This window comes from Carassius auratus, chromosome 41 (assembly GCF_003368295.1).
Source record: "Carassius auratus strain Wakin chromosome 41, ASM336829v1, whole genome shotgun sequence".
Taxonomy (NCBI): domain Eukaryota; kingdom Metazoa; phylum Chordata; class Actinopteri; order Cypriniformes; family Cyprinidae; genus Carassius; species Carassius auratus.
In genome coordinates, this window is record NC_039283.1 from 6,739,539 (window position 1) to 6,809,881 (window position 70,343).

Sequence of the window (70,343 nt, forward strand, 5' to 3'; positions counted from 1 at the left end):
TGATGACCTAAATCAGTGTTTGATTAATAAATTTGAATCCAAGAACGTGGTTGGAAATCACTGGTTTAACCACAATAATCTTTGTTTTTGACTAGTCCAGTGGTCTTCTTAAAACTTGTAAATTGCAAATACAGAACTACATTTAGGCTACAGTTTCTCAGCATCTTTCAAGTTTTTTTTCTAGACAATAGCATTTCCCTGAGCATAAATGAAAATTTTAAAATTGAATTATGAATGAATGAATACTGACCGTTATCATATTTCCTCTTTGAAACCCTGCTGCTATCTCCTCCTCCCCTGTGTGTCTTCTACATATCTGCCTTCTATGACCTTTAGGTTTATTTATGGGTAACCTATAAATGGGCTAGTCATTTCACCAGCACTCAGCGATTTTCTGTGGTAAGCGATGTCCTGTCGAACATCATTTATTCTTACTTTTGCAATTACATATCTTGATTTGATGTTTTTTACTTATTTATTTTGTGTTTAATTACATTTTGTTAATGTTTAATTTATATTGTAGACAAAAATGTGAAATGAAATAATTTGTCTCATATTTTAAAAATAATATTACAATCTTTTTTAACTTTTAAAATAGTCTGATAAAAGTTAAAATAGACTATATTTGTAGCGCTGTTCTTTTGCTTTTGACTACCCCAATGAAAAGAAAAAAAGATAAATAAGTTTAAGTTACTTCTGTTTCTGAATAAAGCAGGAACTGATGTCATCAAATAATGTTTGTTTTAATATTATGCTCTGAAGTTATCCATGAGGAATAAAATATAGCAGATGTAAATCATTTTTAGCTCTGAAAAACGCAGTGTCAGTCATCTGAAGGCACGTTGTATATGCTTCCTGTATTCATAGTTTTCATGTGACTACACATCCTTAATATGGCTTAAAGGGGTCATATGATACGATTTCAAGTTTTCTTTCTCTTTAGAGTGTTACAACCTGTTTGTGAATAGATAAGATCACTAAAGTTGCAAAGACTAAAGTCTCAAACCCAAAGAGGTATTCTTTATAAAAGTTTGGACTCGCCCAAGCCCTCCTTAAAGGGGGGGTGAAATGCTCGTTTTCACTCAATATCCTATTAATCTTGAGTACCTATAGAGTAGTACTGCATCCTTCATAACTCCAAAAAGTCTTTAGTTTTGTCATATTTATAAAAGAAAGATATTCTGTACCGTTTTTTCCCGGAAAAACCCGACCGACTGGAGGCATGACGTGTTGGCGGAGCTAAAGAATCACGAGCGCCAGTAGGCTTTTGCGTTGAGAGCTGGAAGCTGTGACTTTACCGTGAGGAAAAAAACATCATCCAAAACAAACCATGGCTAACAGTCAGATTCAGCGTATATTTATGATCCAGAATCAGATCCAGAGGCTGAAATTTAACAAGAGCAGCAGCAGCAACGACTACAGCAGGACGTCTCTATGTATTGAAACTGTATATATTTGCTTAGCGGTTTTGGAAAATGACTAAGTTCCACTTTGTCGTCTTTTTTTGTTTTTGTTTGATGACAACATCGCATGTTGTTTACTTGATGTGCTTACGCGCCGATAGCTAAGTTAACAACACAGAGATATTTGAAGCAGTTTTACTCACCGCCTGTGGTTCCAACACACGATCGTGACCCTTTTTCGTTGGGACTGCTTTATCCTTAAGAAATAAACGATGTGCAAATCCGGCGTCAAACTGGGCCTTGTTTGTAAAACAAGCAACTTCGAAATGCAGGGAACAAACAAAAACACTTCTTTTGTGATTTTTCGCTCTCGCTCTGATCAGTTAATGTCTCTGCTCTGCTCTACAGAAGCGCGCGCTCTTCCGGCAGAAGTGCCCTTAGCACCCATATAAGGAAATTCCGCTCCATCTAACGTCACACAGACCCATACTCGAAAAAAACTTTCCGAAACTTGTGACAAACCGGAAGGAGTATTTTTGGAATAAAAATACTCCTTCAAACGTACAACTTAATTTTTGAAACTTTGTCCATGTTTAGCATGGGAATCCAACTCTTTAACAGTGTAAAAAACTCAGTATGCATGAAATAGCATTTGACCCCCCCTTTAAAATGCTTCGTTTAAACAAATCCCCACATGTCTACATCATGATGTGGGAAGATTTACATAATGTCACCCAAATGTTCATGCAAAGAAAGTAACTTTGTAACTTTGATACTTGACGTAGTATTGTTGCTGCCGCCATGTTGTTGAGATGCTGTGTGTTTCGATGTGAAAGTGAAAATACTTTGTTTGGCCTTCCAAAAAAGGACACAACTAGAAATTTAGTGGTTAAGTTGTATCTACAACACTGTTTCATAACAGTTTAACCCAAATTTTTGAGTGTGTGCAGTGCTTTTTATGGAGGACTGTTTTCTGGGAGAGTAGACTAAAGTGCCCCCTGTTCTGACTCACAGTCTGTAAGTATGTTTACATATTTAAAGAATTTGCCACTGATGATTCAAACACAAATTCTGAGCAGTGTAGAGTAGTGCTTGATGTTTGCCATTTCTAAGATCATGAATGCAGACATGGTTTTATGTTTACACGATGTGAAGCAGTGCAAAACACAGTATAAGTCATTATAATCCATAATTATGTTCCCACTGGATGCAACAACTGCCTCTTTTGTAATGGGTTTTATTGTTTTTGTCTTGTCACGTCTTTCTTTTTTCTTGTTTCCGTAAGACGCTTGAGGCATTCGGCCAATCACAACGCACTTGATAGCTGCCCAGTCTTTTCAGACTGATGAGCTCTGTAAAAAACTACACATTTCAGAAAGGTACGGCATAGAGGAGAAACAATAATGTACAGTATGTGTTTTTTTGAACCTTAAACCACATAAACACTTTGCATTACATCAAATATAGTACACAAAATAATGTTCTTTTTAGCAACATCATATGGCCCCGTTAATGCATCAAGACAAGCTTTTGCTGCAGTTCAATGAATGTTTGCAATCTATGTCTCCATTCCGGTCACATGACTGAATACTTTGAATTGACAGCATACACAAATTGCATACACAAAGAAGATGTTTAAGCAACAACAGCATCTGTTTCTTTTTTTTATTTTTATTTTATTATGACATAGAGTAATGTTTAAAATGTATTACAAGTAGGTTGCCAGTAAAAAAGGTTTGCAAGTAAAACAGAAATAGAAATGTGTCACCTCCAAACCTCAGGTAGCAGAATATAATGGTCTGTAGTGCCCATATAAGAATGGCGTATTTGTCAAGATTGTATCTAAACTGACTAACTGATGTGCTGGTCCATCTTTAGCTTTAACCACTCTCTAAATTTGCTCATTATCTCCCAGTTCCCTTTTCCATTGCTTAAAAAGAATTCGACCAGATTTCTCTTCTCTATTCTCCTTCAAACTTTTTCATAGCTTTCGCTTGGCCTTTAAAAGTGACAGATTCAACCTGACACAATAACAAAATCTCTGCAAGTAAGGTAGATAACCCAAATCAGTCAACAAAAGGTACAACAAAAAGTACACATGAGTATTCGTGAGCAGTGAGGTGTGCAAGTGTGAATAATGAGAAGACTAGAACAGGACGTGGTGCAAAGGTGTGAAAAAAAACATCCCGCTGTATGAGCATCAGTGACATAAGGATGAAACAAGAAAAAGAAGTTACTTTGCAGTTTGCAACTGTTACTTTTACAAATCAGAAGTGAAGAATTTCATAATCATACTTACAAATAGTAAAAATATACATGAAATGCTTTGTAATACAAAATCAGATACAGGCTATAAATAACAAAGCTGACTGGATTTTAAGTTTTAATTTTTTTTATTTTTGAGTGAAATGCTAAAAAAATAAACATTTCAAATACACAATTCTAGAATATCAGTATAGTTACAATTCCTCTATATATCTATATTTGTCTAGTGTTTTTGCTATACAAGAGGATCCATAAAATTGATGAACAATTAATAAACAATGCCTTTTTTTCAGACAGTAACATGTATCATATATCTGCATTTCCCAGAGCACAACCTTTCATTGAGAAAGCAAAAATAACATCTGATAAAGAATTGTGAATGACTGAAAACAGATCTTTATCTTATTTCCTATTTTTAACCCTGGTGCTCCCTGTCACTGTCTCCTCCTCCTCTGTCTGTCATCTGCATGCTGTGACCTTTTATTATATAGCAACTCTCTATGTGCCAATCATTTCAGCAACTCAAAACTACTGAGAGATACCACACTTAGAGAGGTATGTTTTCTTCCTTTTAAACCTTTTTCGTTTTCCAACTATTTATCATACATCTCCATCCGTCATATATCCATACATCCACTTCACGTTGAAACAAATGATCAAATGAATGTTTTATGTTTGTAATAATAATTTTACATTTAAAGATTGCCAGCATTGTATAGTGCACTTTGCTTCACAGATATAGTAATATGCAATATGAAAGAGTTTTAAATGTTCTTCAGTTACAATTTTGATGAATTACGAATATATGACTTCATTTAAGTTAGATGTTAAATGAAGTCACGTTTATTTCCAGCACAAACAGACTTTACTGAAGGGAAATACCAGGGGATGACAAATATCACCTCCTCAGACCTAGGGTTTCAATGACTGACATTCAGAGCTTTATTGTAAAACTTATGGTTTCCCATAAAGCACAGGGTTCATGACACTAGAGGTACTACACTATCCAAAACTAACCACAAGCTCATTTTCAAAGAAATGTTACTTTTACCAGAAATGACCACTCAGGAGGCAATAGACCGTCTCCTCAGCAGCAAACGTGGACGTCACGGATTTAAGAGATTTAATTTGGTCTCATCAGTGATGAGAAACTGAACTTCGGTGAATGATAAGCATCAGTGATGAATGTAGTTTGTGGCCACTTTGTGGTTTTACCTGTTCTCTTATCTGCACAATTGGGTAATTCACTGAAATATGAAAACAAATGTTTGTGTGCCAAAGCGTCTGTAACTGAACTTCTTAAATCCTGGATTTTGCTCCAGAATAGAAAGGAACATACTCCTAACCAGGAATATGTATCCTAATACATGCAGCAATATACATCCTTGAGTGATCATTTAGACCTGCGAAAAAAAGAAGAAAAAAATCCTTCAGTGGAACACAAAAGAGTTTTTTATTGATTGATTATCTGTACAATAAAGGTAAAAGGGATCCAAAACACTGGATTTTATGACTTTTAAAAGCTATTATTTTTATGGACAACCAATCAATCAATCTTAATGCTGTCTGTCATGTTTTTTATATTCAAGTAAGTCTTAGAGGTTTGGACCGCACATGAGGGTGAATAAATGATGGGATTTACATTTTTTTGGTGATTGATATGACCCCTTTTGGTCAAAACACGTTACTTCAGCAAAAGAACTTGAGGCATAAACTTACATCTTTTACATATTTGTAAGATTATTAATTAGAGTTAAAAATTATATTGAAACTTTACCTTCAGACTTTAAACTGTGCATTCACAAGACATAATGGTTTATGTAAAGAAAACTATGCTGACAGTAGAATGGATGATAGGAATAGATACTAATTCAGTATGTTTTGAATTGTTTGTTTGTTTTTCTTCAGAAAATGAATGAAGCCCAAAAGATTACATTGAACAATGAGGAGCTTTTCGATGACTATAATTACAGCTACAACAATTACAGCTACAACTCGAATGGTGAAGGAGCTGTGTGTAGTCAGGAGTCTAGCATGTACTTTGATTCCATTTTTATTCCAGTCCTTTACTCTCTGGCTCTAGTAGTAGGGCTGGTGGGAAATGGACTGGTTCTGGCAGTACTGTGGAAAAAGAGAAAGAGCTTGAATGTTACTGACATCTTCATCCTCCATCTGAGTTTAGCAGACCTTCTGCTGCTGCTAACATTGCCCTTCTGGGCTGTAGAGGCAGTTCAGGGGTGGATCTTTGGCACAGTGCTCTGCAAGCTGACTGGAGCTCTGTTCAAGGTGGGAAAATACTATATGTCTATAGGGTCAAGAATTATTGGTGGCAGTTTTCATGGCCATGTGTTGATTTCATGAAATTATTTGGTCATCTGCTTTTCCAATTTATTGTTTATGCATATCTTCAATAATTGAATTGTATGAATTACTATAGAATAGACATTCAGTTGGAAGTAAAGATATATTCCTCAACCTATAGCTGTTCAAATAATTCTCAGTTTAGGGTTTACAGTGTTCCATTTTCATGGTAACAAAGTTGTCAAATTAAACATAACTTTATACAGAAAAGGTTAACAAGTGATTTTTTTTTTCACACTAAAATACATAGTGTTTACAAGAAAGAATTTCTTGTGGCTACACTATTTAAACATTATTAAAACATTATTAAAGACTATCTGAAACCATTCACTTCCATTGTTCCTCAGTGTAATCCAGATTTTTTTTTTTTTTAAGAGGAGGAAAATATTGTTTTGTGTTAAAGGATTAGTTCACTTCCAGAATAAAACACAAAAAAATCACTCACCCCCATGTCTTCTATATGTGCATGTCTTTCTTTCTTCAGTCACAAAGAAATAAATGTTTTTGAGGAAAACATTCCAGAATTTTTCTCCATATGGACTTCAATGGAACCCAATGGGATGAAGGTCCAAATTGAAATGCAGCTCTAAAGGGCTCTATACTATCCCAGCCAAGGAACAGGGGTCTTGATTAGTGACATGATCAGCCATTTTCTTAAAAAATTTAAATAAAATAAAATATTTTATACTATTTAACCACAAATGCTCGTCTTGCACTAGCTCAACTTCACTCAATGAGCAGTCACACTGGAAAGGTCACACGTGACGTAGTTGGAAGTACTGCAGTGTTTACAAAGCGAATATGCAAAGAAGTCAAATGCCCTTTACAAAAAAGGTTAAAAAAAAAAAATCTTGTCGGACAATTTTGAAGTTGGAAGACAAAATGACATTTTCATCCTACCCACCCTTTTTAAACCTGATACACAGATGAAGAGCTAACTGAGAATTACCTTTCCAACGTGATTACGTAAAGCGTGAATTTGTGGATGCACATCGTGAAGCTAGTGCAAGACCTGCATTTGTGGTTAAAAGTATACAAATTTTTCTTTCTTTTTAGAAAATATCCAATTGTTTTGCTTGATAAGACCCTTATTCCTCAAATTGGATCAAGTAGAGCCCTTTGAAGCTGCACTGAAACTACAATTTGGACCTTCAAGCCATTACATATAGATAAATCCTGGAATGTTTTAACCTTAATTTCTCTGCAACTGAAGACAGAAAGACATGAACATCTTGGATGACATGGTAGTGAGTAAATTATTCTGGAACTAATCCTTTAAACACAAATGCTTTTGACTGAAATCAGCTTGTAACTGGAATATTGCTTTAAGAATCAACTTTGGGTTTACAATATTTCATTTTTACTTCTTTCTTCATCAGATCAATTTCTACTGTGGTATTTTCATGCTTTCCTGCATCAGTCTTGACCGCTACCTGTCCATCGTCCATGCAATGCAGATGTATTCTCGTAAAAAGCCAGTGGCGACTCACTGTTGCTGCCTGATGGTCTGGTTCTTCTGCCTTCTGCTCTCCATTCCTGACTGGATATTCCTTGTTGCCACTGAGGACTCCAGACGTCAAGATAAAACAGAATGTGTTCCGTTTTTCCCCTCTGATTCTTGGCATCTGGCCACTCGTCTGCTCTACCATATTCTGGGTTTCATTCTTCCAGCACTAATGATCCTGTTCTGTTATTATCACATCCTGCAGCGGCTGCAGCATGGCTCCCAGTGCAAGCAGAAGAAGAGAGCCATCCGTGTCATTGTAACCCTGGTACTGGCCTTCTTCATCAGCTGGACGCCATACAACATCACTCTCATTGTTGACACCATACAAACCAATAAGACCATCAGTCTCAATACACAAATATCCTGTGAAAGTGCCACAGCGTTAGATGTAGCTCTCACAGCTACAGCCACATTGGGCTACTTACACTGCTGTGTCAATCCAGTGCTTTATGCTTTCGTGGGGGTGAAATTTCGCCAACACCTCCTAGACATACTGAAACCGCTGGGCTTCACGCTGATGGGACCAGTGGTTCCGGTGTCACGGAAGAGTTCTTTATGGACAGAGTCAGTGGACACCTCACACACATCTGCTTTCTGATATATCATATGCCATCAAACTCATATGGGAATATCTTATGGGTATATGGGCATATTTTTAGCATGCAAACTTTAGCATCTTTTCACAAGCATTGCCATTGACACCAAGTACGATAACTATAACAATACATACTCTTAGTCTTTATAATCATTATAAATGAATGAGAAAATGGAAGTCCACACCTATAACAATAACATTATATAGAGGATCAATTTAGTTGGAATCACTGGAAGGCTTTTCCAAATGATGAACGTGAAAAAAACATTAACAACCATTCAGAATTCAAGGAACTTTAAAGAGCTCAATCTGCAGATGACAAAGTTTGGTGTACGTTTATGATATATGTTGGTGTGGACACTAATATTTATCTTTAAAATTATATTTATAGTTATCGTTCTTGGGGTGAACAGGTCTTAAGTCTATTGAAAGTGCTTTTTAGCTTGCAGGCTGCATGATAAACATGAATATATTCATGAATATATAAACATGAGCAGTCTTTTACTTTCAGGATATTTCTCTATGCACGTGGCAGCTATCATTACAGCTCATATAAAACATATAAGACATAAAAAAGTTTCTATTTTAGTAAAAAAAAGTGTTTTACTAATTTACTTTTATTAGTGTTATTGTGTGTAATGTGTAAAGTGTTCCTGATTTTTTATGTTAATTGTCTTGTTTTATTTTTGTTTTTTGTTGCTTCTTCTACAATGTTTTTATCTTGATTTGGTGTGAATACATTTTCAAAACTGAAAAAGAAACTGAGTAAATGTGTATTTTGGTCCTTTTTGTCTTCTTATAAGCTCCTATATTTTGATGTATAGCTTAGTTGAACCTCCCAGTCCTCCCTCCCATTTTTATCTTTTTTTTTTTTTTTTTGCTAGCCTAAAACCTGTAGCTACAATGTGAAAATTCCTCTTTAATGCTGTAAACTGGAATATAATAAAATAAAAGAGAAGGAACAAAGAAATGCCAAGAATCAATAAATTGTATGAATTCATTTTTAACTCGTGGCCATCATTTTTAGGCCAAGGCATTGACTCATTCAAGTCCTGTATGTAGGCAGGTCTGTAGGGGTATACAAGGCCCTGGTTAAAATCACTTTGGGCCCTCAAACACCCGAGGTACTCTAATCATAACCAAATTTTAAATGCTAGCAGGGGTCCTGATTGTATGTTGTGAGGTATAACTGCCTTGGATCAAACTGCTTGAAAGAGGCCAGTATATCCTATCCGTAGTTTCTCAACACTGTAAAAAGTTATCATAATTTTAACAGTACAAGACTAAAACTTCTACAATAAAGACCTGTTAATTGGTTATAAGCAAGTATGTACTATAACCTGTGAATAACTGTAATTACATATACATATCATATCAGTAAAATACTGTAATTTTGTCAGTGAAAAAAAAAAAATATTATTTTGAAAAACTGTAAATTGACAATCCCAGAATTCCCTGCATGATACTTTTTAAATGACTAGGTTTCTTCTTAGCTTTTTTTTATTATTAGTTATGTTCACAAGGGCTTTTCTATCTGTTTTTGGTGCTTGTTCAGTGCTACAATTACAATGGTACAAAATAGATATTATTAATTCAGTTGGTTGGTATATTAACATTATATCAGTTAATTAAATAGTTTTTTTTTTGCAGTGGAGGTTAGTAGTAGGTTAATCAAATCTATTGATGAAAAGAGCCCACTTTTGATTAGTGATGAGATCTGTGAATGAGGCCAAGAATGGCAAAAATTACATCACCATCAATGATCACTAGGGCTGTGCAAAAAAATCGAATGCGATTTTCATTCGCATCTCATCAGACGCTCCTGTAATTAGAAGTATATCTCCAGCATGTGCGTTCAGATCAGGGTTGCCAGGTTTTCACAACAAATCGATAAAACCGATAAAAATTGCTTCCCGGGGTTAAAATATACGTTTTGGCAGGGTTGCCTTGCCAAATATCACGTTATTGTTATTGGAGATTTGGCCTAGTTTTGAGAAGCAACTGGGCAGGATTTGTTGTGAAAACCTGGCAACCCTGATCTGAACGCATGTGCTGGAGATGTACTTATAATTACAGGAGCGTCTTTAGTGATGAGATGCGCATGAAAATTGCATTTGACTTTTTGCACAGCCCTATATCACCTATGTTTTTGATTTTCTTTTCCACCAATATCATGTTTTTCTAAGCACACTGTTAAAAAGACCACAAAACAATGTAAAAAATACAGCTAACAAGTCAATCAATGCAAACACAAGTCACAATAATGGTGACTTCGAACCATACTATTATTTTTAATAAAAAAAAGTAACATCGAAACCTAGTAATTGTCAACAAAAATTTTCCATGTATAATATAAATACTTTTAATCTGGTTTGTACTAGGTGAAGATTGAAATGCTATTTTTATTGTTTGATTCTCCTCTCCTGAGATCTTGAGATATATATCATCTTCTTTTATCTTCTGTTGATTTCATTAAGGCTGTGGTTGTATTTAGTTGTTTTGTTGCTCTTTTTCTGTGCTTGCAGTTCCCCTTTTCTTCAGTGATTCTGCTCACTATCATCAGCTCTCCTCAATACTGCTCAATCAAGCTGACTCATCCGGGCCCCACATGGGTGTCTCAGAAGAGGAACTGGTGGTGGGTGAGACACCTCATTATTTTGTGTGCTTGTTAACAATAACATGGTCAAAACCTTTCCACAGGAACTTCAAATATTACCATCAAGGACAAATTAAAGTAATCGAAGAGGATTACAGGTTTTAAAATGTGCTTTGCTCTTTAAATGTTAAATGTATATTTATAATATACCCTATGTATTTTTTTTTTCAGCAAAATCAGACTGACTTTATTTCTACTGCAGTAAGGTTGCAGAATACCTCAGCAAAAATGAAGGTCACAGGAGATTTAACTTTGTTTTATTAGTGATGAGAAACTGAATTGTATTATGACTGATAGGCATCAGTGATGAATGTGCATTGCAACCTGTGTGTTGTTTCATTTTCTCTTATCTTTTCAGTCAAGTGATTCATGTAATATGAAAACACCTAATTTCAATTTGATACCTGGTTAGGCATCCTTTAACAGCCAAAACAGCATAATTTGGTTTTGGAAATGACAAGTCCTGCACAGTGGCCAGAAGATTTTGGATTTCCTGACTCGTTCCTTCAAAACACCCCAAATCGTCTCATTAATATTCAGATCTGGTTCATGTGCAGGCCACGGGAGATGTTCTGACTGAATATGAAACTGATGAAAATTTCAGGCCTTGCATTTATAGGTTTGAAACCTCCAACGCTATATTGGCCAGTGTTTCAGTTTCCCTTATCAGGGGTTTTTACCTCCAAAGAAGAACCTTCTCACAGTGCCTCCTCAAAACAATTGAATGAAAAAAAGAATCCACAGCACAAAAATAAAATATTCTAAAATTACGAAATGTGACATTTAGTGTATAAATAACAAATTTTTCTAGAGTAACACTGTCTAATCGCGACTTATATAAGCTCTTGTTATATGATTTGTTATCATGCTTGACTCACACAAATACATTTAATGAAGACTAATTAAAAAAGTAAAGAGTAAGAAAAGTAAGCAAACAACACACCCACTTAGACATCAGGCCGGAAGTGGTGGGTGAGTTATTAAAACATAACACGGTAAGATACGTTTTGATGTTTCTCTCATTATGTGGTGAACTATTAATTCATATATCAGGTTAAACTGTTGAAAATGGGCTTTGTGACGAAGCCACTTTCTGTTTTAAATAAGATATTAAATGCTTTCATCTATTACAGTCATTTTTTGTGGGTTTATTTTACGTTACTCTAGAGCATTTTAAGTTTGTTATAGACTTTGTCAAAGTTAAGATAATGGGTGTTATACATTTTTCATGTCACCTTTTGTAGGGACATTCTACAAAATCACATTCAAAATGTGAAAGATTCCAGAGACACATTTCATTCCAAGCTTATACATGAAAAATGAAAAATGAACTCTTCTTGTCATGATTTATAATTCTAATAATAATTTCAAAAGTTGATAATTATTTGCTGTTTATTATTTCTATTTTAATTACACATGTTTAAGGTTTAAATGATAATTTTAGATAGATTTTTCTTTTTTTGGGGGGATAAACGTAGCACGTTTTAAATCTTATTTTAAATATCCTGGAGGATATTTATTTATAAGTCCTGGAGGAACATTGTTTTGTTTCACTGTGTATATGTTTGAAATGACAATAAAATATTATTTGATGACTGATGAGTATAAACATGAACTAAATATGATCTCATACAGTCAAATTTAATTCACTATGCTAAATGATGATATTTATTTGCAAAACATTTAATAACAATGCATGTAGTGCTACAAATAAACAATCTATAATGTTACATTTATTAATTAACTACATTGATCTAAATCAATATTATTAAATTAGATGATTTATTTTTAGTATTTCAGGTATTGTTATTAAAGTTTGTACATATAAATCTTATCAAAATCCATTAGAAAATAGCTCATATTAAATCTAACAAACAAAAATTATGGTGCAAAACTGTAGGTGGCACTAAACAGGCCAGATTTACACGAAACCATAAAAGCTTCCGGCCCATAAAGGGGTGGCCTGGATCATGTTTCCTGAAATGTGTGTGGCGCTACAAACACATTTCAGTTCACATTTAATTTCATTTGGTGCTACAGTTCTCATGAAAATGTCTAGGAGTTAGTGGTAATTGTGTTTTCCAGTTGACTTGGTGCTTCTGGGAATGCTGCCACCTCCCATTGAAACAGATGGTAGCATAATTCGAAAGCGAAAAGTGCTACCTATCAGATTTTGCTTCCAGAATGACAATAAGGTTTGAGGCTTTATTAACATGCTAACCTCCCCTAAACCCCTAAACCTACCCTTACAATAGGATAAATACAGTAATCTGATAGGTAGAATTATGTGTCAGAACACTAGCTTCTTTTAAGCGGTCCTAAGGGCATGTGCAGCCTTCAACTAACTGCTTATTCAGTGGTAAGTGTTTTCTTTTCTGCATTTTACAACTGTCTGGCACCAATTTTTTTTTCTTTAAAAAAAAAGAAGAAGAAGTAGAGGAAGAAGTGAGCATTTCGCAGTCACCTCCATTACAAGCTACTGAAAATAAGTTTTAAAACAGATCTGTGTACCTTACACCTATGTAAATACTAAGACTCACGGATGACTTCCAAAGACTTCCAGAGATGAGTGAATTGAAGTCATCTTAAAAGAATAATAATAATAATAATAATAATAATAATAATAATAAGCACAAACAGACTGACTTTATTTTTTACTGCTACCTCAGCAAAAAAACATGAAGGTCACAGGAGGTTTACCTTGGTCTCTTGAATAAGAAACTGAATTGCATTATGACTGATATCAGTGAAGAGCTTTGTGTGTGTTTTAATTTTCTCTTCTCTTTTAATATATTCCTGAAATGGCTATGGATGAATCATATACATACAGTAATACATAACATTCTGCGATTCACATAGTCAGAGGTGCCCAGTCCAAACCAGATAAAACACGACTGTCTGTAATGATCAACTCTGCTTGAAGAATGAAATCCAGAAACAGGCCTGGCCGACCCGATGCTTTTTCAGATCTGTGAGTAGCTTCCTTTCCTTTTTTTCTGCAGCACACAAAAGAAGATAACGATTATGGTGAATGTTTAAATTGTTGTGTCTTCACAATTAACAGAAAAACCTATTTACAATATTGATATGATTTTTTATTTTATGCGGAAAAAAAATATCTTCTCTGTTCCACAGAAATAAGAAAATTGTGGAACAACATTTATTTTTTGGCCGATTGATCTCTTTAACTTGAGCTTGAAGCTTTAATGCCATCCACCGGGTCTCATCCTTGCCACCCTCTGGTCAAAACAAGTTACTTCAGCAAAAGTAAGAGTGATAAAAGAGTGGTGCCCAATTCTGTTCCTGGAGATCTATCATCCATCCTGTAGAGTATAGTGCCAGACCTGCTCCAGAGAACGTAATTATCAAGTTCTTCTGAAGATATTAATTAGCTGATTTGTTTGATTGAGGTTATTTGAGTTGAATATAAAAAAAAATGTATGGATTTATTTTGTTAAAGAAAAAGAAAATAGAAAATGGTGACTCACTGTTGCTGCCTGATGGTCTGGCCCGCTCTCCATTCCTGACTGGATATGTCTTAAGACCTTCAAGGACTCTAGACGTCAGGATAAAACAGAATGTTTCCTGTTTTTCCCCTCTGATTCTTGGCATCTGGCCACTCGTCTGCTCTATTATATTTTGGGTTTCATTCTTCCAGCACTAATGATCCTGTTCTGTTATTATCACATCCTGCAGCGGCTGCAGCATGGCTCCCAGTGCAAGCAGAAGAACAGAGCCATCCGTGTAATTGTAATCTTGGTACTGGCCTTCTTCATCAGCTGGACGCCATTCAACATCACTCTCATTGTTGACACCATACAAACCAATAAGACCATCAGTCTCAATACACAAATATCCTGTGAAAGTGCCACAGCGTTAGATGTAGCTCTCACAGCTACAGCCACATTGGGCTACTTACACTGCTGTGTCAATCCAGTGCTTTATGTGGTCCTGGTGTCACAGTAGAGCTCTGTATGATCATAGTCAGTGAACACCTCACACACGTCTGCTTTCTGAAACATATGTCATCAAACTGATATATGTCATCAAACTGTCAATATGTCATCTTTTTTCTACAAACTTTAACATTTGTATCAGTATTACGTCAGTGTTGTTTGGTTTTCAGTATGCAAGCTTTAGTTTTATGGCAGTGATTTTTAGTATGCAGACTACATAATAGACATGAATATATCCAGTAGAACTCTTGTTTAATCTTGCTTTCAGAAATTTCTCTTTGCACAAGTGGCAGCTACTATATATTCTTAACTGTTTTATATTTCTTATGCAAACTCGATGCCTTTCAGCTCACATATTTTAGAGAGAGATACATCTTTATTTTTTCAGAAGAGATCACTTTTTGTATCTTGGCAGACTTGTTCAGTGTATCGTGAGCAGTTGAAAACCACTGTGAAATTATATTATTTCGCAGTATTATATTTGTATGTACTTTTATGTATAACCAAACTCCCTGAATCATTTTCAGCTGTACTAGCATAAAACCTGTCCAAACACCCACACTTGCACTCTTTGCACTTGTTTGCTTATGACGTGACATTCAGTCAAGTATGGTGACCCACACTCAGAATTTGCGCTCTGCATTTAACCCATCCAAAGTGCACACACACACACACCACACACACACACACACACACACACACACACACACACACACACACACACACACACACACACACACACGGAGCAGCCATTTATGCTGCGGCGCCCGGGGAGCAGTTGGGAGTTCAGTGCCTTGCTCAAGGGCACCTCAGTCATGGTATTGCCGTCCCGAGATTCGGAGTCAAACTCTCTAACCACTAGGCCACGACTTCCCCATTTCATTACCTTATGATGCATTTCCTGTGTTTGGTCCAAGTATTCAAGTAAGTGAGAAGAACACAATATAGAACTTTTCATTACCTGATGGTAAACATTTTCAATACTTTGCATTTTAAAAGAAACGTCTAAATGTCTGTTCACTAGTCCAAATAACAAACAACGAAGTACACACAAACCTTTGCACCAATAAAATTTGCAACACTTTTGGTTACTACCAAATAATATGTCGTATCTAATTATTATTAATATTTAACTTACACTGGAAAGGTTTTCGTGACATCTCTGCAAAACATCTCCCTATTTGTTTCCAGAACATGATGCATGCTGGGATATGCTTAGCCTCGATTACCACTTCAGCTGTGGGTTTGATGTGTGTTAAGGGCACTGTCCTTTGGGGTTAAGACCTGGGACAGTCGTGCGCACTTCCTTTCTGTTGTGTGCAGCCACTTTCATGTGGCCAGGACTGCAAGCGTGGGTATTTGGACAGTAAATGATGGCGAGATGGAGCCGCAGTTTCAGTGTCTTCCCCAAACTCTTGCAGTGGCTCCACTGAGGTTACAGCTAGACACACATAGAGTGCTTCTCGTTTTTTTTATTTTTTATTTGTGCATCAGTTTCCTTTCCTCACGTAGGATGTGAAGGAAGGAAACACCTGTCATCGCCAAAGACTATTGATATACAAAAATGGTCCACTTGAATTACTAAGAAATTACACTAACAGACAATATTTGGTATGTTATACTTCTTTTGTACACTTAACATATTATAAAAAGAAATCCCAACATATTGTAAAGGTCCATTATGAACAATGCATTGGTTTTATTATTTAATCAAGTTTTTGTATGAACAATTATGGTCAGCTGTCGAGCTAGCCTCTATTAGAGAAATGTTTTGATATTAATAGTATAATATTAATAATAATCTTTAGGCTTTGTCCTTAATCCCTTTATCCTGACATTTTAAGTCACATACCTTCCGTCATTTTGGGGGGAAAGTAAAAAATGAATGACCATATCTGACCCTGTGATTACACAGATTAAAAGAGCAGCACATGATGGAAAATTTCACCTAGCATTGTGCCTTTTTCTGTTACCATGCCTGCATAGTTGTTTCCATAGCAATTTATTTATTATATGATAAATTATATTTATATTTACATATATTTATTAATAATAAATTTATTAATTTATTTTATTTTTTAATATTATTATTATTAGTCATATGATTGTGTGTGCTTTAACATTTGCTTAGAAGTTTAATTAATACAATTAATAAGGATAACTTATTTTAATAAATGTATTCACATTGGTTATGTAAGATACAAAATATAATCATAATGCAAAGAACATCCACTTCACATCTCATCACATATCAAGTCCAGATTTTGTTTTTGTTGTTGTTGTAGCTGATTTTAGATATGTAATTTAATTGCGAGTTTAGTGCTGATTTAATTTAGGCTAGGTAGGACGGGATGAGCCGCCCCGGATGTGTTGCAAATATGGCTGCTGAGTGAACAGACTTTCCTTGAAAGGGAAAAGAAGCATCATCCTAAAAATGTTTGACTTGTTTGAAAAAAAAAAATATTTTAAGCAACATAAAATGTGACTGGACATGATTAAGAGAGAGAAAGAAAAAAAATCACAAGGTCACAAACGCCATTTTTCACAGCTTTAATTATACTTTAGATCCTTCAAAATATGCATATTTAATTGTGTTTGTTAGCTCTAGTTGTTTTTATTTCAATGCTTTCTACTTGATGACCGAAAGCATTGAATGTTTAGGCTCCTCCTGAACCTACACGAACAAGTTCTCAAGTGGACAAACCAGTCTAAGAAAGACATGTCAAAACAAGTCTGTGTAGACACATAAGAATTTAACAAGCTATTCTACTGCACGCAACCATAAACTACTATAGAGGGGTACTATAGAAACATACACACACACTACTTTTTTTGCTACTTGCCCAGCCAAAGAAAGAAGAACAACAAAAACACATTTCAAAACACTAAATGCAAATCATGAGTAAAAAGAACTGACTGGGGCTTCACAAAAAGATGTCATACACAGCGACACAGACACACAAAAGCACTGGAAACAAACAAAAATGCAATTTTTCTCATTCGGAAAGTGTTGTAAATAAAGCTGAAATTCTGACAATCAACTACATTTACTCTCATTTTGTTTATTTTCTTTCATGTAATGATGACTCATGGGAAATATATCCGATGGAATATTGATGATGATATTGTTGCATGACAATGCAATCATACTGTCATTTACACAATAATGCTCACCACATGTTCTGTTTCAGTAGAGGAACTGAAGCGTGTCGGAAACATGTGCCTATTTTTGTATGCATGGCCTCAGAACACATTACAATAATAGAACTATCAAAGAAACCAATCTATTCAAAATGGACTGTCTATTCACAATGTCACTAGAGTGGGTCACTTTATTCAAATATGCTTTAGCAGTTTACAGACATGTAAAAAAAACTGCGTAAAAAACGTTTGGCTCTTCAATGTTTGTGTAATACACACAGGCCCTTCTGTTGTTCAGGATGATGACATCCTGAAAGTATTTCAAAGGACACTGCATTGCAGAAAAGTACACAGACTAGAGAATACAAGGCCTGTTTTCTCCCTGTTCACCACATGTGGTCATTTCTGTCAATGGGGATATTCCACTGACATGAACACCAAAGAATGTATGTCTGAAAACCCCACCAGTGGTCTTTCCCAATTACCAGTTCACCCTGTAAAGAAAGCACTGTGAATATCCCGCAGGGAAGAAAGCACTTCCTCCAAAAGGGTTCAGAAGATCACTTGGTTATGCAACATAGGAAAAGGATCCTTTATTACCCTTATCAAATCATTATTCTCTTATCATTATTTGATGAGTTATTAATAAAGTACGTTTCAATATATCTTCTCTTTCATAAACATTAATATTCTGAGCTTCACAACATTAAAACATAAGCTCTACTAAGCAAACTACTTCAAAGTGAAAAGAAGAATTTGGATGGAACATTAAAATAGTGTTTTTTTTTATACACTTCTTAAGGCTTGTAAAGAAACGGAACACATCTTTCTAGAGACAACTGACTTAAAAAAAAAAAAAAAAGTAAGAAACTGCTTAGCAACTGACATGACTTCCTGTAGTATGCTTTTTGTTTTTTCATCAGCAGATCCGCTAATGGTACTGATGAAATTTTAACACACTTTAACACGTTTAACTGTTTCTCCCACATGCAACAGATTTAATAGACAGAAATTAATTTATGGTACAAACATAAATGTAACATAGATGATGATGATGATTCTAATATCTTTATATATCTTTAATAATATCCTCTTTTTTTATTTTTAAATGTTACATCTCAAAGTGCTTTAGATAAACAAATAAATCAACAAAAGACACCATATAAAAATGAAGAAGAGAAAAAATCCGATTCCCAAAATACTTTGACAAAAATAGAATAATATGGATTTAATAAAAAAAATTCAAGTAAGAGTCACCCTAAAGAAATTATTTTTAAGGCAAGATTTAAATATGCCTAGAGATTTCGCTTGCCTTATTTTAATAGGTAAAAAGTTACAGTTTTGGAGCTAGTGAAGAAAAATCTCCCATGGATCTTAAACAGGTTGACGGAGCAGATAACAGACCAGTTTCAGGTGAACGGAGGTCACACATTGGGGGGAAGGGAGTTAAAAGCTCTAAAAATAGTTTTTTTATATTTGACCAAAAAAAGAAAAAAGAAAATGGTTATTATCCATTCAGAATGATTTTCTAATTGAGTGGGAATGAAGACATCTGTTATTCAAGCAAGTGGGCACAGAACCAACCAATGGCCAAAAACTGTCTGATAATATCAATCCATTACTAAAAACACTGTTCTATAACATTATTCCAAAACATTTACAGCACAGCGAAAATAAATTAACAAATTACTTAAATAAAATCAAAAAATTCCCAGTATGATTTCACTGATTAAATTCAACAGAATTACATTGCAAACGAGTTGGCCAGCATTTCATGTCCTTCCTTCATGTCCATATTTTACATTTCATCCTTTATCATCCATAATGAAAGAATATTCCAGAATTCATGTACAGGAACCTTTGGAGGACTGGGTTCACTGGGTTATTCCATACATAGTGATATCTATTCAATGCTCACATGTTAAATGAAGAACGCATAACAAACATTTTAGGAATGTCCGGCAGTCAATGTTTTATGATCCATATTTTTCATGAATCCTGATCCTGGGGTTTAAATGTTGAATCCATGTCATTCATAGGTTGTAATGAACCTTTTTCCTCTTGGACAGATGTGTTTCTGTTTACTACACTAGAGTCCCAAAGTGAAACATCATCATCACTCTCTGTTTTACAAGCTCTGAACTTTGTCATCTTCAGTGCACGATGCCGGAACTCTTTGGAGAGACAGAGGTAAATGACAGGATTAACAACACAATGGAGAAGCCCCAAAACTGCTGTTATTTTGCTAGCTGTCCACTGCCTCCCTTCACACTCTTCTGCCACTGCTGAAGAGATGCTCTCCGCTGTCTGAAAAGTGTTCACGATGAAGGTAATGTTGTAGGGTGTCCAGCAGATAAAGAAAACCAGCACAAGGACTGAAATGATAGCCGCCCTTTGGCCCTTCTTCTTCTGCTGGCACTTTAAGTTGTGCCGTAACTTCAGCAGGATGAAGGAACAGCAGCACAGCAGCACAAGTATCGGTAGAACAAAAAGATGTGGAAAACGAGAGGCAAACCGATGAGAACCAGGCCGATAAAAGTGAATACATTCCTTTTTACTCTCATCTGAGGCCCTGAAAGGGCGCAGAAAGATCCAGTTAGGGATGGAAAGGAGCAGGCAGAGGACACAAATAATCAGACAGCAACAGTAAACCACCACAGGCTTTTTACAAGAAAACAGTTGTACCCCACGGACAATGGACAGACAGAAGTCAACACTGAGGCAGGCCAACGTGAAGATACCACAGTACAAATTGATCTGAAGAGAGAAGGAAACCGTTATTACTACAAAACTACTAATATAATAGACTGCTAGTGACAAACTGGAATGTCCAAAAATAATGTAAAATTTCAGTTTAAAACATGCCAGTTTTTATAAAAGTATTCATGTTGGCTTCATATGGCTTTGAAATGATATGAAAATATGACATGTAATGCATCCATCAAGCATACAGTAACAACATATTTAAATATTTTTTTCCACACACAGACACACACACACACACACACACACATATAGGGGTAATGGATAGATATATAAATCTTGTAATATTAAATATAGCATTGTAAGATTATTTTAAATTATTATAAATTATTTATTTATAAGCATCATCAATATATGCAATTTTGGGGACACACACTAAATGACATTTTAAAGCCTGAACTAACCTTGGCTTGTCATTAAAAAGTTGAATTATCTGATATTTTAGTCTTATTGACCTTGATACACAGTCATGTCAGTCCTCAGTTGTCCTCTCTAAGATATAATTCTTTGTGTTTTTATTTTGTATGTTGGTTGCACCAAGTGTGACTTCGATTCATCAGACAGTATTTAATAAATAGTAGTAGTAATTATAATAAAAGTATAAATAATAATAAAAGGTTTTGTAATTCTTTTAAATGTCAAGCTTTTTTTTTTCTCCATGGTCATTTTTTTTTCAAAATGAATTTCAAAATGAATTTCAATTCAAATAAACTCATCATAGAAGATGTATTTTCAGGTCTTTTGTATATATTTTTAAAGTGTTTAGGATTAAACACATTGATATGGACAAAAAAAAAAGCCTTAAGTCACTTGTCTAGGTGGAGATGTCCAAAATATTACCATATTCCACAATGTTAAAAGAAAAAAAAGAAGTAAAAACTGTCTTTACTGGATGCCATCAGAGGATCCAAAACCTGTCATTTCATACTTTGCCAATTTGATTTCGGTTTCATTAACTTGCCTGATGGTTGAAATGTGTGCACAATGAAAATGCGATTTAACCCAAAGACATCTACGAACGTATCAAAGCTTTACATAAACAAGCAAACAGTAACTCACCTCAAACAGAACTCCAGACAGTTTGCAGAGCTTTGCTCCCATGATCCATCCCTTGACCGCATCTACTGCCCAGAGAGGAAGTGTAAAGAGCAGCAGGCTGTCTGTTAAACTCAGAAGAAGGATGAAGATGTCCATCACACTCAGTTTCCTCTTAAGCCACAGTATTGCCAGCACCAGTCCGTTTCCCAGCAGCCCCCATAAGAAACCCAAAGAGTAAAGCAGGGGCATGAAGACCGCCAAAGCTCCAGAGACGGTGCTGGACGGACAGACCACCTCCTCGTAATCATAATCATCATAATCGAAGGTTTTGTTACTCTCGAACAGTCCCACAAGGACAGCCTGCATGTTTGATCAAAATAAAAACAGATTTAACCAAGGGTCAGTGTGAAACTGTAGATTGATATCTGACTGCAGCTTCTCTTGAACTGAGTTGTCAACAGTGGAGAGTGTTTTTTATGTGTAAAGTCACATGCTTGGTTTGCACATGATGTTACAACAATAGCCAAATGGAAAGTAAAACTGTGGGTGGAACAGCTGACTGTTTTAGGACGCTGAGGGGGTCGAGGCCCGCGCGCACATTCAAAACAAGCTCAAATCTCCAGCTGTGACATTGAACAACTGCTTAGCTGAACTTCCAACGAACACATATGTTTGATTGATTTAAGTTTTCAACCCCCTTTAGTTGCTTTCGAACTGTTAATTCCGAAAGCTATGGATATCAAAAACTTGATTTGTTCGGTTATGGTCAGAGATCCAGTTCAAGATATAACAAACGTCTAAACCAAAGTCTCTTTAGTATATAATAACTTTAGACTATAGTCTTTGTTTAAACTCGACACGGCAGAACATTTAGACGAAACCTGGATGAAACAGATAGTGAATCATGAAACTTTATACACATAATGTTACAAAAACACTTACATGATTTGCCATGTTCCTGCTTGTCTTTGTTTCTTTGTCTTCCTTTCTAAGCAGTCCGCATTTTCTTTCGTTTACGTAACTCGTCTATTGAGAGTGCATTTGCTCATTGCCCGTCGATTTGGTTACCGTGAACGCGCAGTGAGGAGTAGATCCTGCCTTTGTTTATTTTCTACCGAAACATTATATCATCCGGGTAACTCTAGGAACCTACCTACTATCCCATGCACTCTTGTCCTAGCTGGTTATTATACCTAAAAATATCGTGCACTAACTTGGTAATGTAGCGTACAGCTGGTACAGGGGTACATTTGAAATACCTTAAATAACTTCCGCGCAAAACAGGTCTGATCTGTGATATTTGCATCGCACATGCGTATTAGCGCCCTCCTCTATCGATCGTGGGACATTTGAAGTTCCCCAGTTCATGAGCTTCTCCAGTCCGAAGATATTTTTTCTTCCAAGGTAAGTTTTTCACTTCCCCACACCACTTTCACATTGAATAGCTCGTCATCCTTACATGACTGTTAAAGGTAACTTACATTTTCGTAAACCTTAATCTGTGCTCTAAAAACTGACACTGTGTCATGAAAGATCGTAAAATCTAGAGAAATGTTCGATGTGGTAAGTAAGCGGGGTACAGTTGAGACACGGCATATGAAGTTTAGTTGCACGACATAAGATCATAAGTTAATAATCACATTCAGACAATGTACCGGTTTTGGTGTGGTAAAGAAAAAAGAAAAAAGTGTACCAACCGTACCCAGTCTACCCTACACAAAAAACATCCACAAGTGGTTTCAGCAGATCTAGTGCGCCCTCTAGTGTTTGATAGTCTAAAGCATCTGAATTAAACATTCTGCACGGTAACATGTGCACAGAAGTTCTGGCTGTTCAGTGATGCTGAAGTGGTAGTTGAGGTGCTATATAGCACCACTTCTGTGTAAAGAACCTGGTAAGCATAGATGGTTTTTCAGCTGTTCTTTGGGGTGGTTGAGGTGCTATACCACCAGTGGCATACAAAGAGCACCTGTATAACTCAACCAAGTATCTTAGCTTATTTGGGGTTTTGAGGAAAGGATTAAAAAAAAAAACAACATTAAAAAAGTGTATTTCCTGAACATAATGTGGTTATCAAACAATTTCCTCCCAATAAGGAAATATTCCAGGGACTTTTTGACTTCAGAAAAGCATAAAAGTGAAAACATATGAGAGGGTAGGAACATCTCAAAAGATAAACTGTCTACACACTTGAATGCTTAAAGCAAATTTAATCACCAAGCTTTCGGTCAAACGACAATCCTCAGAGCACCTACAATCTCCATATAATACCATTCTACATAACATCGTTTAACAAAGGTGCTGTATAGCACTTTTTAAAGTTAGGTCCTATCAAGCACTCAAAGTGGTTCTCCTGATTACAAGCCAATGAACCACTTTTAGTGCTATTTAGAACCATTTTTGTTTAGATTGGGGTTGCAAAAATGTGGTTAGTGTTACTCAAATCCAGTGCTTTAAGTGGCCCAAAAGAGGTGCCGGTACTCTATTATAGCCTATATATATATATATATATATATATATATATATATATATATATATATATATATATATATATATATATATATATTATGACTCCCCTCGTCCCCTGAGGTAACAACAACTATATTGAAGGGGTTTTATATACAGCAGTCAACAGACGACCTCATAAAAAATAATAAATCCTTTTATAAGTTTGTGGATTTGCTTGAGCTAGAATGAGCTACTGAACATAAATAAAATGTGCAAAAGGATTTTGAAAAAAAATACCCTTAGAAAGAGCTACTGCATTACTTCATTAGCTTGCGTCTGACCTGCAGCGATATCATTCTGGCTTAGTGGGGTGTCAGCCAGCGAGCCAGCGTTGAGTAAAACTCTTGTAAAACTCAAGGGTGTATGGGTAATGTAGTCTCTGCTCTCGGTGGGACGAATTAGGATAGTCTAGATGGAAATAGGGGTCCACGCGCACCCCCCGGCTTTTTTTATGTCACCTGATTTTTTAAAATCCTTAAAGTGTCTATTTTCATAATCTGCCAGGTGCCAAGCTGAAATAATGTCCCAAATGGTTCTTTTTTAACCCTTTGCTGCACCCGACCGGAACCCGAAAAATCAAAAAATGATATAGATTGTGGCATAACATTATAAGTAAACAACATACAGAGACAAAAGAACACATTTTCCCATACGGTTCTGACCCCAGGAATTTAATAAAATGGCTATTTTTGACATTTGACAACTTATTGACCTTATTTATAGACAAAAATAGCAAAAAATGGCCAAAGATGTGTAGAGGATCAACTATTTTTTCGTTTTCTCAAGCGCATAGGGTGAATATTTTTTTCCACAACCTGTTATTTCTTTATCATTCAAGTGTCTATTATAAGATTAAATTGGGTACCAAGCTGAAATAATCTCCAAAATGCTTAATTTTTTTTAACCCTTTGCACCAGACCCGAATGTTATGCCACATTCTTTTTTTCTATTCTGATTTTTCGTGTTCCGGTCGGGTGCAGCAAAGGGTTAAAATTAAAAGAGGACCCTTTGGGACATTATTTCAGCTTGGCACCTGGCAGATTATGAAAATAGACACTTTAAGGACTTAAAAAAATCAGGTGGCATAAAAAAAGTCGGGGACCCCTATTTCCATCTAGTCTAGGAAGCTTGCATTGTGAAGGGCGCTCTGAAAAGCGGCAGTGCAGGCAAACGATTAAAACCTCTATTAAAACAGATGTCCAAATGAGCGTACCGGTACGCTAAAAGCACTGCTCAAATCCCCCCCCCCCCCCCCCCCCTCAAATGACGTCTTCTTGAATGTTTTCAGGCATTTGTTACTTCCTGTACAACACAAAGATAACAATAAATGGCAACACACTTGTCTGATGAAACGCACAGAAGTGCAGCTCTGTAGACTTGGCACCACAAAAATGAAGAATCGGATCTAGGAACTCCATCCCACAGCTCACGAAGCTCATCAACTAAATGGTCAAGATAAATGTTAATGTTGTTCTTCGGTTCTGTAGGCCCTGGTATAACTCCAAATAATATTATGTCCTCCTCCTTAAAACGCTCCTTTTGTGGCAAATTCAAAATGGCCAGATATGTGAGTCCTACTGAATATGGGGAACTCTTGAAGGGTTGATATCAATCAAAATTCATCATGAGAACAAAATAGTTGGGTTCTGCTAAAAACGGCTGTCCTTAAACATACTGAAAGTATGCCCAAATCCGTCTGTAATTATTGACATCACAACTCTCTTTCCACACAGAAAAAAATCACCGCATATTCAGGCAGGGATTACTTATCTGCTGGAGGAAATAAAGACGTCTTTTGCAAAAGCAGACTCTGAGTCTATAAAAAGTAATGTTATTGTAATTGTTTCATGTCCCTTATTTTGTCCATATTCTAATTTGAATTGTTTCTGTCTCTTATCTGAATTATTTTTTATTCAGCATGTTGCAGGACTTACTATGAAACACTGCGGAGGAAATACACTTTGTCTCTACCCGAAAAGTTACAGATTAGGGACTCCATTAAGGCAGTGGCTAAAATAAGGAGTAAGTGTAGAAATTCACCCCTGTATTAAGTTTGGTACATCTCTGGGTGTTTTTTGCTGTGAAGTTGCTGGAGTCTGGGTCCAGGGTCATTCAAACAGATGCAGAGAGAGAACTGTGGCAGACAGCAACGCTGGAACTGATGTCTGATGAGGAGGATGTCATTGCTGACGGAAGGCCGGTGTGGGCTGTGAGATCTCCACCTCACAGGAGACCACAGTTGTCATCTTCAGCGCAGATTGGAGGTAGATGCACGCTACGTTCTTTCACACCATCAGCGTGTAAGACCTAATGAAACTGAGCCAGAAGGACATTGATTTTTGAAACTCTAAGAAGCACGGGTTCATCTGTGACTGCTCCTCGGGTGATACAGTGCTCCAAATGTCACTGGATGGCTTAAATGCAGAGGTCACATTCCAAGTATGGGTTACATTGGTTATTATGTTACTTTCACTTCCCTTTTATATTGTGTTTTAGTATTTAGTCTTTAATATTTTAGCTTTTAGAATTGTATAAATATAATTGCACCTTTATAATTGCACATTTGCTTCCTAATTCTTACCTACTTGCTTTATACATTTATTAGATTTGGACAGTTCCATATTCTGTAACTTTGTTGATATTGCTTTGTGTTTGGTTGCTTTGTATGTGTGTGGTTTGATTTTAGTTTCAGTTCAGTTCCATATTCTATAGCATTTTTAAAATATATATATATTTTAATTGCTTTGTTTTGTTTATTAAAATAAGTGTTTTGTTTACTAAAATAAACTGTATAGTTTCATATTTTATAACCTTCTAATATTGCTTTGAGAAGTGTCTGGTTGAATTTAAAGTTGAAAAAAAATCTGAAACAATTCTATTCTAATTTTTAGAGGGTGCGAGGGATGTATAGTATGGAGGGGGGTTATGGTCTATGTATATAACTGGCCAATAACCAATCAAGTCACTAAGATAAAAGGCCTTTGGTTGGGTTTAGTAAAAAGCGTAACCAATCAAATAATCTCAAGGGAAAGTGTCAAAGTTGTGTCAGTTTTTGTCAGGGTTTTGAAAGTGGTTTTGAGAAGCCACCAATCAATGCGAGATGAAACTCCAATGGGGACACCGTTGTGCAAATGTGTGAAATGCAAGATCATCTGCAGGTGTGAAAAAGTCCTCTGATAAAATCGTTGATGGGATTATTTGCAAAAACAGCAGATGTCTGTACCATGGTAGGATACATAAGCATGATTGGTATGATTCCGGAAGTATCCTAAACTGGTGGAAGTTGATGTATACACTCAGTGGTGCATACAGGAGCTTCCTTGTACAGATACACCAAGTTTCATAGAGTGCAGCTCCAGCACACGTGCAGGACGTTTCTGGTGAGACCTTGATTATCTGGTTAAGGTGTAAAACCACAGGACAGTGGCCCTCCAAGAACAGCTTTAGACAGCCCTGCTCATAAAAGTTCACAACTGCCTTGTGATAAATTCTTTCTGGTTTCCTAAAAATACTGGTATGTCAATCTTTTGAGCATATGAACTTATTGACATCAGAGCTAATATTTAATGGTCTGTTAAGCATTCAATGATTCAACACTTAAGATATCATAAAGTGATGATACATGATCTACAATACTAGTGATGAAACATTTAAACCAAGGAATTCGGAGCTCATGTCGAAAATATGGTCATTCCAGATGAAGCCTCGATTCGAAGTTTGTGTTGTTAACGTAGAAATCATGTGACCAATAACAAACGAAACCTCACTTTCTTTTCAATGATATGCGTGATTCACTTTTGTGTGTCGAAGTGTTCGAATCCCCAGATCTTACTTTACCAGTGTGTTTTCATTCGGACTTACTCAGTTACACTTTAAATAACCAGTCATAAAAATAATATCGAATAAAGCTAATTATTTCAGAGAAAAAAATATATGTTTTTCATATGCAATTCATAAGTGTACATTATTCTTCTGTTAGGCTAAAGTGATATTTGTAATGGCATTAACTGCCACAGTTATTGGTTAAATGCATTTAACAAAGAGAGAAATTCAACACACACACACACACACACACACACACTGTTTGGCTTTTATTTGTGTACCGATCTATGGAACGTTTTGTGGCTGCTTCGTCCGTCGGAGCTTCTTTCACGGGCTTTTGCCTGTTTTGTTTTTTACTGACCACCAGATGAGGCTGTTTTATAGGCTCTAGAAGTTTTGAATTTTTCCCCGAAACAGTCAGAGGAAAGTCTCGGTGCTTCACGAGGCTTCAACCAACCATCACTAGTTCTCAACTCTGGTCCACATTTTCTAGGCTATGTCTTCTTTATTTAACATAGCTGAACTAACCAATTTAGATCTTCGGGAGCACTTGATTATTGTTGGATCAGGGTCAATATCAATAAAACAAATAAATAAAATATAAAATAATAATAAAAAGTATAAATACATTTCCAAATCTATGTTTTCTAAGCATAACATTTAGATTTTTGTTTTTTACCAGAATGCAGAAAAAAGCTATAAGATATATTCTCATCTTCCATCTTCACACAGATCTTCACACAGATCTTCAACAGATCGCTGGAGCTGTGCGAAGTCCCTTCATGCCTCAAACGTTCCACCATCATCCCCATCCCTAAGAAACCCAAAATTACAGGACTAAATGACTACAGGCCTGTGGCTCTAACGTCTGTAGTCATGAAGTCATTTGAAAAACTGGTGCTGGGCCACCTGAAGGACATCACTGGGCCCTTGCTGGATCCTCTTCAGTTTGCCTACAGAGCAAACAGGTCTGTGGACGATGCAGTAAACATTGGACTGCATTATGTTCTGCAACACCTAGACAGACCGGGGACTTATGTGAGGATCCTGTTTGTGGACTTCAGCTCGGCCTTCAACACGATCATCCCAAACCTCCTCCTACCCAAACTAAATCAGCTCTCCGTGCCCACCTCAGTCTGTCAGTGGATCAACAGCTTCCTGACAGACAGGCAGCAGCTAGTGAGGCTGGGAAAATACACATCCAGCACCCGTACAATCAGCACCGGAGCTCCCCAGGGCTGCGTTCTCTCCCCACTGCTCTTCTCCCTGTACACCAACGATTGCACGTCTAAGGACCCCTCTGTCAAGCTCCTGAAGTTTGCAGATGACACCACACTCATCGGCCTCATTCAGGACGGTGACGAGTCTGCTTACAGACAGGAGGTAAAAGAGCTGGCTGTCTGGTGCACTCTCAACAACCTGGAGCTTAACACCCTCAAAACAGTGGAGATGATCGTGGACTTCAGGAGAAACCCCCCTGCACTCCCCCCACTCACCATCATGAACAGCACTGTGACTGCAGTGGAGTCATTCAGGTTCCTGGGCACCACTATCTCTCAGGACCTGAAGTGGGACATTCACATTGACTCCATTGTGAAAAAGGCCCAGCAGAGGTTGTACTTTCTCCGCCAGCTGAGGAAGTTTAACCTGCCACAGGAGCTGCTGAAACAGTTCTACTCCACCATCATTGAATCCATCCTCTGCACTTCAGTAACTGTCTGGTTCAGCTCAGCTTCTAAATCTGACCTCAGAAGACTACAGAGGGTAGTTCGGACTGCTGAGCGAATCATCGGTTCAACCCTCCCATCTATTCAAGAACTGTACTTATCCAGAGTGAGAAAAAGAGCTGTCAAAATCACTCTGGACCCCTCACATCCAGCACACTCCCTCTTTGAACTGTTGCCATCTGGTCGACGCTACAGAGCACTGAGCACTAGAACGACCAGACACAGGACCAGTTTCTTCCCTCAGGCAATCCATCTTATGAACAGCTTATAATAACGGCGGACACACTACACTTTATATTTATATACACACACACTTTATTTATCTAACACACATACTTAGTATACACTTAAATTTTGCACACAATATATATGTACATACATAACTTCATTTTGTAATATACTTGCCTACAATTGTGATTTGTATATTGTTATTCACTATCTTCTTATTTGTATTTTTTATTCTTTTATTATGTGTTTTATGTTCTGTCGCTGTCATTCTGTTGTACTGCGGAGCTTCTGTCACGAAAACAAATTCCTCGTATGTGTACATACCTGGCAATAAAGCTCATTCTGATTCTGATTCTGATTCTGATTTTATTTATGTTTCAGTTTAAGTTCAGATTATTATTATTATTTTATCGTAGTAGAGATGCATAGGCCTACTCTACTTGTGTAGAAACTTTTTTTTACATAGGCTATCTGAATAAGTACAATATAAAATAATTATTAATGATTTACTTGCTGAAATCTTTGTTTATTCTTTTTTAAAAAGAAAAATGTTAAGAGTAGCGATATTAGCCTATTTTTATAGTTTAAATTTAAAACAAATTTTTACAAGCAAAGGATAAAAAAAAAATCAGATGAGGTGAATTTGACAGAACAGTAGTAAGCTATTCATCATAAGCTCCACAAAAACTGAGAGATGTCGAGCATGCACTTTCATTGCTTGTGGGCGTCATCAGTCACTCTTGGCATCCAAAAACTGAACATGCAATTAATGTCTTCACATGCTTGTGATAAAGACCCTACTCACCATTACTGAAGTCATAAAGCACATGCTTTGTAATCAGAGGGAATAGAAAACCTGCTAGCCAGCTTGCTGACAATAATGGAACTGTTGCCCAAAATATATTTTTATCCACACACACACAAAAAAAAAAAAAATGTACAAAATGCGAATTTTGTCCCGAATTAGCATTTTTTCCAATTGAAACAGGACATATGGAGTTGATGAATCATTAGGCCTTGTCCAAATTGTTTAATAGCCAAATGATTGAGTTTACAATGCATGCTTTTTACTTGCTATTTCTATTATGGGGTCAGAGTTAAAGTGTTAACTATAATACACAGAAGGCAAGTTTTCAAGGTTACTAAAGATATAAAATGTATATCTTCAGAGTTGAGGCTCAGCGGATGCTAGGTGTGGTGCTTATGCAGATCATAAGAGTACCATTCTGACTCACAGAATTTCCTGACCCCCAGATTGCCTTTCAGTAAAAGCTCTCTGGAAGACGACTATTTTTAGTTTTTAGAAAAGTATATTTAGATATGTTTTTTTAACAGATATGAACTAAAGTGATTATATTGGGTTTCCTTTGTGACTGTAATTCTCAGAATAAAATAATAATAAAATAGTATTTAAAAAAACTGCCCCGTCCCCTTTGCACTATATTAACAGCTTGTTTTCCTTAAAAGAAATAAAGAAAGAAACCCAGCAATCGCTTAATGTTGTTCTTTGGTTCTGTAGGCCTTGGTATAACTCCAAATAATATTATGTCCTCCTCCTTAAAACGCTCCTTTTGTGGCAAATTCAAAATGGCCAGATATGTGAGTCCTACTGAATATGGGGAACTCTTGAAGGGTTGATATCAATCAAAATTCATCATGAGAACAAAATAGTTGGGTTCTGCTAAAAACCACTGTCCTTTAACATACTGAAAGTATGCCCAAATCTGTCTGTAATTATTGACATCACAACTCTCTTTCCACACAGAAAAAAATCACCGCATATTCAGGCAGGGATTACTTATCTGCTGGAGGAAATAAAGACGTCTTTTGCAAAAGCAGACTCTGAGTCTATAAAAAGTAATGTTATTGTAATTGTTTCATGTCCCTTATTTTGTCCATATTCTAATTTGAATTGTTTCTGTCTCTTATCTGAATTATTTTTTATTCAGCATGTTGCAGGACTTACTATGAAACACTGCGGAGGAAATACACTTTGTCTCTACCCGAAAAGTTACAGATTAGGGACTCCATTAAGGCAGTGGCTAAAATAAGGAGTAAGTGTAGAAATTCACCCCTGTATTAAGTTTGGTACATCTCTGGGTGTTTTTTGCTGTGAAGTTGCTGGAGTCTGGGTCCAGGGTCATTCAAACAGATGCAGAGAGAGAACTGTGGCAGACAGCAACGCTGGAACTGATGTCTGATGAGGAGGATGTCATTGCTGACGGAAGGCCGGTGTGGGCTGTGAGATCTCCACCTCACAGGAGACCACAGTTGTCATCTTCAGCGCAGATTGGAGGTAGATGCACGCTACGTTCTTTCACACCATCAGCGTGTAAGACCTAATGAAACTGAGCCAGAAGGACATTGATTTTTGAAACTCTAAGAAGCACGGGTTCATCTGTGACTGCTCCTCGGGTGATACAGCGCTCCAAATGTCACTGGATGGCTTAAATGCAGAGGTCACATTCCAAGTATGGGTTACATTGGTTATTATGTCACTTTCACTTCCCTTTTATATTGTGTTTTAGTATTTAGTCTTTAATATTTTAGCTTTTAGAACTGTATAAATATAATTGCACCTTTATAATTGCACATTTGCTTCCTAATTCTTAGCTACTTGCTTTATACATTTATTAGATTTGGACAGTTCCATATTCTGTAACTTTGTTGATATTGCTTTGTGTTTGGTTGCTTTGTATGTGTGTGGTTTGATTTTAGTTTCAGTTCAGTTCCATATTCTATAGCATTTTTAAAATATATATATATATTTTAATTGCTTTGTTTTGTTTATTAAAATAAGTGTTTTGTTTACTAAAATAAACTGTATAGTTTCATATTTTATAACCTTCTAATATTGCTTTGAGAAGTGTCTGAATTTTAATTAAAAAAAAAAAACTGAAACAATTCTATTCTAATTTTTAGAGGGTGCGGGGGATGTACAACTCTGGTCCACATTTTCTAGGCTATGTTTTCTTTATTTAACATAGCTGAACTAAACAATTTAGATCTTAGGGAGCACTTGATTATTGTTGGATCAAGGTCAATATAAATAAAACGAATAAATAAAATATTAAATAATAATAAAAAAGTATAAATACATTTCCAAATCTATGTTTTCTAAGCATAACATCTAGATTTTTGTTTTTTACCAGATGTCAGAAATTTGTACAAATAGCTATAATATATATTCTCATATTTTATTTATGTTTCAGTTTAAGTTCAGATTATTATTATTATTTTATCGTAGTAGAGATGCATAGGCCTAATCTACTTGTGTAGAAACTTTTTTTTTGCATAGGCTATCTGAATAAGTACAATATAAAATAATTATTAATGATTTACTTGCTGAAATCTTTGTTTATTCTTTTTAAAAAATAAAAATGTTAAGAGTAGCGATATTAGCCTATTTTTATAGTTTAAATATAAAACAAATCTTTACAAGCAAAGGATAAAAAAAAATCAGATGAGGTGAATTTGACAGAACAGTAGTAAGCTATTCATCATAAGCTCCACAAAAACTGAGAGATGTCGAGCATGCACTTTCATTGCTTGTGGGCGTCATCAGTCACTCTTGGCATCCAAAAACTGAACATGCAATTAATGTCTTCACATGCTTGTGATAAAGACCCTACTCACCATTACTGAAGTCATAAAGCACATGCTTTGTAATCAGAGGGAATAGAAAACCTGCTAGCCAGCTTGCTGACAATAATGGAACTTTTGCCCAAAATATGTTTTTATCCACACACACACACACACAAAAAATTTACAAAATGCAAATTTTGTCCCGAATTAGCATTTTTTTCCAATTGAAACAGGATATTTGGGTTTGATGAATCATTAGGCCTTGTCCCATTTGTTTAAAGCTGCAGTAGGTAAATTTTGTAAAAATATATTTTTAAATATTTGTTAAACCTGTCATTATGTCCTGACAGTAGAATATGAGACCGATAATCTGTGAAAAAAATCAAGCTCCTCTGGCTCCTCCCAGTGGTCCTATTGCCATTTGCAGAAATTCATCCGCTCCCGGTAAGGAACAACCAATCAGAGCTACGGTCCGTAACTTTGTTTGTGTTCAAAATGTAGAAAAATGTATATAATAAGTGAGTACACCATTTTCCAAACCGTGTTTTTAGCTTGTCCTGAATCACTAGGGTGCACCTATTATAAGTGTTTATATTCGGACTATTTTAGATTGCTTCGGGGGTACCGCAGCGGAGTAACCCAGTACCTTTGTGATTCTTCATAGACATAAACAGAGAGAAGTAGTTCCGGCTAAGATGTTCTTCCGCAAGACGCAAGCAGTTCTGTTTATAAACCGCTAGAGCGTCAAAAGTTCCCTACCGCAGCTTTAATAGCCAAAGGATTTAGTTTACAATGCATGCTTTTTACTTGATATTTCTATTATGGGGTCAGAGTTAAAGTGTTAACTATAATACACAGAAGGCAAGTTTTTAAGGTTACTAAAGATATTAAATTTATATCTTCAGTGTTGAGGCTCAGCGGATGCTAGGTGTGGTGCTTATGCAGATCATAAGAGTACCATTCTGACTCACAGAATTTCCTGACCCCCATTGCCTTTTAAGTGAAAGCTCTCTGGAAGATAACTTTTTTTTTTTTTTTTTTTTTTAACAGATGGACTAAAGTGATTATACCATTGGGGTTCCTTTGTAACTGTCATTCTCAGAATAAAATAATAATAAAATATTATTAAAAAAAAAAAAAAAAAAAAAACTGCCCCGTCCCCTTTGCACTATATTAACAGCTTGTTTTCCTTAAAGGAAAGAAAGAAACTATCAATCGCTTCTCTAATCATTTTGTATTGTATGTATTTGTTTTCTTTTTTTATTTATTATTCAATTAACAAAAAAAGGAGAAAAAAACAAGCAAGTCTCTAACACCTATTTTTTTCTTTTTATTTTCTTTTTTTTCTTTTTGTTTATTATATGATTTTAATAAACCCTTGCTACATGTACTGCATTAAGCCAACTGAGACTTGTCATAGCACATATATCATTGCTCTTTTGTTGATTCTGTTTGCTTCTATTGTCCTTGTTTGTAATTTGCTTTGGATAAAAGCATCTGCAAAATGTCTAAATGTAATGAAAATGTAAAATGCATCTTCAAGTAATTTAAACAGAGATGAAAAAAGTAATTGAAACAAGTAATTTTAATGATGGAAGAAAAGCGATAACACCTTTTGCTCTGTGTTTCCTTTGAGGCTGTCATTCTCAGAATTCATATTTATGTGTCACATCCTCTTCAATCTAGAGCTGAAGAAGAGTAGTAAAAGTGAGTCACACAAACCTTTATTACAAGAGTAATGGAATCTATTCTTTTTCAGAGGTGGCAACACAGAACTAACAAATATAACAATCGAAATATTTTACAAAACGTACATTAGGAGAAAACATCCTGATTTGTATGCTGATATCTATGATGTACTTTATACAATGTGTTATGTGTTACGACATCTACTTAAAATATTAAAAAACAGATTAATAAAATGATAAACAAAACTCAGTTTGATGTTACGGAGTTATTAATGAAGATGAGAAATAAAGCAAATTAACGTGGAGCCTGTTTTCAGTTCCTGCTTGTGACACTAGACAACTCAGCAAATGATTCATTGTTACAGTTATAGCTGCTATAAAAGGAGGAATTGTTGATGAAAAAAAAAACATCTACAGAATTTTTTTATTTTTTATTTTAAATCATATATATATATATATAGATATTTTTTACCTCAATATGGAATTCTTGGAAAATATAAAAGACATAGAGCTTATAGTTAAAATCAAGCAAAAATGGAAAAAAATACTGCAATTTTTGGATATTCTTCATATTTAAAACATGCCTGTAGATCTTTAACAATACAGAAAATTCATGACAAAATCTCCTCAAACAGAATGGACGTTAAGACGGCATTAGAAAATGCAAAAAAAAAAAAAAGAAGAAGAAAAATAAAGAACATGAAGGAGGTTTCATATCTATCAGATTACACAAACTGAAATTGTGGTTTCTTCCTAATTCCAGATAAAAAGAGCTGTCACTTGTATTCTCGCATGCTTGCTCATGTCATTTGCACTCTATTCAGGCCATGACAGAGAAGTACGAGGTATTCTCACTCTCCACTGAGCTGAATGATCCAGTAGGCCTGCGGCTTGATCCCCGACCGTTTGCCCATCCTGCTAACCCGAGGCACCCCTGGGGTCCTAAAGCAGCCTTGCACATCTGGGCCAGCTCATGACGGAACTTTATCCCCACAAGGCCGTAGAGTAGTGGATTTAAAGCACAATGTGCCAACCCCAGGCTTTCTGTTACGAAAATGCCCACATCTAGCACCTTGTGAAGGGCACAGGTTTCGGAAATAACCCCAAGCTTCTGCAAGCTGGCGGTCATCCGCAAGGCATTGTAAGGCGCCCAACTGACTACAAACACAATGACCAATGAGATGATGAGCCTCAGCGAGCGTCGTTTCTGTCTACGTGTGGCGTGGCACAGTGCTTTGAAAATGTGAAGGTAGCAGTACAGCATGACTAATAGGGGAAGTATGAATCCAAGAATCATGCTAACCAGCTGCATGGCGACCTGCCATTGCTGGCTGTTCTCTTGAGAAAATTCTAACTGGCATCTCATCCGGTTTATGCCGGATACATTCACCACGTAACGGTAGTAGACGTCCACCATCGACAGTCCCAGGCAGACGCTCCAGATGACGGCACAGGCCAGCTGAGCGTGGCAGGTCTTACGTTTCCGGCTGATATTAATGGCGTGTACAATGGCCAAGTATCGGTCGAAGCTGATGCAGGCCAGGAATAGCACCCCACAATAGACGTTCAGCGAGAACAACGCTCCAGCTATTTTACACATGAATACACCGAAAACCCACTCGTTGATCCACTCAGCGGCAAAAAATGGCAACGTTAATGCCAGTAGGAGGTCAGAGATGGCCAAATGGAGCAGGAAGGTGTCTGTCAGTGAGAAGGAGCAGGGGCTGTGTCGAGACTGCCGATAGCGGCGGATCACACACAGAACCAGAACGTTACCCACTAGTGCCAGGATAAAGACCAGGAAGTAAGCCACGGGGGCAAAGCGACCAAGAATCGCCCATGTATCCTTCAGACTGCAGGGGGCAAAGTCCTCATTTTGTATAGGATTGTCTTTGGAAGAAGTGTTTGGGTAGTCATAGTCTTCGTACTGTAATTGCAAAAACAAATGTACCCATTTTCTGTTAATTCAGATTGTTAACTTTTCTTTGTTTTTTTTTTCAGTACTGTTTTAACACTCACCTCAGAATCTGGAGATGTTGTGGAGTGCTTCATGGTGAGCTTCAGAGAAGTCGGACATACAAGTAAAATAGTGGGCACAAGATGCACTTGTCTCTCACGTATCTTGTCTATATGTCTCTCCTTTCTTCTGGGAAAATTTCATAAAAATAGATGGATAAAGAGAGAGAAGTCAGAACACAGAAACTGAATCCTACTCGTACAACTACTGAAAAGGGGAACTGACGGCTTCGTCCATGGGGAAATAAAACTGCAGTCAATGGATACATTTAAAAGAAAACATGTCCTTGAAATCCCCAATTTGCAGAGAGCAGACAGTTTCAGAGATTTCTCGAAAACACCTCTACAACATTTGCCGCAGTTGGTTGTCAGAGATCTGAAAGTGTGTACAAATATATAGAATATACTTTTTTCCTTAAAGGATGGTTTATAAAGGGTTTTTGGGGCAAAAGTGACAATAGTAGAGTACAACTATAGGGAACTGAAATTAGCATTGCATAGGTTTGCCATATGCAATGAAACATTATAGAAAATAATTTTTACCATTATCCGCCATTACCAGATGTATTTTAATAATTTTGATGGGTGTAGTTTTGTTGGTAGTAAATTCATCGAAAAAAGACAAGGGAATTAATATTACTTGTAGAATGAATGTAAAATAGAAAGCATGTTCTTATCTATTGTAACTCATTTCAAAACCAAAATATTGTCACGCTGCAGTGAAACTATTTAAATTCTAGTTCGTTAATTATATTTGTACACATTTTATATATTCTGAAAAATAGTCTACAGTTCAAGAATCAATTTTTTAAGAAGTAGCATAGTTGTGTCAGGGACTAACATGAAATATTAGAGTGCAGTAGAAGCACAAATCAAAGTCTCGTACCTGATTTCTCTCTGATGTCTGTGGAGGGGTCGACTGACCCAGATCAGGTGGCGCTCTGATTAAAACGGAATTTGTTCAGGAAACACATTGGTCTCAGTGCTTCCTGACTTTTTCTCTCTTCCTTTTTTTGCTCTCTCCTCAAACCATACCCTTACATGAAATATTTTCAGCACCATATGTAGTGCTTTTAAAAGGTGCAAGTAAAAGTAAAATCAGTTTTGGTTAAAGCATCTTCTCTTCTACTGCTCAAATGATAATCTGATTCATCTTTCCTGTTAATAGACAGGAAGCCAATAACCTCAGTCAGAAATATACAAATGAGTGATAGTGTGATGATTTGTTGTTTAGACTCTTTATGTTTATGATGTTTCTGACCAAACTTACATGCAAGAAAGAGCATTATATTTGTGAGGATAATCTCAGCCAAAGGTTTACACATAAGTCTAGTGTAGTACTCGGGTGTGATTTGATGTATTTGTTAATTTCTTTATATTTGCATAATTTTTGATTTGGGTATAGTGGTGAGTTTTATTTTGCCGGCGTTTAAGGCAACAACAATAATAATCTGGTTTCTGATGGTTTTAATTGACATCCAACCATTGGAGCAGTAGTCTTGTAGCAGCTTTCTGACATATAATGTGTAGTAAGCTGTACTTCACTGTCTCTTGCTCCTTCTGTTATTTCATGTCTCATCTATTCGGTTCTATGCAACAAAAGGGCAAAAATATAACCTGAAAAACAAGCCAGTAAAGGTACGGTGACATACTTATGGCTTTAAGCCTGCAGTATATATACATATAGAAACATAACAGCCTTTGGTTAAAGCATTGTTCGTCTTATAATATGTAACATTTCCTCAGAAGGACCGGATACATGATCTTTTCACACCCTGAATTCACATTCAGTTTTGTATATGGTGATGACGGCGTTTTCACAGTGCAACTGTTTTTCATCCGGCCCATTCTCTAGCTTGAGCATAAATACAATGTAAAATATAATATTTTAACACAGAAAATCTTAAACCACCTGGTAAATGTTAACAGAACATACATGAACGCTCCTTCAGTTTTCACAGAAGAGCTCTAATATGTGTGGTGACAACTTCCCAGAAGTTTAACCACATCCTATACATCACCAGTGGTCACGCAGTAAACACCAAATAACACTTACACACTAAATAAAGAATAAACCACAGGCGTTTCATTGTAAACAGGCTACCTGTTTAGTTCTAACAAAATAAATAAAATAAAATATGTCGCTTCTAAAGTGAGAATTGTGTACAGTATTGAGCAATGACTGCATATTACTACAGATCCTACATATTCTCTTACATATTACATATTCTTAATCATATTCGATCTGATTTTTGAAAAGTGTGGTTCAGAATCAGTTATAAGTTTACCCCCTTTACCGTAGATCAATGTGTAAAAACAGATTGGTGTTTTTACATTTTAAGATGTACAGACATTAATTTGGGCATGTCCAATTGTAGAGTTAACCTGTTATGTTAAATTATGAATTTATTCATAACAGTGTGTTTCCTGGATTGTGGTAAATATACACATTTTATATGGTATGGTATGGTTTGATATGGTAAATATCTATTTATGACAGAATATTTTAATACAGTATATTAATAAACAGTTGATAACTTAAGCTTATTTATTCATTAGATTTATTGATGACTGAGCACAAATCAACTAATGGCAACAATGACAGAATGATTTGTTACCTGCAATGATTCCGTCCACCACAAAGCAGCAGTGTTTGTCTCTTTTTGTATTTCTGAACTGTATGCTTCAAGTACAGCTGTAACAATGAGAGCTAAATCATTTATCACGGCAAAATATAAGGAGTAGATGGGCATTTGCTCTATATTTCCACTTGTCCATGCAAATACGTCAGTATATTCATTCCACAACACACAACAATGAAACCAGGGTTGTATTTCAGATCCGTTACTTGAAACCCACCAAATACATTTGAAACTGTGTAGTGTGATTTTGACCAGTTGTGCAACATATTATCTTCAGCTTTTGTGAAATCATGTGGTCTGTGCAAGTCTGTATGTGGCTACAGAGACCAGAATAAGGAACTGAGTGTAGAACTTGCACAACAATCTTGAAATATTAATTTTGAATCTGTTACGTAAAACAAAAACACACTGCAGAGTGTGTATACGTATTATTTCCTCTTTTCAGCTATAGGTCTAAACAGAACTTTTAAATATAAAAAATACTGCCGAGTATGCTGAGTATGTATTAGTCATTTTACAGGTTTCACATATAAAAAATATTTGTATTTCATAACTGTTAAGAACTGTAAAAATTTTGGAATTTCATATTCTTATTTGACTTCTTATTTGAGATCATTTACTTAAGGGGCAGGAGGCTGGTTATATTTGTACAAGCTGACTTCACAGACGCAGAAGAAAAGCCAAAGAATCAGTAAGTGTCACAGCAGTGGAATACACTGGATAAGAAAAGCAGCGGCAAGCCCTGATGTGTAAACAATGAAGTCAAACAGCTCAATAGATTCACTGCACTACATTATGTCTGCCATCTTTTAACTGCTAGATGTCTGAAGATGTGCCAATTTTATTTTAATAACGCAAAAACACTTCATTAATCAGCATCCTAATACAGATTTTAACTGGTCCAACAAATCCTTAAACTCTTGTTTATATAGTATGCGTATACTTTTAGTGTACTTTGACTCTAGGGCAGGCATTCATGGGCAAACTCGGACCCGGAGGGTCAGTGTTCCGCAGAGTTTAGCTCCAACCCTGATAAAGCTCGCCTTTAGCCTTCTAGTAATGTAGTATATGTGTGTGTGTGTATGTGTGTGTGTAGTATTTATATACAGCATATAAAATGCATATTTTTAAATTAAAGAAAATTAAACACACCCGATTCAAATCATCAGCTCATTAGTAGAGACTGCAAGTTCTTATTTTCTGTGTCTAAAAGGTTTGAAAACAGCTGCAATGGTCAAAGACTACTTCCCTTATTGATCGCGTCACAGTTAGATTGCATGTTTTCTTGCACGGCTGCATGTTGGACTCATGGAAAATAATCACGTTGTTTGCATTCACCAAAACTGAATTGCTGAGGTCAAAACACAGATGGTGAAGGAAATTGCGTTAGCACTCGCTGTGAAGTGGGAGTTACCAGCCAGCAGAGGATTCCACAGCCTTCCTCAAATAATTATGTTCACAGCTTGTGATTTACTTAATGTATACTGATCATGATCTAAGAGGGGCTGTGATGGGATGAAATCAGGTGTCGGTGATCATTCTCAAGTTTTGTGATCAGCATTGCTGCTTTTGTGTCAGTCAGTGGTTAGATCACCGTAGCATTCAATAAATGTGATATGGAAAGTCACATATGGGACAAATCAATTTGAGCTAAATGCTGCAGGACAGTGGCCTTCAACGGCAGAGTTTGGCCATGCCTGATATAGGAACTTTCTGTACCAGTGTCAAGTGTTTTTCACTAAAAACCTGTCTAAAAAATTGTGCAAACACTGCAAGTTACATTCCAGCATATCTTTCAGTTTTGTTGTTTTTTTGTTTTTGTTTATTTTTGTTTTGTTTTGTTTTTATGCTCAAAAAAGATTGGTAACTTTAAAAGTTTGGTGCAGTTCAGGGGTGAACAGTGAATTTTTCAACCATGCTGAAACATCCAACTCTGTACATTGAGGCCCATTGAATCAGCTTAGGACTCAAAGAAAAAAAAAAAAAAACACCAACACCATGGCAGATGTAAAGTATGCCCATTTTCATACCTTATTTGTAAATGAAATTCCTTCTCTGATCTTCCTTAGGATGGGAAAACATTGTTTTTCTGCTTGGATGAGCAAACCAAGTACTTTTCTTGTGCATATAATCCATTTGCCTCCAACTAATCAAAATGAAGCACAATGACAACAATTCAAAACAGCAGAATGTAGACATCAAACACTTTGGATCCGCTTGCCTTAATCATATTGCAGAAAATCACTATTTAGCAACTGAATCATTTGCATACACTCTTATTATGAGAAAAGTCAAAATTACCAAAATAAAAATCATAATTACCACATTGTAATAATTATGAAGTAATAATGAGATAAAAAAAGTTAAAAAAAAGTTATTTGTCATAATGCTGTATTTCCACATCATAATTCACACAATTACTTTTTAACTAGTAATTTTAAAGTTTTATGTCATATTGACAGTTTTATGTCATAATTTTGACTTTTTATCTTATAATTTAGTTTTGTACTTCATAATTTTAGCTTGTACGGATTTACTAAACCTCTGTACATTTCTAACATCAGCCTAATGATAATACCTCAAATGACATTTGGTGCATCTGTCAAAAAGGCCAATGTTCATGCAGGCAACACAAAGTACTTTTCTAGATGTTTTAAAAGTTGTAGATAACATATTGTCATAATGGAAGGGTGTGGAGACCTAAAATATTGCAAAACTCCTCGCCCCCAAATCAAACACTTCACGCTTTAATGTACAGGACACATAAACCACTCACCACTAGTAAAGCTTCTCCTCCCTTTTGTCAAGCTTGAGTTGACTTCCATCTTCACTGAGATCTATCACAAACTGAACATCATTCACGAGGAAGTGAGACACATACTGTATACAGGAAGGCTTTCCAAAGAAACAGGTGAGAGAGAGAGAGAGAGAGAGAGAGAGAGAGAGAAGATTATCATTTTAAACCTTCTTTCTATAACGTATGACATTTATGTTATGTCCTATAATTAATACTATATATATATATATATATATATATATATATATATATATATATATATATATATATATATATATACTTGATATAATAGCAATCAAATGAATAAAAAGCATTCTTAATATTCACAGCAAAACAATATTGCTGTATTTTTAGAAACAATGTAAAAGTGTAAGTTGTCATTTGTATTTGCAAATTATTATATTATACCATTTGCTACATGTCTTTGTCAGAGATGTCATATCAAAAAGAAGCGATGACTACCCAGCCTCAGATGACTGTAACCAGCTACACTGTCTCTCACTGGAGCTCTGATGTCTGTGACTGTTGTGACGACTGTGGAATCTGTGAGTGTGTGTAGGGGACGGAGATGTATTTATTAATGCAAATCCATTTAGCTTGAACTAATGTAGTAATAGTGACTCTAAGCTGAGTAAATTGTTAAAGGGGTAGTTCACCATATATTTTTGGAATGACGTGAGGGTGAGTAAATTCTAATGAACTATACCTTCAATCTTTTTTTTGTTGTTGTGACGACTGTGGAATCTGTGAGTGTGTGTAGGGGAAAGAGATGTATTTATTAATGCAAATCCATTTTGCTTGAACTAATGTACTAGTAATAGTGATTCTAAGATGAGTAAGTTGATGTTTTTGGAATGAGGGTGAGTAAATTCTAATGAACTATACCTTTAATCTTTTTTTTTAACTTACAAGCATTGTATTGTAAAATAGTGTGAATTTCGCCACTGGTTTACTCCTCAGGTCTGTGTGGGGCATTTATTCCTTGCATTTTGGGATGTAAGGTGGCCCAGGATAATGGTGACAGCTGCTGTTTGCCCTTCCTGCCCGGTGCTATGATTGCACTGAGAACCAGCATCCGTGACAGATACCATATTAATGTAGGCCATGCAATAAAAATCCTTTTCAGTATTGATTACTGCTTATTTCTGCTGTTGATGTTGGAATTTCTGCTGAAATACATAATTTCATAACTGTCAGAGACTAGAGCTACATGATTTGCTTGTGTCTTCTTTAGGGCTCTGTCTGTGATGACTGGGTGATTATGACCTGCTGTTCTTTGTGTGGACTCTGTCAGATGGCTCGAGAACAGAAGGCAAGAGGCTAAATTGAAAAGAAAACGAAGAGGATAAAATGGCTAATTTAAAAAAAAAATGCCTCGATTGCTGGAATTGTTTTCATCGTCTTCTCTTTATTTTTTTTATATTCCAAAATATCAATGATTTATGTGATCCTTCAAGTACAGTTTATGTATATAAAATCATGTTACTAATAGGTTTTACATTAGGAAGTCATACTTTTTTGCTTTAGTCTAGTGGCTTGTCCTTTCACAGTTAAATATTTTCAAATATTTGCCTTCCCAAAATTAGGGCTAAATATATAATGATGGTGATAATTATCACATACATTTCAAGATTTCTCTCTTGAAAAAACAATTGGATCAAGCATTGTGACCGCTGTCTGATCTTATTTACTCTGCATGGAACCTTTTTGGTTCCTCTTTCTCATCTTTAAAAGAGAGAGAACGCCTGTCATAGTTTTGCAAAATTATCAGGGAAGGTTTCACGATGGTAAGATACTGAATCACATTGATGTTTAAATAGAGACTGTTTTCAAGCAGAATAGTCAATGTAATGAAATAAATTAATGAAAGATAAGATTTCAGACTATAAAGATTTGCTCACTGGTTTAGAACCTGTGAATCTGAGATTTTTCTCTGTATTTTATCTTGTTAACACTAAAGAGCATAGTTTGACAAATATCTACCTGTCTACTTTGTTTACAGTGACAGGTTTTACGCCTTTGTACATGTATGTCCATATGCTGAACAAACACTTTTAATGTAAATAGAATAAAGGTAAAAGGGGTCTAAGAAGTGGGAACTTGGCAGTTGAAAAGTCATGTACATGTACAAGTTTGTTTCTGAGTTCTGTTTTCTGTTGCCCTGCATGCATATAAATTGGTTACTTCCCATTCATAATCTTAAAAGTGATTTTATTCATTTCAATAAATAAATAAAACATCCATAAGTTCTTTCAATATTTGTTACATTTGAAGAAAAAATTAAATGCAAAAATATGTGACCAAATCCAGGCTAAAGTCTAAAAATCGAATTATGAGATAAGCATCAACGCTTGATTTCAACCATAAGTTTCACTATGATTTCAATCTTTGACATGGTCTTACTCAGTTTAAACTGATCATGACCTCTCAGTCTTTTATTTCTAGCAGCTGGCTGTATTAAGCTCTCAGTATTAGTTGCTGCTCACACTGAGTGAAGAACCTCGTAGTGTTAGACTTTGAAGTAAGACAGGGAGTTTCATTTTAAAGTGGAATTGAAAAATAAGGCAGATTCTACATGTTGTGAAATGATCATAAGGGGCAATATTCATCTGCCTCCCTAAACTTGCCTTCAAGTTTCAGGAGTTGCGTAGAGATCCCTGATTCTGGACTGCTAGGTAGGCTTGACATAAAAATTGCCATCGGAGAGTGTGTGCCGAGGCTCTGAGCAGACGACCGCGCCGACAGGTGAGCGTGTCAGTAGGCTTCAAAAGCACAATTGCACATGTGCAGGCAGTGTGAAGAAACTCAGTGCTACTAGAAACTGTGCAATCCATCAATAAAAGAATATAAAGACAGCAATGTGCAATAATTCTGGGCAATTGTTTGTTCACGTTTGTTGCAGAGCTGAACATCAGCATGCGCTTTCGGAAGTATAAATGGAAGAAGTCCGCGTCCGGATTGCTCATGCGGAAAGCATAACACAAGTTTTACAATCGCAACTTCTTTGTTCTGTTACTCCTTTCGAGCCAATTTTCACAAAATTGGTCAGCTCCCGACAGCATCAGGTGTTTTATTTAATTATTTCAATTAATGTAATCGATTTGATATCATAATATTTAGGTTATAGTATTATAAATCAGGTTGGTTTGTATTTGTGACATAATATGTAAATTATATGCGTGCGACCCGCGAGACTTGCACTTGGACCATAGTGCGGCCCGCTGGAAAAAAAGGTTGAGAACCACTGCTTTAGACTTTAATTAGGCTACATCCTGCATTTACATATTTTCTCTCCACTGTGATGTCTTCAGTAACCTACATAACCTCAGAGACAAGGGCAGAGTGGGACCAAAAAATCTATTGGGAAATTTCATAAGACCACTGGCAAAATTGCTAAAAAAAAATATATACTACTTATGTCATAGAACCCTTGAAAATTGCATATATATATTAAGAAAGCCACCACTACTGGTCACATCTATGGTTAGGTTGATTTGTTTAGATCCAGTGAAATTGCTACCTTGACAACGCCACATCATGTTTTAGGTTTACGGATCTATGGAGAATATATTAAATATATTTTATTTGTGTTCCCATTTGCTCAAATAGCAAAAGAAAAACTCCTCTATTTATAGAGTCAGTGTTTCGTTCATTATCTGACTCGGCCCGACGTTCATCTTCAATTCTCTCTTCACAGCAGTTCAGTCAGTGTACTGTTTGAGTAAATGAATTACTCCGGGATATTGGTTTGTTTGAACTCAGAGGGAGTGTCAGCCACATTAAAAAAGTGAACAGCTTAAGTAATTTGTGGATTAATGCGTATTGGAGATGAGAATCCATTTAAAACGATTCAGTTCAATTAGGAGAACTGGTTCAAACGTCATGTTTCCTGGAAACGGCGTGCACCGGTGTGCAACGGGGTTTGAGATGCGTTTTCTCTTGTTTAGTGGGTGTGTCAGAACTGCAGTCCAATCAGCAGCAACATGTAACATGCACGCGGTATTAAAGTGAACTTGCACAGTGGCTTCAAGGAAAATAATGTACAAACGTGTTCGCTGCAGCTCGGTAAACACAACAACTGAGGATATTAGAAGACATGTTTCTCGTAAGTTTTATTGTAAAAATATAGGATATCAACATGATGTAGTTGTTTATTTTTTTAGCTTCATTGCAAGTGTATGACATTTGGTCTAGAAATAAACAATGGTAATTAAGTGCTTTTCCTAAAAATGAGAAAGAAAATACAGGGTATTAAAACTGTATGAACTACAAATAAAGTCAGTATGTGAGGCTAAATAGATGGCTCCGAAAATTCTTCACAAAGAACACAAAGAATGGCCTTCTCAGTTGCCATAGTTGCAACTCTTGCGTCATCAGAACAGTGTGTTCAACGCATCACCGTTTCTGTTTAAAAAACGTTGTCCAACGTTTTGTCGGGGCTGAACGCAACCCTGGTTACATCGAATGAATCGTTTGTGAACCGGATATTACAAACTGCTTTGTTTTGAACTCTCTCACAACAGACACAGAAGAGAAGAATATGCTGAATAAAGTTATAGTTTTTGCTATTTTTCGACCAAAATTTATTTTCGATGCTTCAAAAAAATTATAACCGACCCTCTGATGTCACATGGACTACTTTGATGATGTTTTTCTTACCTTTCTGGACATGGACAGTATACCGTACACACAGTTTCAATGGAGGGACTGAGAGCTCTCAGACTAAATCTAAAATATCTTTAACTGTGTTCCAAAGATAAACAGAGGTCTCATTGGTTTGGAACAACATGAGGCTGAGTTATTAATAATAATAATTTTGATTTTTCGATGAACTAACCCTTTAAGTCTGGACAACTCATATGTTGGAATCGCCAAGCTCAAACCTGGTATTTTCAAAAATCTTCGAAAATTAAAGACACTATTCATGGTGAACATGGGCATTACATCATTTTCTAAAGAGGTCTTTGGAAATCTCACAGGACTGAAGGAACTACATCTCAATCGCAATACCATGATGTCTTTGAACATCAGTTTACTGGACAATCTGACCAATTTAATATACGCTGACTTGCGCAGCTGTCCTCTCAGTTGTGCCTGCCAGAATAGTGAACTACAGAACTGGACTTTAAGCAGTAAGAGACTCCAGTTTCCTTATCTTTTCAATATTACATGCCAAGACCATTCAGGCTAATTTTTTTTCACAACTTTGACACTAATGCGTGTTATTTAGACATAGCACTCTACCTGTTTTCCTCAACGTTTACATATACAATCTTAATAAGCTTGATACCACTTCATATGACAGACTCTACAGGAAATTTAAGTATGGCTACAATGTGATTCGTTCATGGTTTGGAGAACAGTGGTGCCGTTTAAGGGACCAGGAGGAGAAATACAAGTGCGATGCCTTTGTTTCCTACAACTCAGCAGATGAAGATTGGGTAATGGAACAGCTGCTGCCAAACCTTGAGAGTTCTTAATTTCCGCTCTGCCTCCACCACAGAGATTTCACGCTTGGCCGTTATATTGTCGACAACATTGTGGCTGCCATATACAGCAGTCGCAAAACGATCTGTGTGGTAAGTCAGAGCTTCCTTCGCAGTAAATGGTGCTCACTGGAGATCCAGCTGGCCAGCTCTCATCTCTTTCAAGAAATGCAGGATGTGCTTTTGCTGGTTTTTCTGGAGCCTATCACCTGTCCAGTTATCACCGTATCAGGAAGGTCATGCTCAAAAATACTTATTGGCAATGGCCTGGGTCAAACTGTTCTCATCCAAACAGTGCAAAAGAACTGTTCTGGAATCAGTTAAAGAGAGCACTAAGGAGCAGCAACACTAGAAGCCAAGAGAAGCAGAATGATCAGAGGAGACAAGACAAAGAAGGTACAGACAAGGACCTGATGCCCTGATTACAATGCCGTATTGATATTTCCATAGGTATGTATCGTCATTGTTGTTTTTAATAGTATTATTGTTCTTGAATTTGTTTCATTGTTATGAACAAATATGTGGGCGTGGTTGTTTTTACTCTGTCTCTCTCTTTGTGTGCTGCTCTTCAGGGCATTCATCACCACCTGTAGCTCAGTTGTAAAAGCGTGCCTGAAACCGAGAGGATGCTGTGGCAGTTCATTCTAGGAGACCAGAGGTGTCAAGTAACGAAGTACAAATACTTCGTTACTGTACTTAAGTAGAAATTTGGGGTATCTATACTTTACTTGAGTAATTATTTTTCAGCCGACTTTTTACTTCTACTCCTTACATTTTCACGCAAGTATCTGTACTTTCTACTCCTTACATTTTAAAAAATAGATTCGTTACTGCTGTTTCATTCTGGCTTGTTAACATTCAGAGAGAGAGAAAAAAAAACTATCCAGATAAATCGCGCCATCCGGATGGAGTGAATTTGATTGTGGTTGGATGAGAAGTATAAACATATACCATTCCCACACCCTATTGGTCTGTACGCGATCCATCGCACCTGCACATGACACAAATCACATCACACTCCAGCAAGGGCATAGCCAGTTTTGGGTTCGTTTATCAAAAAATATATTTCTTAAAAGTAGGGTTGGGTATGGAACCGGTATCCGATCGCCTCAGAGTCAGTCCGCTTAAATTTCACATGAAACCAGCGTCAGACCGGTCTCCTCCCGTCTTTCAGCGCGCTCTTCAATCCGCCGACCACGGTGGAGCAGCGCGAGCTCAAACAGAGACAGAGGACACAAGGTGTGTGTTTATCGATAGATTGTTAGAATATCTGTATCTGTGAAGTTCTTTGTCATAAATACGGTTTACAAAAGGTCACGAAGAAGCAGTCGGTTTCTCATCTACTGTAAAGTTTTCGCTTGTCACCGCTCATCACGAAACAGCTGTTTCCTCCAGCGACAATAACCCTTAACACATATGTACGAACACATACTTTAATTAAACGTATTTAAATATACTTCATTTAATCATACGTTCTTTATACATACACTACTGTGCAAAAGTCTTAAGCAGTATTTTCACTTAAAAGAATGGCTTTCGGAGAGTTATTTATATATTTTGCTGTAGTGTGTCAGTATAAAATATCAGTTTACATTTCCAAACATTCATTTTGCCGTTGTCAAACTGCTTGTGCATTCAAAATCGCACTAGATTATTATTAAAAATGGCAAACTGATATTTCCTACTGAAACGCTGCAGCAAAAGATATAAATAACTGGCTTAAAACCCCTTTTTGGGGTGAAAATAAAAAAAATTATTTTCCATAAGACTTTTGCACAGTACTGTATTTTAAAAACGAGATTTTTGCTACTTTATAAAGAATGAGCATACAGTCATTCACAGAACTGATTTAAGACAGTGACAGACAGCACTCATCTTAACTAAATATCAGAGTGAGTGACAGAGATATAGTAGAAACATGTGTACTTTTGTATTAAATAATGACCCAGATTGTGAAATACATTTATTAGCCCTAGATTAAGGGAAGCAAAACTTGGGAAATGAGAGAATTCAAGGTGAAAGCTATGGATTTATTTTAAATATTTGTAATGTTCTTTAATGTTATCCATAGTTTTTTTTTTTTGTAGTTCTTTTTTTTTTTTTTTTTTTTTAAAGTATCGGTTCAGGCGCCGGTACCGTTTTAAAAGTATCGAAAAGGCACTGGACCCTACTTAAAAGTTATTATTTCTCACTACTGGCTCATTTACCAAATGCGTGCTTTCTCTTCGTCCTCCACAAATTAAGCTACTGTAGGTAGTTGGGTAGTGAGACGTTTTAATAAATTATCGTTTGCGATTGATGACGCAAATGACAATGTTGTGATATCTAGGCTTAAGAGCATCACAGTCACACCCACAGCTGGTGCCGGAACCTAAAATTCAATGCAATTTCTGCATTGACATTTGGGGTATAAGCCATTAAAACGTAACCATACATGGTAGACTTAAAACCAGCTACGGCTGTACTAAGCGATAGTATATGCTCATATAAACGCAAAAGGATCATGGGGCACTAACCTTGTTTTGATATAAATGCCTTTTATTCGCAATGTCTTGGCTAAGTACTTCATTACCCACAATCCTGAACAATCCCACAGTGATGCATCTGATTGGTGGAGCTCGTGTAACCGTCTGGTTAAACCCGCGAAGGTCCGTGAAGACTAAAGATCATTAATAAAAAAATAAAATAAAATAAAAACCTGTATTGTGTTTTTGCACGGTAGACTTATCAGTGCAATCATGATCTCCTTGGCTGCCATTGAGAGTTTTGCAGGGAGGTTGGTAACTTTAGTTAGCATTATCGTCCACTTTAGCTAGGCTACTGTAGCCTTCATATGAAATGAGTCATATCAAGCATTTTATAATGTCACTGTCAAAACAATATTTAGCCTAGGCATACCTTTTTGTGCATTTACTGAACATTTGTGTAATGGCAGCGACATGTGTTGACGACTGAGCGGTGATTGCAGTCAGATACAAAGCACTGCACCATTGCTGACGTTATCGTTAACCACTTTGACACACGCACACAATATAAAATACACGATGATAAAATAAAAATCAATACACAATACATATATAAAACACTATTTATTTACACGATTAATACTGAAAGAACTGCTATTACTGCACATTCACTATATAAAATAAAATTCACTGGAGGAAAAAGTTCGCGCGAGCGGCCGTCATCAGATTTGGATGTCGCTCAAAAGGCTCGTTGCCTCGTTCGCAGTTGTGGCTTCAGTCGAATTCAATGGGTCGCGGTGGTTTATGGGATGAGTAGTTCCTGCGCTCGAAATGAAAATATGTACACAGCCTTGTACCTTTGACTTTTTTTGGATTTTGTCTTAATTTTTTCACTCGAAATGATATGTTAAATACTTATGAGTTCAGCCGTAGCTGGTTATCCTCACACATGCTCTAAAACTCTTTAGATACGGATTTTTCAGAAAGTGAATGGGAGAAATGAATGGGAAATTTACTTCCGGCACCAGAGCTCTCTCGGGCTGTGGGTGGGACTGTGAAGCTCTATATCAACTTTGTAACTGGTTACCCCCCAAACACTGGACATAGCAGACGTATGTGCCGAATACAAGAAGCTATCAATCAAGAAGGTATCAGGATTATGAGTTATTTTTCAGTTTTAGTTTTTGATTAATCACTTGGATTAATCATTCATTTTGACAGCACTATAATGTTTATTGTAAATAGTCAACCACACAAGAGTAATTGTTTCTTAGCCTGCACCAATGTTCTTATCCATTGCCCTCGCAGATTCCTGCACCTAATCTTGGATGTACATTTACATTCCATTAAAAGTTATTGATGACATGCCTCTGAAGTTTGACTTTTTTGCACCATAACAATACTTATTGGAAACTAGTCATCATATCTCTAGCTCTTTAATGTATTTGCATTGTACTAAAATTAGTTCATTTTCAATGGGCATATATGTGGCTGAAACAGGTAGGCTAGTGCATCCCAAATTTTTCAACATGAACATTTTAATATAACATTATAGTCATTATGGCCTTTAGAAAAATGTTTTTTGAGGTGGTGGGGTAGTGCACATCGGCCCCTGTGGCACGGCCCAAGCTTTTGTTCTTAATGGCATTTTTTTCCCTTACATTACTTTTACTTTTATACTTTAAGTAGTTTTTTAAACCAGTACTTTTACACTTTTACTTGAGTAAAAAGCTTGAGTTGATACTTCAACTTCTACAAAAGTCTTATTAAATCCTAGTATCTATACTTCTACTTGAGTAATGAATGCCAATACTTTTGACACCACTGTAGGAGACACACTTCTCCCCTGCTCGACTGAATTTTCTGCTTGTTTTTTCATGCAGAGACAATAGTTGTGTATTAGCAGTGGCTAATTCAGCATTAACTGTTAATTGCTATTGTTCCAGGTTGAGATTGCGCAAAAGGTATTGAGGCTCTTTTGTCTTGAGTGATTTTAATTACTAGCATGTGTGTTAAGAGGGAAGCTGTAGGGGGATATTGCCTTTTGCTTCTGTTTCTGTACAACAAGGAAGGTGAGAGAAGTTGGTTGTATATTTATTTTCTGTTAGTTAGAACTCCTTCTTAAATTAGTTAGTGAACTATTTTGTTAGTTATTTTAGGCCCTGCTCATCTCTGAGCATTTGCTCCCATTTACATTACTTTTTTTTTTTTTTTTTTGCTGTCTTATAAATAAAAGGATTTCTGTTTAAACAGTATGTATCAACTGGTGTAGTCATTCTGTGGCAGAGGATTGATTTATGTTCTCACGATTCGTTTCCTCTGTACTTTTTTTTCTTTCTTTGTTACTTCCCCTTCTGACTCCTAGATGCTTAGAGGAATGAAATGCATATAAAAGACCACATTTAATTGGTACAATATGAGAACAAATGTAATATACTTCAATAAAAGTTAATTAAAAGGCTGTAAATTCTGCAGGCTTAAAAACAAAAACAAAAATATCATGTAAAAAATACAAATTCACTGGAAGCAATTTTTAATTTTGATTAGGCGTTATAGTCAAATTTGATACACAATAAATAAATATATATAAATAAATGAATACATCTTTTTTTAAAGAATACTGAACTTAATGATAAAAGTCCAGTCCAGATATATAGGAGAAATCTGAAAAAAATAAATAAAAAAATTAATAATTAATAATCAATTAACAAACCAATCAGTATCCTTGCTAACAAAAATAAACCCTTTTAATTCAGGAAAATAAAAGATAACTAATATGTGCTTTGTGCAGCAAAAAAAGTGATTTTAAAAAGAAAGTTTTTAAGAAGTTTCATTAATTAAAATACAAAGAAATCATGATTGCACATAATTTGAGCATACTTGGCCCTCAAATTCAAATCTGCTTTAATTAGAAGTAATGGTTTTTCAAAAAAATAATAATACAAAATAATAAATAATAATAATAATAAATAAAATAAAATAAATAAAAGGTATGTCTGTGTGGGTGTCTGTGTGGTTGTGTGTGTATGGGTGTAACTACAAAGACAACATACAAAGATAATCTTGGCAAACAGCTTTGCTAAAGGTAAGGTGGTGTGTTTGTCCTGGAACAGTGAGTCATACCAAGGCAGTCAGACCTGTGCTAGGCATTAGATGGATGAGGGCAATGAAAAAAAGGCTTGTACTGAATGCCTTCAGAGAGACAGGATGCTGAGAATGACAAGGGAGCCCATCTTTCTCTTTCATCCTGAACTTGCTGCTGATGGGACCTGAATCTGGATCCTTCAGAAGATTCTTGTGGTTTTAGTTTTCTTCTCTCAAATATGTGATATGAATTAAAATCAAGATCTTTGTCTTCCCGTCACTGTTGAGAGATTCTAGAGAGGTTATTTCAAACGTTCCACTCTGCTTAGTGACCGCTGCTGAGGATAGGAGTTTACAGGATGATCGACCCAGGTGGGGCTTCTGAGTTTAGGGAGGGCATGCTGGGTAAAGGTCTGTTCCTGGTTAAGGAGTCGTCTGATGTGATGTTGCTGAGCTCCGGAGCAGCTGCCCAGGTCAAACTGTAAAGACTAACCAATCAAATTCACATGCAAAATAGCCATACACTGCTAAATGTAAAATATTGTTAACCTCTGTAATAGTCTAGTTTACAACTCACCACATAAGTGTGTGACTGTTGTGGTTTTTCCAGGGTGAAGAGAGTGGACGATGTCTTCCATTCTTCTATCCTACGTTTCTTGGTGAAAGCTCTTCTGTCCATGTACTTAACTTTCTGTGCTAAGTAATCTTGTTGCATGGCACAATCTAGGATACAGAAAGGTAATTTAAAACATGTACACAACTATATTATAAAACAATGTTCAATGGTGAAATTTTAATTTGGTTTATATTTATATATTGTCAGGATATAAAAAGACGATAATAAATAACGATTAGCATATTTTAATTTCTACATTTAAATTAATTTGGTTATTTTTGGAGTGCATTAAGTCAAAAATGGGTGATACAACTGTCCTGATACAATAATAACAATAATAATAATAATAATAATAATAAACTACAGAATAGTTTGGCATACTCTTTTATTATTTTAGGTCTTTTGAAAATGAAGATGTGTACACTTTTTTTTTTGCATTCCCTGGGAATTTAACTAATTACCTTGACATTATTTACATCAGTGGTTTTCAACCTGTGTGCCGCTACCCCCTAGTGGGTCGCGATGTTTTATGCAGATGGGCCGCCAATTACTATTAAAAGAAATAATAAATAATATATTATTAATATATTAATAATAATAATATATATATACAAGTGTGTATATATATATATAATTCAAGTTTATTTGTATAGCACTTTTTACAATACAACTCGTTACAAGGCAACTTTACAGAAAATTATGTTTCTTCAGTATTTATTAGTAGCTTATAAGTGGTGACTGTCAGTTTTTGCACGTACGACAGGATTTTTAGAAAAATTAATACAAGACATAGTCAGCCAGACGATGAACATTATTAATTTAATTAATAATTTATAATTATTATATGATGCAGTCACACTTGTAGCAATATTTGTTAGTTCTGTTTGTTGATTCAGGGTTAGCATCATCTGAGGTCCTCTGAGGGTCAGCATCATCTCTTCTCAGGTGTTCTGGAACATAAAAACAAATAGAGACAGCTTATAAGCTGTGTCTCATTTAGAAGGTTGCGCCCTCCGAAGGTCGCATTCGAAGGCTGCATACGTCATCGTGGTTGTCTCATTTCAGAAAAGCAAGTAGCACACTCCGAATGAGACCTTTGAATGCAACCTTTTTTCACAGGAATTCGAAGGATACATGAGGTGTATCCTTCGCTGCTAAAAATAACCCACAATCCCTTGCGTCGCCATAAATAACCGTTGTTTCCCTATCATAGGTCACTTCGATGCTGCGGTGACGTCACCACGTATGGGAACACCTCCGGTGTGACGAATGTCTGAAGCCCTATACCATCCCGCCAATCCTATTGGCCAAATGGCGCATGGCACCACCCTACGCATGCGCACGCATGATATACCTGGGTGCAGCGCGCCATTTCGCTCAGATTTCATTCCTTCAGGAATAGCGAATCATCTGTGCCCTATCATCTCGAGTTCTCCAGTGATCTCTTTGAGCAGTGTTAACTCCTCTTCGCGGACGCGATGAGTTTTCGCAAATGCAAGGAGCCATGTACCAGGTACATCACGGCGGGGGACACTCATGACAGGTGCGTAGTGTGTCTTGGTCTACATCACGCACAGGCGGCGCTTAGCGGCCTTTCTTCCTGTCCCCATTGTGATGGCCTGCGGCTCAGAGTACTGCGCTCTAGGGTGGAAGTATTCTCAAATGTCGCCCTCGAGTCTAACCCCCGTCAGGTCACCTCTGCGACTGCCGAGGCACCGCACGAGGCGAGGGCCTGGGGTGACACGTGCGACATGGATTTCGTGGACAGCGCAGCGCTGGAATATTCTCCACATCGCTCGCTCTCCCCTACCCTGTTGCAGAAAAAATATTATACTGAGCCTGTCGTCTTCTCTAATGAGGATTTACTTCCCACACCGGAGGCATGCGCCGCCATCTCCTTCGGTTGTGGACGCTATGACGACGACGTTTTATCCACCGCGGCCTCGGGGTCTGAGGACTTCGCGACCGACACTAGCCCTCTTCCTCCTAGCGGACAGGAGAGGCATGTTTCCCCCTCCTACAGTAAGCTGTTGGACGTGGTTTCTCGTGCGGTGGGTAAATTGGGGCTAGACTGGGAGGTTGACAAGGCCGAGGCCCAACCTTCTTCTAAGCTGGACGACCGTTTTCTAACTAGTCGGACACCTACACAGCCCCGGAGGCCTTTACCTTTTTTCCCGGACCTCCACCAGGAGGTTTCGAGGTCCTGGAAACAGCCGTTTTCGGCGCGGATCACTAATGCTGCGGCCGCGGATTTCGCCACCGTTTCTGATATGGCGAACCATGGCTACACAATGATGCCCCCGGTGGAAGAGACTCTCGCCGAACACCTTGCGCCTAGTTCGGCCGCAGCATGGAAGTCTCGCCTCATTCTTCCTTCGAAGGCGTCTAGTTTGGTGGGTAAATCCTACATGGCGGCTGGTCAAGCAGCTGTTTCACTCCACTCTATAGCGGTCCTTCAGGCCTACCAAGCGGAGTAATTGAAGGAATTGAATGAAGGTGAGGGCATCACACCGGAGGCAGTGAAAGAACTGCGTAGAACAACGGATTTGGCGCTACGTGCTACCAAACATACCACGAGATTGAACCTGACCTCGACGTCAAAGGCCTCTCGTTCTCGGGTACCGAATAGCAGCTCCTGATCTTTTTGCTGCTTGCCAGGGACTGTGCCCTCCGCTAGAGAGCGCTGTCGGACCACTTTCGCGCATCCTACACTCTCATTGCAGTCCCCATGCTCAAACATTGACTGTCTCGCCGCAAACAGCGCCTCGAGCAGCATTGGATCGAGCTGTAATGTCAGACGCTCCCTCAGACACTCTGCGCAATCCTGCTTTCGGAATTCGAGGGACGACTCAAGGACCCTACACAAACGGCCCGTTTATGACGGCTCGCGCAGCCGCCGCTTTTTCGCTAACGGCAGAGCCCGATGTTCCATCTGTTGGCCTAATTCCTGCCGTGGACACGTTTCAGGATTATACTCAACGGGACGCAACGACTATTGCACATACGCTTCCCCAGTGCACGAACACCACAGGTTTTTCGTGTCCGGCCGTTTTAACGCGTATGACAGCGTTGCAGGGAGCGGAAGTTTTGAAACCGCTAATATTGTTTCGGGCCGCGTGGGAACGCTTGCCCGGCATTTCTCAATGGGTGTTACGCACGATTTGTCACTGATACACCATTCAGTTTCGAAAAGGCCCGCCTCCTTTCCGTGGAATTCTTTCCACTACGGTGAAGTCTACGGAAATGGCGGTGCTGCGACAGGAAATGTCAACTCTGCTGAGCAAACGGGCTATAGAAGAAGTACACCCCTCTCAGATGGAGACAGGTTTTTACAGCCATTATTTCGTGGTACCGAAAAAAGACGGCGGATTACGGCCCATTCTGGATTTACGCCGTCTGAATCTTGCACTCAGGCCGAGCAAATTCAAGATGTTGACGGTAAAATCTATTCTGTCTCAGATCCGACCAAACGATTGGTTTATTACGATCGATCTGAAGGATGCGTATTTCCATATTCAGATCGTCAAGAGACACAGGAAGTTCCTCAGATTCGCTTTAGAGGGCAAAGCGTATCAGTACCGCGTTCTTCCCTTTGGCTTGGCTTTAGCGCCCCGTACTTTCTCCAAATGCATGGACGCAGCTCTGGCCCCGTTGCGGCTCCAGGGCATTCGTGTGTTGAATTATTTGGACGATTGGCTGGTGCTAGCGCAATCGCAGACTCAGGCACACTCTCACCGAGATCTTGTGCTGAATCATTTAAACAACCTGGGCTTATGCACAAATTTCAAGAAAAGTGTTTTAACTCCCTCTCAACGGATAACTTTTCTGGGAATAGATCTGGACTCTCGCGCGATGACAGCGAAGCTTTCTCTCCCACGCGCTCAGTCGATTGCGTCATGCGTGCGGCACTTCAAAGCAGGTCGCACGGTGACAGTGAGATTGTGCCTCAGGCTCTTAGGTCTAATGGCAGCAGCATCCCCCGTGATTCGTCTGGGATTGCTTCAAATGCGCCCCTTTCAGTGGTGGACAAAAAGGCGGAATATTTCACCCCATTGTCTCCCGCATCGAACGATTTCGGTGACACGGCGGTGTGTGATGTCGCTAAAATTATGGATGTCAACCGAATTTCTCCTGTCAGGAGTTCGACTGGGAATTTATGCTTTCCGAGAGACTGTCACGACGGACGGGTCTTTGACTGGTTGGGGAGCTGTGTGTCGAGGGCGCCCAGCCCACGGAGTATGGACAGCGGCTCAGCGCGGCTGGCACATAAACAGACTGGAATTACTGGCAGTTTTTCGGGCTCTCCAGTATTTCACGGATCTGCTGATCTGCCGTCATGTGCTGCTCAGATCAGACAACACAGCGGTTGTGTCTTACCTGAACCATCAAGGAGGATTGCACTCTCACCCCCTGTGCAGGCTGGCGAGGCATGTTCTTCTGTGGTCTCGGGACAAATTTCTGTCGATCCGGGCCGTTCATGTCCCCGGACGATTGAATTTCGGAGCGGACTTGCTATCCAGACAGGCTCTGGAACAGGGAGAATGGCGATTACACCCCCAGACGGTGAATCTTTTATGGTGGATATTCGGCAAAGCGAAGGTGGATTTATTCGCGTCGAGCATGACTACGCATTGCCCGCTATGGTTCTCCCTACGCTCCCCATCACCCCTGGGCGTGGATGCGTTAGCTCACAGCTGGCCCAGGACCAGTCTGTATGGTTTTCCTCCGATTCGTTTGATCCCAGCGGTATTATGCAGAATACGGTGGGACAGAGTGGAACAGCTGCTGCTGGTGGCTCCGCGATGGCACACGCAGCCGTGGTTTGCGGATCTGATCAGTCTGTTAGCGGGCTCTCCGTGGGAGATTCCCCTCAGACAGGATTTGTTATCACAAGCACAGGGGCTGATTTGGCACCCGAGGCCAGATCTGTGGAAACTGTGGGCGTGGCCACTGAGCGGAGTGCATTAGTATGTCCCTAGTATTAGAATGAGACTATTTTGAATTCTAGAGCAGCTTCTACGAGACGCTTATATGCTTTCAAGTGGAGATTGTTTACAGCCTGGTGTGGCAATCATAATGTGGATCCAGTTTACTGCCCAGTGGCTTCAGTGCTGGAGTTCCTCCAGGAGCGTTTTTCGGATGGCGTTACACCAGCCACTTTAAAGGTTTACGTGGCAGCCATTTCAGCTTACCACGAATACATAGGCGGTGCCTCTGTGGGGCGTCATCCACTAGTTTCTCGTTTCATACAGGGTGCGCGACGGCTGAGGCCTTTCCAGCCTGTGCGAGTTCCTTCATGGGATTTATCCATTGTGTTGCTAGGATTATCAGGGCATCCGTTTGAGCTCTTGGAGACCGTATCGGATAAATTCTTGACACTGAAGACACTTCTTCTCATGGCTTTATCCTCCCTCAAGAGAGTTGGGGATTTACAGGCTCTTTCTGTCTCACCCTCAGGCATGGAATTTGCACCGAGCTCTGTGAAGGTGCTGCTGCGGCCCAGGCCTAACTATGTTCCTAACGTCGCATCTAACCCCTTTCGCTTTCAGCAAGTGGTCCTGGAAGCTTTTTCACCTGCTGAGGCTGGGTCAGGAGATCTAAGTCTTTGCCCTGTTAGGGCTTTGAAGACTTATGTGGATCGTACAGCCCCTTGGCGTGAATCTGACCAGCTGTTTGTCTGTTTTGGACATAAAAGTAAGGGCCATGCGGTTACAAAGCAGCGCATGTCCCATTGGCTGGTGGAGGCAATTTCTTTGGCCTATGAGGCGCGCGGACTCACTTCGCCCTTAGGAATTAAAGCTCATTCCACTCGAGCTGTGGCTTCTTCTCAAGCTTTTCTCAGTGGATCTTCTATGGATGATATCTGTGCTGCGGCAGGATGGTCCTCACCGAGCACTTTTATCAAGTCCTACAGTCTAGATGTGAGGATGGCTCCTGGCTCCCGGGTTCTCTCCGCTTGAGCAGATGCTTCCTCGGATCTCAGTTATCAGGTACGTCAGGCGTTTTGGTATATCGTTCCCATACGTGGTGACGTCACCGCAGCATCGAAGTGACACTATGTTTGTATAGTGTAAAAATATTATGCCTATGGAATGTGCTCATAATGATAGGAATAAGAGTGTGTGTATTCATCTAGTATAAGACTTTTTTTTGTAAAATAAGCCAAGGAGAAAAAAAAGGAAAAAAAAATCTATCTAAAATGACCAAACACTACAAGAGGGGAAAATCAACAATAAAATACATGTAGAAATAAGTCCTGTTATTTTTTTTAATAGGGAGCAAGGAAAATACGAAGACGTTTATAAGATTAAGGCAGGAACATTCTGATCTCTTCACTGGAGCTAAAAATACAGCCTTATATGGTTGGAGGTAAGATCTTAAGTGTTAAAAAGTAAGCTGTCAGTCTTTCTTCTTTTTGAGCAGAATTAATCTCATTCTTACCTGAAAGGCCTGAAAGGAAAAATGTAATTCTGTCAAGGAGAACATATTAGACCAGGGCTAGACCAGTCCTGCAGAGTTTCGCTCCAACCCTTATTCAAACTCACCTGCCTGCTGCTTTCCAGTAACCGTTGGAACCATGATTAGCTTGTTCAGGTGTTTGATTTAAGTTGGAGCTAAACTCTCCAGGTCCATCGTGTGCAACCCCTATGTTAGGCAGAAGGGCAGTCTTATTTCTAAGGATGTGTAAGGAGTTTTCACTCTGAATTATGATGTTATGCTATGTTATTTTTATGATTATAGATTTATTCTGGAGAAAATGGACCTTTCCAGTAAAATAACACCAGTGCAAGCTAAGAAAAAGTGGGACAATTAAAAAAAAAGTATAAGGTAAGCTAAGATGTATACATTGTACATCATCTTCCTCCTCTACTTGGCTGTCGTCTGGTTGTATAATGTCGCCAACACCAAGGCAGATGTTGTGCAGCATGGTGCATGATGCTATTACCTGTATATATATATATATATATATATATATATATATATAAGCTTTTTACTCTAATTAAACAATAGAATAAGTTACCAATAATATAAAATCAATATTAGCTAAATTAATTTTTAATACACAAAAGTGTATTCTTCTGCTTATAGGTATATTTTCAGACATTTAATGAGGCTCAGAGGTAACATGAGTGAGTATTTTTGCCACCACCATTACCATTTTTTTTTTATCTTAGAAATGCAAACATCCAGGGTCAGGTGAGGGCATGAACAACGGAAAGCCAACTGCTGAAACCTGGCCGTGGTTTGTCCTGATGGATGAGATGTTGGGTCAGAGGCCTTCCATTTCTCCCCCTGTTCTCATTTCTTCACTGCCTGATGACGAACCACAGCCAGGTTGCAGTTTTGTTGAGCCTACCCAGGATGCAGAACAGCAGGAGAGGGCAGGGATAGAGCAGTCACAAACGAAAAAGTGGGTCGCGATGTTTTATGCAGGTGGGCCGCCAATTACTATTAAAAGAAATAATAAATAATATATTATTAATATATTAATAATATTAATAATAATAATTATATATATATATATATATATATATATATATATATATATATATATATATATATATATATATATATATATATATATATATTTATATATATATATATATATATATATATATATATATATATATATATAACAAAAAATAAATATTCAACTGTAACTGTGCTTCCACTATTAAATTCAAGTTTATTTGTATAGCACTTTTTACAATACAACTCGTTACAAAGCAACTTTACAGAAAATTATGTTTCTTCAGTATTTAGTAGTAGCTTATAAGTGGTGACTGTCAGTTTTTGCATGTACGACAGGATTTTTAGAAAAATTAATACAAGACATAGTCAGCCAGACGATGAACATTATTAATTTAATTAATAATTAATAATTATTATATGATATACAATATTTGTTAGTTCTGTTTGTTGATTCAGGGTTAGCATCATCTGAGGTCCTCTGAGGGTCAGCATCATCTCTTCTCAGGTGTTCTAGAACATAAAAACAAATAGAGACATAATTAGCATAGCTCCTGTTCCAACAAAGTATAATTAATTAGTGTAACCCAAGCTAAAGAATAATAATGCTTTAAAATGAAATACTTTCCTCATTGTCAAATATATATACAAAAATCAAATCATCAAATAAAATTATCATGTATTTGAAGTTCACAGGCTTTTAAGTTTTACCTTTCCGTTGCTTGGCAACTTGCTTCAAAGACGGACGTCCCGACGTCATACGCAGATCTCTGCGAGAAAAAAAAAACACCCTACGGTCAAGAGGACTGGTATTATGTAATGTTTTTTTTTTTAGGTTATTATTCCCCGTTAATAACGCATAATGTTTGTTTGTTTTTTTTTCACTTGACCCTGCTCGGTGATCTGCTAGTAATGTCTGGTTTGATATCCCATCTTCCGGGGTTCGGCTGCAGACCGCTGACTGATTGAACACAGAGCTCTGCTTTGGGAACACTTTTTTGGTAACGAGTTCACTGTTTTTAATTAGTATGAATCGACATAAGTGTCAACATGTATTATATATACTTGTATGCATGCAAGTATGATGTTACGCATTGCGTCTTGTTCTTCTAAATGGAAGGTATCTGTATGCTAAGTGCTAACGTTACATTAGCCGTGTGAGCTGCACAGTAACTTGCACTAAAAAGAAGCGTTAGCGAAAGTTAACTTTTATACATATGAAAACTTCCAATTATTATTTATTAGATGCTATTTTGCTCCAGCTTGTTTGAGAGGTTAACTGCAATGCAAACTTAATCCAAAAATTGCAAACAAACTAGTTTAGCCGTGAAAAAACAACCAACCAAAAGGTCATGATTTTTTATAATTTGTATGCTTAAAACACAACGTTGTACTCAAATGATTAAATAAAATGTTCTAATATGAGATCCATATTTAACTTTGGTCATGTCCCTCTGTGTTTCTCCTGAGGAAGTGATGAGTGCAGACTCTAACCCTGCAGCTTCACCCAGCCCCTGTCAGGACATCCAGGGAGATGGTCGATGGATGACTTTGGTGCTCCTTTTGTTTAATAATATATTTTACAACTTGTCCTTATTAGACTGCTAAAATATTACTTTGTTTTAAAAACTTAGCCAGTAATTTCTCTAATATGCAAAGGTTCTCTTAATAGCATTTTTATGTGTCTTCATCTTGCAGCACAATCGATTTGTGTCAGACAGTAAAGGAAAAGAGCCTGATGTTCTGTTTGTTGGAGATTCACTTGTCCAGCTTCTGCATGAGTTTGAGGTATAGCAAAGTATCAGCATCTCTTTCATTCTTCATGTCTGCCATTCATATCAGCGATTGCCCACATAATTATGTGTTTTTGTGTTTGTTGTCAGGTTTGGCGAAAACTGTTTTCTCCTCTCCATGCTCTGAATTTTGGGGTTAGTGGGGATGCTACACAGCATGTGTTGTGGAGACTCATAAATGGAGAACTGGACTACATCAGCCCAAAGGTTGATTTGATTTCCTTCATTTGTTTTAAGAGTTTTATCAGTTATTACATTTCTCATTACTTTAGACATTACTTGAAATAATAATCCTTCTTTAAAATACTCTTAGAGTTTGGCTTTCTCATTTTACAAATTGAGATTTTTTGTCAAAATGAAACCAGCATTTATCTAGAGGGGAAGTATATACACCTTAAATAAGATGGTATATGTACATGTAAACAGTAAATGTATGCATTTATTCTTAGAGGTGAATCATTTGAGTATGGATCCTTTTTTTGAATGACTATTTAGGCATCTTAAAGGTGTAATGTGTAAGATTTACAATAATCTATTTTACAGAAATGCTATATACACACACACACACACACACACATATATATAAGGGGTGGCACAGTTCAACTTTATCATGGTTCGTTTGTTTCACGGTTTTAGTCACGGTTTCGGTACAGTTCGGTATGTGCTATGTTCATGGAAAAACTATATTTTGTAATAAATATAAATAGAGTAAAGAAACCAAAAATAAACAGTGATTTTCAGTTTTTTGTTTTTGTTTAGGAAGGTCTAGCATTAGTTTTTAGGTACTGAAATTGAATAAAGTAATCAAATGGAAAACAGCATTGCATATTTGACTTTATGAATTAAAGGTTGTTCTTCATTACAGTTGCAAAAGCTTTTTAATCAAGAGTAGTGAGTGATTTCTGTTGTTGTTGCTGTTTTATTAATATAAAGACTGTCACTTTAAGAAAATGCACTAATTCATTAGGCCTCCGTTCACCCGGCTAATGTCTGCTGTAGGATACAAATAGAGTAATTAGAATTGTAATATTTTGTGTGTTTGTGTACAGGTGGTGGTGGTGTGGGTAGGCACTAATAATCATGGTAACACCCCAGAACAGATCTGTGGAGGCATCATGGCCATCGTCAGTGTGATCCACCAGAAACTGCCCCATGCTCACACTCTTGTATTGGTTAGTTATCTCAGCTCCTACCTCTCTGTGCCAGTATTGTTTAATTCTAATTACATTTTTAATTAAATTCATCATACCAGTATTGTCAAAGTGCCATGTTCATAGCTATTGTGACTTGATCAGCAGAAAATTGGGTAACAGAATACATTTAAAAAAAAACATAAAAGGGGGAGGGGGGAATCAGGACCTAAAAATTATACAATATATTATTTTAAAATAATTCAGATAATTTCTTATCTGAATCATATAAATGAAAGTATTAATCACATTTACTATAATGCACACTACTGTGTACTGTATTATTTTTTTTTTTAAGAAGTTAATGGTTCTATTCAGCAAGGATGCCTTAAATACATGACAGAAATACTTTGTAGCATTATAAAAGTCGTTATTGTTTCAAAAATCTGCTGTTCATTTAAAATTTTTATTAATCAAAAATCCTGAAAAATTATAAGAAATTTTCCTAGTGCAGCATATCAGCATATTACAATGAAAAATCATGTCACACTGAAGACTCGAGTTACGGCTGCTGAAAATTAAGCTTTGCCATCACAGGAATAAATATGATAACATTTTATAATACATTTTAAGTTGTAATAATATTTTACAATATTACAGTCTTTACTGAATATTTGATCAAATAAATTGCATCCTTGGTAGAGTTGTTCCGATTCCGATACTAGTATCGGAAATATCTCCGATACCACAACAAATTCTGGCATCGGCATCGGCGAGTACATGAACCCATATACCGATCCGATACCATTTTCTTAAAAAATACCTAGTTATGACCGCAAGCTTTGCCTAACCGCTGCACGGTTCTTCTTCGCTGCTCAAAATGCATTGAAAACACAGGAAGTTGTGCTGTGTTGCCACAAGCAACCCCTGTTTAGAGCAGCGAAGAAGAAATGAAAACGCGTTAGCAGCCCTTATCTATATATGACTGGATCACTCATCACATTCTAAACTGCCAAAAGACAGTGAAGCCGCTACTATATTATAGATCAGTGGTTAGCAGTATGTCTCTGTAGTACCGGTAGTTACAGACTCTCGAGTATATTCAGTACCGGCAACTGCGTTCAGTCGCTTCCGTGTAAGTCAAAACGCAGGGCTCCAGACAGTAGCCGAATATATACTAGTGTCTGTGAATATTAAACTGCAAAATACTATTTAAATATTACTCCCGCAAAATCTACATCTCTGTGGGTGACTGGCACAGATGCGCGAGAGCTCGCTGTTTTGTAGTCTCTGCTGTGTGTCATGAGGACACGAACGCATAAACCGTCACTTCATGAGAATTTACCGTTTCATTTGAGAATACTGTCATATCATAAACACAGACACTCAAAGATCTTCATGGCAGCCCATTAAAATAAATGTTTGGTTTACATGAGTAAATTGACAATATATAAAGCTACTGTTGTAGCCTACAGTAATAATAATACATCTCTATAATAATAATAATTATGCCTAGATGGTTGCTTGTTTTTTACTTGTTTTTTACTTGTTAGAGATTATCTGATTAATAGATCTTTTTTTATATTCCTAGACTTATTTGTTGCAGTTTTTTTATACAGTTATATTGTAAAACTTAAATACCTTTTTTAGTTTGCGGTGTTAGATTTTTGGCTGCATTTGAAGTTCTTTTTTGCATAAGAAAATAAATAATACTGTCAAATTCATGTTAGATAATAAAAATACTGTAATAAATACAGTAGTTCACCATGTATTTGTTCATGTTTTATTGAGGGATCTGTCTGAAGCACACCATAAAAAAATTCTAGCAATTTACACAGGGCTAGTAGTATATACAGCTGTATATACAGATATACACCCAGGTATCGGATCAGTACTCGGCATCGGCCGATACCCTGAGCCCAGGTATCGGAATCGGTATCGGGAAGAGAAAAAGGGTATCGGAACATCTCTAATCCTTGGTAAACAAAAGACTTAATTCAAAAATTATTAAATTATTTCTAAATAAGTCGAGATGTAGGTGTCTTTGTTTCTGCAGTAGTTTCAATTTTGATATGTTAAGGTCAAACCATTCTTGTCTGTGACTCATATAATAGAGGTCTATGGTCACCACCTCAAAGAGCATGTAAAGCGTAGTCCAAATGAAACAATTCCCCATAGTTAGAACACATTGATGGTCTAAAACAGTGACGTACACGCGCTTCCGGCGCTTGCGCAGACTAAGCCAGAACACGCGCACAAGTCACACAACCAGGAAGCGCGAGTTCACTTGGACATAGTTGTGTATAAGAGGTAAAAACGATATAAATACTGTTCGTTTCCTCACACAAACCGCTCGCTTCGTGTCTTAGGTCATCAATTTGGACTTCTCTGTGCATGCTCTTTGAGGTGGTGACCGTAGACCTGCATTATATGAGTCACAGACAAGAACGGTTTGACCTTAAAATATCAAAATGGAAACTACTGCGGAAACAAAGACACCTACATCTTGGATGCCCTTGAGGTAAGCTAAAACATACCAACATTTAATTTCAAAGTGAACTATCCCTTTAACACAGGGTTTGGGGTAAAGTGTCCGATCCTATTGGCTTTGATGGAATGTAATGCTCTTTCTTTCCTCTCCACTAGGGGTTGCTGCCGAGAGGGAAAAGTCCAAACCCTCTTCGTGAGCGCAACGCGAGTGTGAATGCTCTAGTTCAGGCTGAGGTAGCGTCTCTGTCTCATGTCTCCTTTCTGGACGTGGACCCTGGCTTCATTCACTCAGACGGTTCTATCTTACATCAGGACATGTATGATTACCTGCACCTCACGCAGCAGGCATACCAGAAGGTGTGCCAGCCCTTATATGAACGCATCAAATCCCTATTAGATAAACAGGCTCCCTGAACGCACAACGAGATACACCATAAACACCCTTTCCTGCATATGGAACGGATGTTTCATCCTTTATGCTCCACATTTAGAGCATTATTGAGATATAAACATCCTCAGGATAACTAATGACTGTTTAATAGACACAAACGCATATATATCACATGCTTTCTGTCAATATGCATTGCTGCTTCCTCGTTACTATAAGAAGAGAACCAGCTTAAAGGCAAAGTTCATCCAAAAATAATAAATTGTGATGCCATTCTTTGTGTATTTCTGATCATTGTGTGATTCAACTTTTTTCGCCCCCCCCAAAAAATTTTTCTTCTCTGTTCCATAGAATAAATAGTTATTCAGGTTTAGAATGACATGAGGGCGAGTTAGCCAAAACAGAATTTTATTTTTGGGTGAACGATCCCTTTAAATTGTCAGATTTATTTTATTTACATAAAATGGTTAGTACATTCCAAAGTGTGTACATGTATTACAAGACGCAATAACTGGTATGATGTTATTTTCACGATGACCTCTGATGAGTGATAGCTGTTGAAGTGTACATAAGTGATGTGTCCTGCTGTTGTGTTTTGATTGCTGAAGAATTTCTTGTAAACCTTGTGCAGGAAACCGCCGCTTTCCCAAAAGCATGCAGTGTGGCCCTACATATGTTAATAACTGCATGTTTATTTGTTGAAAGGAACAATATGGGTTCATTTGGTTTCTCCTTTACTGAACCCACAGTACATGCCCACAGGCTCTTTTCTGAGAAAAGGGAAGGTGCTTTACACAAAGTTACGTATTTAAAATGATTCTGTCAGATGTGACTTTTTAGAAATTAGTGTTTCAGTTATTTTGAACAGTGTTGTTATTATTTTGGTAAGTTTCTCCCACGTATATGTCTACTTTATATTTGTATTGTTAATTTTGTGTTATGTTCTAGTGTACGATAAGCTGTCAAATTGCAAGACAGATAGATTAATTATATGAACAAATTTACACTGTGGATGAAATCCTAAAATCTCATAACAACACATGGAATAGGTTTGTTTGTTCTATGTATGGCTCGGTTTCTAATAAGTAGAGAATTTAAATCACAAGGAGCCAATCCATTGTTTTATTTTAATTACATTACAGTTAAATCACATTGTTGTATTACAACCAACAAACCATCACTTTTAAATGTTGAAGAATATGGTTAAATGTTGCAGTCTATGATGGTTCTGCTCCTGCTTTGTCCTGTTTGTTTTGTGTTCGTGCTGGTTTGTCTGCGGGGTTTTTGTGAACATTATTATCTTCTAGTAGCCTTGATATTCCAGGAGATGTATTTTCTTATGACTTCAAGATTCTATTCTGAGGTTTAGATGTTATGCCTGGTGCTGCAATAAACAATTGTCATGGAAAACTTGGTAAACCTGTCAGATGTGCTGTTTTGGATTTCTTTGAACTTATTTAAAATGTTCTTTTGTAATGTTTAGATTATGAGTCATGACAGGAAATAAGTGTGCATGATAAAAGGAAAATTTCCCTTCAGAACATTTGCCAAGTTCTTAGAAAGCACTCGTTGATATTATGTTCAAAAAATAAAAAAATAAATATTTTTTAAAAGACACCCTTTAAGTTCACCAAGGCTGCATTTATTGTATTTTTTTAACCCCCCCCCCCCCCCCCCCCAAAAAAAAAAAACAAAAACAAAACAACTTACAATATTGTAATTTAAATGTGATTTATTCCTGTAATGGAAAATCTGAATTTAATTGTTTGGGGGAATGACATTTTTACAGCCTAAACTAGCCATACAAAAAAACAAAAAAAATCAAGATGAATTCATTTTAGATATTAAAAATGTGCTCATCGATTACTTTAATAATTTGTTAATCCATTTTATGCTTCAGTGACTGAGTGCAAGTCTGACACAGAAGGCTCTCCTTGAGATTTATGAACTGAAGTCTGTTGATACTGTGTCACTGCACAAATACCGTTAAATACCTTCTGGCACCTTCAATCTGATAAACATTGTGAAACACTCGGCAGGGACATGTTATGGTGTGTACAAAAGAGTGTCAGGTGACACATATCATGCTGAGTGATTCAGGCTTGTAAAGATGGGATTACAGTTGCAGATGTCTGTAATTCAGTGTCGAGACAACCCATCTGTGCTTTACTTCTTTTTAGGGCTTTTATTAGCTCCAATGTCTAGCAAAACATGTCTTCTATGTCAGCATGTGACAGGTAGATTTACAGGTAGAATCCAATTTCTCTTCATCTTATATGCAAGCCCACTTCAAGACGCTGATATTTCTGCATAACTTTGAACTGATATTCACAGTCTGCTTAACACACAATACTGTTTCATATCAAAACCGTGTTTTTTTTCAATTTTGAAACACACTTACCATTAGTCCTGGGAAGTTTGCACCATTCTTTATAAAACTGTTGAATTTCAGCCATATTCTTAGTGATATCAAGGCATCTCAGCTGGGTTGAGGACAGAGCTCTTCACCAAGATAAGATCATTTCCAATTTTCTTTCTGCAGTTATACAATGCTTTTAGTAAGACCAGCATGTCTTTTCAGTTGAATGAATCTGAGTGAAAACAAGATTGATTATGGGGTGCATGCTTGATATAATTTAGCTGTTAAGGAATGGTTTTGGTCCTGATCAAGCTTGACGCAGGGTCTTCTTGTTCACAAAAACATCCATCAGGTTTCCAACATG

The 70,343-nt window shown here is 37.0% G+C and overlaps 5 protein-coding genes, 2 long non-coding RNA genes and 1 pseudogene across 13 annotated transcripts; 6 read left to right on the top strand and 2 right to left on the bottom strand.

Moving 5' to 3' along the window:
* Nucleotides 1-359: 359 nt before the first annotated feature.
* LOC113059968 (C-X-C chemokine receptor type 3-like) lies at nucleotides 360-9,097 on the top strand. 3 transcript variants are annotated; one of them, XM_026228703.1, is made up of 3 exons: nucleotides 360-399; nucleotides 5,577-5,954; nucleotides 7,409-9,097. In XM_026228703.1, the coding sequence occupies exons 2-3, from the start codon at nucleotides 5,580-5,582 to the stop codon at nucleotides 8,132-8,134; spliced, it is 1,101 nt and encodes a 366-aa protein (XP_026084488.1). In that variant the 5' UTR covers nucleotides 360-399; nucleotides 5,577-5,579; the 3' UTR covers nucleotides 8,135-9,097. The 3 variants fall into 3 exon arrangements, with proteins under 3 accessions (XP_026084488.1, XP_026084489.1, XP_026084486.1); XM_026228704.1 differs by lacking the exon at nucleotides 360-399 and adding an exon at nucleotides 2,700-2,782; XM_026228701.1 differs by lacking the exon at nucleotides 360-399 and adding an exon at nucleotides 4,072-4,223.
* An 8,181-nt stretch (nucleotides 9,098-17,278) lies between these two features.
* On the bottom strand, nucleotides 17,279-22,764 carry LOC113059969 (C-X-C chemokine receptor type 3-like). 3 transcript variants are annotated; one of them, XM_026228706.1, is made up of 4 exons: nucleotides 22,628-22,764; nucleotides 21,707-22,045; nucleotides 20,570-20,641; nucleotides 20,316-20,456 (listed from the first exon to the last, which is right to left on the bottom strand). In XM_026228706.1, exons 1-4 carry the CDS (start codon nucleotides 22,637-22,639, stop codon nucleotides 20,445-20,447), a joined length of 435 nt encoding a protein of 144 aa, XP_026084491.1. In that variant the 5' UTR covers nucleotides 22,640-22,764; the 3' UTR covers nucleotides 20,316-20,444. The 3 variants fall into 3 exon arrangements, with proteins under 3 accessions (XP_026084490.1, XP_026084491.1, XP_026084492.1); XM_026228705.1 differs by having other exon boundaries at nucleotides 17,279-20,641; XM_026228707.1 differs by lacking the exon at nucleotides 20,570-20,641 and having other exon boundaries at nucleotides 20,340-20,456.
* Nucleotides 22,765-22,967: 203 nt separating this feature from the next.
* Nucleotides 22,968-28,694, top strand: LOC113059970 (uncharacterized). The gene is made up of 3 exons (XR_003278177.1): nucleotides 22,968-23,089; nucleotides 25,927-26,018; nucleotides 26,111-28,694. It is a non-coding gene; the product is annotated as an uncharacterized LOC113059970 (long non-coding RNA).
* A 1,827-nt stretch (nucleotides 28,695-30,521) lies between these two features.
* Nucleotides 30,522-32,561, top strand: LOC113059971 (uncharacterized). The gene is made up of 2 exons (XR_003278178.1): nucleotides 30,522-31,827; nucleotides 31,920-32,561. It is a non-coding gene; the product is annotated as an uncharacterized LOC113059971 (long non-coding RNA).
* A 2,561-nt stretch (nucleotides 32,562-35,122) lies between these two features.
* Nucleotides 35,123-39,037, bottom strand: LOC113059972 (C-X-C chemokine receptor type 3-2-like). 2 transcript variants are annotated; one of them, XM_026228709.1, is made up of 3 exons: nucleotides 38,146-39,037; nucleotides 37,263-37,389; nucleotides 35,123-37,170 (listed from the first exon to the last, which is right to left on the bottom strand). In XM_026228709.1, exons 2-3 carry the CDS (start codon nucleotides 37,293-37,295, stop codon nucleotides 36,064-36,066), a joined length of 1,140 nt encoding a protein of 379 aa, XP_026084494.1. In that variant the 5' UTR covers nucleotides 37,296-37,389; nucleotides 38,146-39,037; the 3' UTR covers nucleotides 35,123-36,063. The 2 variants fall into 2 exon arrangements, with proteins under 2 accessions (XP_026084494.1, XP_026084493.1); XM_026228708.1 differs by having other exon boundaries at nucleotides 37,263-37,386; nucleotides 38,146-38,647.
* A 3,683-nt stretch (nucleotides 39,038-42,720) lies between these two features.
* On the top strand, nucleotides 42,721-45,683 carry LOC113059973 (cornifelin homolog). Its single transcript, XM_026228711.1, has 4 exons — nucleotides 42,721-42,812; nucleotides 43,130-43,243; nucleotides 43,659-43,795; nucleotides 43,933-45,683. The coding sequence occupies exons 2-4, from the start codon at nucleotides 43,132-43,134 to the stop codon at nucleotides 44,020-44,022; spliced, it is 339 nt and encodes a 112-aa protein (XP_026084496.1). The 5' UTR covers nucleotides 42,721-42,812; nucleotides 43,130-43,131; the 3' UTR covers nucleotides 44,023-45,683.
* A 1,746-nt stretch (nucleotides 45,684-47,429) lies between these two features.
* LOC113059974 (toll-like receptor 13) lies at nucleotides 47,430-53,071 on the top strand (annotated as a pseudogene).
* A 9,591-nt stretch (nucleotides 53,072-62,662) lies between these two features.
* Nucleotides 62,663-69,043, top strand: LOC113059975 (platelet-activating factor acetylhydrolase IB subunit gamma-like). Of its 2 annotated transcripts, none has more exons than XM_026228713.1 (6): nucleotides 62,663-62,820; nucleotides 63,294-63,373; nucleotides 63,518-63,607; nucleotides 63,703-63,819; nucleotides 64,662-64,784; nucleotides 67,389-69,043. In XM_026228713.1, the coding sequence occupies exons 2-6, from the start codon at nucleotides 63,296-63,298 to the stop codon at nucleotides 67,644-67,646; spliced, it is 666 nt and encodes a 221-aa protein (XP_026084498.1). In that variant the 5' UTR covers nucleotides 62,663-62,820; nucleotides 63,294-63,295; the 3' UTR covers nucleotides 67,647-69,043. The 2 variants fall into 2 exon arrangements, with proteins under 2 accessions (XP_026084498.1, XP_026084497.1); XM_026228712.1 differs by having other exon boundaries at nucleotides 62,665-62,818; nucleotides 63,289-63,373.
* The last annotated feature ends 1,300 nt before the right edge of the window (nucleotides 69,044-70,343 follow it).

What these genes read in the sequence shown, in the direction of transcription:
- LOC113059968 (XM_026228703.1), top strand. Translation starts at nt 5,580, where the DNA reads ATGAATGAAGCCCAAAAGATTACATTGAACAATGAGGAGCTTTTCGAT. An exon ending in TGACTGGAGCTCTGTTCAAG is followed by an intron (nt 5,955 to 7,408) that starts GTGGGAAAATAC and finishes TTTCTTCATCAG; the next exon opens with ATCAATTTCTACTGTGGTAT.
- LOC113059969 (XM_026228705.1), bottom strand. An exon ending in TGTCTGGAGTTCTGTTTGAG is followed by an intron (nt 20,642 to 21,706) that starts GTGAGTTACTGT and finishes TTCTCTCTTCAG; the next exon opens with ATCAATTTGTACTGTGGTAT.
- LOC113059972 (XM_026228709.1), bottom strand. Translation starts at nt 37,295, where the DNA reads ATGAAGCACTCCACAACATCTCCAGATTCTGAG. An exon ending in CAACATCTCCAGATTCTGAG is followed by an intron (nt 37,171 to 37,262) that starts GTGAGTGTTAAA and finishes TTGCAATTACAG; the next exon opens with TACGAAGACTATGACTACCC.
- LOC113059973 (XM_026228711.1), top strand. Translation starts at nt 43,132, where the DNA reads ATGTCATATCAAAAAGAAGCGATGACTACCCAGCCTCAGATGACTGTA. An exon ending in TTGTGACGACTGTGGAATCT is followed by an intron (nt 43,244 to 43,658) that starts GTGAGTGTGTGT and finishes TTTACTCCTCAG; the next exon opens with GTCTGTGTGGGGCATTTATT. An exon ending in GTGACAGATACCATATTAAT is followed by an intron (nt 43,796 to 43,932) that starts GTAGGCCATGCA and finishes TGTCTTCTTTAG; the next exon opens with GGCTCTGTCTGTGATGACTG.
- LOC113059975 (XM_026228713.1), top strand. Translation starts at nt 63,296, where the DNA reads ATGAGTGCAGACTCTAACCCTGCAGCTTCACCCAGCCCCTGTCAGGAC. An exon ending in ATGGTCGATGGATGACTTTG is followed by an intron (nt 63,374 to 63,517) that starts GTGCTCCTTTTG and finishes TTCATCTTGCAG; the next exon opens with CACAATCGATTTGTGTCAGA. An exon ending in TGGACTACATCAGCCCAAAG is followed by an intron (nt 63,820 to 64,661) that starts GTTGATTTGATT and finishes GTTTGTGTACAG; the next exon opens with GTGGTGGTGGTGTGGGTAGG.